General features: G+C 42.3%; 1 protein-coding gene and 1 long non-coding RNA gene across 2 annotated transcripts; one reads left to right on the top strand and one right to left on the bottom strand.

Annotated features, from left to right (window-relative positions):
• Positions 1-14,324: 14,324 nt before the first annotated feature.
• On the bottom strand, positions 14,325-54,956 carry LOC128063213 (uncharacterized). The gene is made up of 3 exons (XR_008200886.1): positions 54,845-54,956; positions 25,442-25,742; positions 14,325-15,337 (listed from the first exon to the last, which is right to left on the bottom strand). It is a non-coding gene; the product is annotated as an uncharacterized LOC128063213 (long non-coding RNA).
• DNAJA2 (DnaJ heat shock protein family (Hsp40) member A2) lies at positions 54,436-66,841 on the top strand. Its single transcript, XM_052655850.1, has 9 exons — positions 54,436-54,622; positions 56,058-56,117; positions 56,415-56,638; positions 58,918-58,998; positions 59,242-59,375; positions 60,918-61,114; positions 65,019-65,163; positions 65,301-65,428; positions 65,963-66,841. Exons 1-9 carry the CDS (start codon positions 54,545-54,547, stop codon positions 66,152-66,154), a joined length of 1,239 nt encoding a protein of 412 aa, XP_052511810.1. The 5' UTR covers positions 54,436-54,544; the 3' UTR covers positions 66,155-66,841.
• The last annotated feature ends 5,248 nt before the right edge of the window (positions 66,842-72,089 follow it).

The raw sequence follows: 72,089 nt of genomic DNA, 5'->3' as shown, positions 1-72,089 counted from the left end.
TGGAATGAGACTCCAGTCCCTGTCACATACACACTTCTTGGGGAACCACACTGAGAACTGTGGCTTCAAGAGAGAGAAACCTGGATCCAACAAGCTCCAGAAGAAGGGGGTTTATTGGGAGCTTCTGGGACTTCTCACCACTCATGTGCTTCAGGGACAACCAGAATAAAGGACTCAAATACTACAGGGTGCGGCCTATCCTGCCCTGCCTGTTCCTGACTTCCTCCACACGGGAGTGACCTCACATGGCCTCAGCCAGCAGCGGCTTGAAGCAGGGTTTCGATTCCTGGTCAGAGGCTGAGTCCAGGCCACAGCGGTGAGGGCACCAAATGCTAGTGCTAGACCAGTGGTCAGTGATCAGGCCTTGGCTCTTTGGCTTTGAGGAAAAGAATTGCCACAAAGACAAAAAGGAGTGAAACAAAGTATTTATTAGGACAAAAAAAAGTACAGCACCTCTGGATAGACATAAAGGCAGACTCAGAGAGAGAGCTGTGCCCTCATAGAGGTTTAAATCGCTTTCTTTGGGATTTCCTTTGGCCAATTATTTTGATTTGCCTGGTTCAGAGTCCATATTTGGTATATCTCAGGATCTTCCCATGCATGTACATGCATCTCTTAGCCAACATGGATTCTTCTGAAGAGGCCTATGGATAGTCATCATCACTTGCCTTTTGACCATCAGGGAACATTTCTGCACATGTGTAGTCAGGGAGGTCTTCTGACTTTGAGAATGAGAAATACGTGGTCTCTTATCTTCTATCAGAGCAGGGCCCAGACTCCTCTCCTGATTTCCCTGCTATTCTCATCTTGAAGTATTAATCCATAGGGAACAAATCTCCAATTGCTCCTCTGGGGTGAGGAGGGGGCCCATCAACCTCCAGCCTCAGGAAATACAAGGCTGCCACAGCTCCAGCCATCACCAGAGGGGGACTACTCCCTTGCCTTACTTCCAGCCTGTCAAATCCAAGAAAGGGGCTTTGATTGGCCAAGCTCGTGTCAGTAGCCCATTCCTAGCCCAATCAGGTTACCAAGAGGGCAGGGCAACATGACATAGGCAAAGCCATTGGCTAGAGAAGGAAACTGGAGAAGGAGATTCACTGAGGGCCAGGAAGTCAATTCAGTTGTTATCTGTTACACCTCTGTGAGGTTTCATTTCCTCACAGTGAATTGATGCTGACGTCAGTGACCACTTCATGGGTGGTTGCGATTTAATGATGAGATAGTGAAGTAAATAGTTGGTGCCTAGAAGTAATCTAGAAATATTGGCTTTATTATTGTTGATGTTGTTAATACGATTTGCTGTAGCCAAGTGAGGAATAAGGTTCCCACTGAGAAGGTTGTGCGTGGAGCAGGGCCTCAGCTGTCAGTCCTGCCTGAACCCCAGTACTCTTGACGTCGCTCAGTGGCCCGTTAACATGCCCCAGGCAGCAGAGAGGAGGGCTTCCTCCCCAGCTGAACCCCACCCCACCCCCACCTCAGTTTCTTGGTCATCAAACGGACAATAATCCAGACTTGTTTTCCTTTGCTACAGTTGTGAGCAGCATGCATGAAAACCTGAAAAGGGGGAACTGCAACATCTTACTAGCACTTTATTGTTGTTGTTATTAATTATCAGCTCCAGAAAACTGCTGGGATTATGAGCGGGTGTTTTCCCCACCCCAAAGGCCATTACAACAAGGGAGGCCAAGCAGACTTAATTTGCTAATGCCAACTGCTAAATTATGCAAAACCAGATCTGCTAATGAATTTCTCCCCTCTGGCTGCCGGTGCTGATTTGTTTGGGGTGCCTTGTTGGAGGGAGAAGCAGGGAAGGGGCCCAGTGCTCAGCTCCCTCTTCCACACCCAGGCAGCAGTTTGCCTGCACACGCCCCCTGGATGAGGGCCTCTTAAGATGTAGCTCCCTACCCGAGAGGTCTTCAGGGGGCTGAAGAGCTTCTTTGGAAATTCAAGATGGTTTTCGGTTTCTTCAGTTTGAAAAGAATCACATAGCTTATTTCAGAGGAAGAAAAAGAACACCTTTGAATTAAGTGTGAGCCTACAAATGACTTCTCTCTTTCTCTGCTTTATTTCTGATGACTATTTATAGATCTGAGTCCCGTCACTGCAAAGGAAGGAACTTTTCATTCTCCCTCAGCCTCCACTGCTCCCATCCCAGCTCGTGAGGATGATGGTCATTAGGGGGCTCACCTGAGGCTCCCCTCCTGACAAGGAGCTCCTCCAGGAGAGGGGCGGGGCTGCATGCCCAGGGCCAGGTGAGACAGGCAAAGGACTGGCCTCATATCCACCTGGTAAGTCACGGCAAGCTAAGGAAAAACCCTTGGCTTACTTAGGCCAAAGAATGTAGTTTATCAGAAGGATGCAGGCAACTCACAGATGAAGAGAAAGGTCTGAATGACCTTTCCCAGCCTTGGGAAGGGCTGGAGCGGGGCAGCCTGGGGACCCAGGTGACAGGAACTGTATTTTCACTGTTCTTCCCCAAGGAAATCCAATCAGTCTATCCTAAAGGAAATCAGTCCTGAATATTCATTGGAAAGACTGATGCCGAAGCTAAAACTCCAATATTTTGGCCACCTCATGTGAAGAACTGACTCACTGGAAAAGACCCTGATGCTGCGAAAGAAGGAAGGCAGGAGGAGAAGGGGACAACAGAGGATGAGATGACTGGATAACATCACCAACTCAATGGACATGTGTTTGAGTAAATTCTGGGAGTTGGTGATGGACAGGGAGGCCTGGCGTGCTGCAGTCCATGGGGTCGCAAAGAGTCGGTTGCAAAGAGAGCGACTGAACTGAACTGAATTGAACTAAGCTACTCCCCAGTTGTTCTTAGCCGAAGTGGTTCAAATCCCTCAGTGCCAACCCTGTGTGTGACCTTGGATGGGTTTCTGAATCTGTCTGGGTTAATTTATTTTGTGAAATGGGGCTCACAGAACCTTTCTCCCCATCTCTCACAGTTGCTGCGTGTATAACCCAGATGCCAGCTGAGTTAGACACTGTTCTTTGAAACTTAAATTAAATTGGCTTTAATCCATTGTATATTCTTGCCTCCTTTGTCAAAGATAAGGTGTCCATATGTGTGTGGATTTATCTCTGGGCTTTCTATTTTGTTCCATTGATCTATATTTCTGTCTTTGTGCCAGTACCATACTGTCTTGATGACTGTGGCTTTGTAGTAGAGCCTGAAGTCAGGCAAGTTGATTCCTCCAGTTCCATTCTTCCTTCTCAAGATTACTTTGGCTATTCAAGGTTTTTTGTATTTCCATACAAATCTTGAAATTATTTGTTCTAGTTCTGTGAAAAATATCGCTGGTAGCTTGATAGGGATTGCATTGAATCTGTAGATTGCCTTGGGTAGTATACTCATTTTCACTATATTGATTCTTCCAATCCATGAACATGGTATATTTCTCCATCTATTAGTGTCCTCTTTGATTTCTTTCATCAGTGTTTTGTAGTTTTCTATATATAGGTCTTTAGTTTCTTTAGGTAGATATATTCAGAATGGCATTGAAACATGTATACTATCATGTAACAAACGAATCACCAGTCTATGTTTGATGCAGGATACAGGATGCTTGGGGCTGGTGCATGGGGATGATCCAGAGAGATGATATGGGGTGGGAGGTGGGAGAGGAGTTCATGTTTGGGAACTCATGTACACCCGTGGTGGATTCATGTCAACGTATGGCAAAACCAATACAGTATTGTAAAGTAAAATAAAGTAAGAATAAAAATTTTTTTAAATAAAAAAAATAAATTAAATTGGCTGGGACTTCAATCCCTTGTGAACAGGAAATTCAGTATTTTCCCCCAAGATTTCTGTGACTCCCTGGGGATGGCTTCACTCAGGGCCACCTCCTGCCCCTGCTGGCCTCTCCTGCTCATTCCTATCTCACTCCTGTGGCTGTTGTGGTGTCTGATCAGTGCTGATCCCAACGTGCAACTCAGCACCTCCCTAAAGGCTCCCAGGAGACATTTACATGTGAGACTTTACTGAAAATGGGGGCCGGGGAAGAGGAGGTTTACTCTGTCAATCACAAACAACCACATATAGCATATTAGACTGTTTTCTAAGACACAGAGAGGCAACGTAGCCTACTGGCTAACAGCTCAGGCACTGAGGGGGCCCTGTGGAGGCTCAGGTCCCAGCATCACCACTTACTGGGCATGTGACCTGGGACAAACAAGTGACCTCATATCACCTCCCTACAGAGTGAAGATTAGAAGCTTCATGATGTGTGCATGTGTGCGTGTGTGTGTGCACGCACTGCTTATGACGCACCCAGGACACAGTACATCGTATAAGGGTTACGGACTCCTGTGAAGAATCAGCCTCCTGCCCTCTTGCCTGGCACTGCCCACCCCACCTCCTTTCCTCTCCTCTGTCCCAGGCCCACCTAAAGTCTCCTTGCATTTCTATGTAGAGCAGTAGGATGCCTCTTTGCTTCACTGTCACCTTCTAAACCAGGATATTACCTTCCACCTCTGAACTGTTTTATCAAGGACTTTCCTAAAGTTGGTGTCCTTCTTTAGCAGTCCCAGTCAAAATAATTGTTTCATATTCAGTGCATGAAGAGTGTATAAATGTGAAAATGCTTTGAAAACCCCAAAGTACAGCTCACGGATGAAGGGTCATTTACCTGTTTCTATAAGTAACCCATTTTGTGGACAAAGCTTCCTCGGAGGTACCTAAGTCTCTCTTGGCTCATGTTACTGATATCCGTCTCTTCCCATTGTTGGTCATGAATAAGATGGTAAGGATTTTTCTGAAAGAATCCTTTCCAGGCTCAAAATTAACTCAGTCCCCCAAAACTAAACAAATCTATCTCTAACCACTCCTTCCCACTTTTTAAACTTCTTACTGGAAAATAATTTACATAGGCAAAGTCGTGTCATCAACTTTCACACCTGCACCACCAGCCCTGCGCTGAAGACACAGACAACGACCAACTCCCAGAAGCATCCCCTGTGTTTCCTTCCATCTGACCCCAAAGGGTGCCCGCCAGCCATCCCGACTGCTACCAGCTCCCTCAGCTCTGCTTCTGTCCTTTATGTGCACGGAGTCTTACCTTGTACATGATACTGTGTCTGGCTCCTCCACCACATGTCTGTGAGATTCACGAATATTACTGCAGGTCCCCGTTGCTGCACAGAACTCTGTCCTGTGCAGCGTCTACTGCTGATGAACACTGGGGTAGTTCCCACTGCTTTGGACATTCTAGGAGTTGTTTTTCAGCACACATATGGATGTATTTCTGTTGGGTAGCTACCTAGGAGTAAAACTGTTCACTCACTGGTACCCTTGTGTTCATTTTAAATAAAAGTTGCCAAGTATTTTTCTTCCCACCTTCTTTTCTGACAGTCTGCTCTCAGACCACATTCTGTGGGTCACACGCACTAAACGGCAGTGCTGGGATTGGAGTCTATGCTCAGAGGCTGACCTCCTAACCACTAGGCCACACTGCCCTCCCATGTTTCTGAGAACAAAGACTCTAGTGTACAACAGAAAGCTGTGTGTATTTTGCAATGTAAACCTCCAAAAGAGGAATCCAGAACTTAGGGGAACAGAGCATTCTATAATGTGCAGTGGGCATGTCTACTCTTCACTCCAAAAGGAAACACTACCACTCACTTCTAAGGTTGTTTGTTATTCAAACATCCTAAAAATGATCATCTGGAAAAAATGCAATCAGAGCCTCTGCTCATGAAATGTGCAAAGTGCGAGAGACCCTAGAGGATTGTCTCTAACACCCAGCTTCTCCACCTGGAGGCTGGGCTCTAGCCACCTGCAGCATCTGCTGCCTCCATCCCCAGCAGAGGTGCTCAGGGTGTAACACAGCTGGAATGCCTGGGAGCTGGCCTGGAGGGGTTGCAGTGCCCTCTGGAGGACACCAGCTGCTGCCACTCTTGGGGGCGGGGGGCACATCAAGGCCTCAGCCCACTCCCTGCAGGGCTCTCCCCATCTCTCCTCTGCCCTTTGCCTCCCCCTGCTTCATCTCTGCTCCCCTGACCCTCTCTTTTTCCCCGTGCTTTATGCTTTCTTCATTGCTTCTTCTCCTTCCCTCCTTCTCGCCCTTCATGTATCTCTCTTACTCTCCTTCTCGCACTTTCTCTCTGGATGATTTTATCTCAGGGACTGTGAGACTTTAAAAGACAAACTTTAAAAAACAAATTAAACAAACATGAACCGCAAATGTGAGGAAGGAAGCAAGTGAGGCTCACCCACAATCCCCCACCCAGAGATAACCACCGTGAACACCCACTCCAGAGTTTTAAACACACACGTGTCCGCACCTATCAACACACTTCCCACCAAATTGGGACCCTAAGTAGACAGAGCTCACACTTCCTGGCTACTCCAAAGAAGGGGAGGCTTGTGGAAAGAGCTGAAGGAAGGCTTTCTTTCCCTTGAGAAAAAGAATGAGAAGGAACCCAGGACCACTGCAGGCTGCCCAGGGCCTTGAACTTCCAGGGCCCAGACAATCCTAAGCCCCGTCTCCCAGCCCATTCCTGTCAGCAGGGTGAGGCCAGGGGCAAAGTCAGGGAGAGGGCCTGGCAGTGGGAGGGGGGGGAGGGGGGTCCCAGGACTGGCCTGGGGCAGAGAACTACATGTGAGCCCTCAACCCCAAGCAGAGGCCAGATCAGAGGCGTGTGCTGGGGGCAGGAAGGTAACAGGCCTGGTACGTGTGTGTGCACATGCTCACACAGCAGACACTGGGGTCCCTGCCATGGCCGCACAATTCTCTTTTCTTTGACTCAACTCTGGACTGATTCCCACCCTTAGATGTGTCTCACCTTCAACCCTATTGCAGGCTGGGCTGGAAGGGCAGCCTGACTAGACAGAATGGGGAGCCCTCCAGGGTTGGCCTGGGGCCTTTGGGTTGTCTCTACATTTTCCCTGTTACAAACATTCCATTTCCAACGTTCCTGAAGGATAAGGATTGTTACAAGAAACTCAGACAGCAGCCAATATCACAGAATGTTGGACGTTCTCCCTACCCTCCCCCTCTTCAGTTCCACTCCCCATGGAGGTGACCACCGGAGACAGCGGTTAATACCCTCTCAGAGTTATCCCTCACAGAAACAAGAATATGATCCCACGGGACATTTTGTTCCCAGTGCACTGGCCTGCAGAGTTCCACAACTTCCCTTTTCACTCACTCATCAAGGCTTCGGAGGCATTTTGCCAGGTCAGTACACACAGAGCTGCTTTGCAGTCGAGAGGGCTGCTCAGAGAGAGGACCCCGTCAAGATCTGGCAGGTAAGAACTATCAGTTTTTCCACATCTGCATGTCCTGGGCACTGTTCACAGCCTGAGCAAGACTCAGAGAGCCCTATGCTCAGAGTCCCTACCTTCCAGCTGTGCGGCCCTGGAGACGTCACTCAACCTGAGGGCCTGCCCGTGGTGCTGTGGGGATTAAGTGATCCTCTGTGTGGGAGGCTTGAGAGAGCATGAAGGGCACACAACTGTGCGAGCCATGACAGTTACCCCAGAAACAGACAAGCGAGGGGAGCAGTGGCTCAGCCTTCCGTGGGCTGGAGGCATGGAGCCTCTTCACCCGACTTGTTTCCAGTTTTCCACAGCGTTCTCATTTATTCCACAAACAAGATCACTGTCCTCTTGATGCACTTATCAGATCACTATGTTTGGAGTGTTAGTCTGAAAAGAGGCTATTAGTCTGACCACTCTCTGTGGTCACCTCGGGCAGCACTTGGGGTCCCTGAACCTTGACTCCTGTCTCTAAAATGGAGAAATGGAGAAACCAATCCCATCCCTCAGCTGCCTAGATGACAGGAGAAACTTCCTATAGAAGTGTAAACTGAGGTCTTGTGGACCTAGGGGGAACTGTGTGGTGTACAGGCTGTGCCCCACTAGAAGGTTCCCTCTTGTGAGGGCAGAAACATGGGCTCAGTAAATGCTAGCTGCATAATGAAGAAACCTGCTCACCTGAAATAAGAAAATCAAAGCCCTGGGTCCCTAGAATATTTAGCAAATGGACAGAAGGGAAGGGGAAATGCTGATCACACCTAGAGTGTGTCTCCTGCCTTCTCTCCTCTCCCTTCACTCTTTCCTCCTTCCCTCCCTCCTTTCCTCCTTTTATTCAACACACTGTCCTGACTTTTTTAGGGGAAGAAGAGATTAACAATGATACTAGCCGACAGCTCCTCATTATCACACACATTTTATGGTTTACAAAGCACTGTCACATGGTCACATGTTTTCTCTTTTGACCACTGAAATTCAAATTGAACTAGGCCATCCAGTGTTTTGTCTGACAACCCTGGCTCCTATCCAGCCTCTAGGAGACCTCCCCTCAGTTCCTACAGGCCCAACCGACCCAGGGCCTCCCAGTGAGATAAACTCCCCTTCCCGGTTCATCTGGAGTTCATTGACCCTGAATATTCATTGGAAGGACTGATGCTGAAGCTGAAACTCCAATACTTTGGCCACCTGATGCAAAGAACAGACTCACTGCAAAAGACCCTGATGCTGGGAAAGATTGAAGGCAGGAGGAGAAGGGGACGACAGAGGATGAAATGGTTGGATGGCCTCACTGACTCGATGGACATGAGCTTAAGCAAGCTCTGGGAGTTGGTGACGGACAGGGAAGCCTGATGTGCTGCAGACCATGGGGTCGCCAAGAGTCGGACACGATTGAGCAACTGAACTGACATTGACCCAGGCTTCAGAAATGGCCCAAGCATCCCCCACCTGCCCACTGGCTGTGAAGAGAGCCCTGTGCCAGACTCTTCAGGGTGAGATGACCTGGCAGGGTCTGCCCTGGAGAACCTCAGTAGGAGAGAGAGGATGCATTCATGAGCAACACTGTTAACAGGTGGCAAGTGCCAAGTACATCCATGATGTGGAAACTGAGGTCTGAAAAAGAAGTTATACAGTCTAAGTGTGAAAGCTATGGTGTGATTTCTACACCACTTTCACTACGCCTCTCTCTTTCTGAAATGTTCCCCTTCCCTCCTGTGCCCTCCTACCCCTTCTCCTTCCCAGGCTTCCCTCTAGACCACCATCAGTACCCTGAATGCTTGGTTCTCAGTGCTTCCCTTCCTGGGGGGCCACTCGTTCTCTCTTTCAACCAGTGTTTCATCAGGCGTCTTTGGTGTGTCAAGCCCTGGGCTGGACCACTGAGATCACTATGTGGGTCCTGACCCAGCAAGAACAGCGGCCTGTCCCCTCTCCTTCACCCTTCTTCCCTCCCGCCTTGCCTTGCCTGCCTGCCTTCCTTTCTCCCTCCCTCCTTTCTTCTCTCTTTCCTTTCTCCATTCCTCCCTCCCTCCCTCCATCCAGTCCAGTACTTCCTGCCCACCGCCTAAGTGCCTCTGAGCCCCTTGCTCTCATGGGGCTTTCAGGAAGACCCCTCGCTGTCACAGAGGAGGGGATGTACCCTCGGTTTTCTCTCGTTTAGAAAGAGAACCTCTAACCCGAATGAAACGCAGGGCGTTTTCCTCCTGGTGGCGGAGAATCATTTCACAAGCCAGCGCGCCCTCTGGTGGCCAAAGTCGGGGCCCGGCCGTGGTTGCGTTACCCCGCGGAGCTCAGGAGGCTGGGCTTCCCGCGGCATCGCTCCGCCCCCGCTCCGCGCCCCCGCTCTCCCGGCCCCTAGGTGCCGCCCTCCCGCGGGGTGTCCCCCTCCGAGACCACCTCCTCCTGGAGCCTTCCGCCCCAGCCCACCTCAATTCGAGAGTTAAAGGCGGCACTCGTACTTAGAGCTTCCCACGTTATAACAGTGATGCGCTCCCACGGAACTGGAACCAAGGGTTCACCCAGGCAGACCCTGCCAGGTCGTCTCACCCCCCCAGTCTGGCGCGGGGCTCTCTTCACAGCGGTTGGGCCAGGGGTCGGAGGTGGGGGTTGCTCGGGCCATTTCTGAAGCCCTGATCAATGAATTCCAGATAAACCAGGAACCAGCTGGGAGGACCTGGGCTTGCTGGAGCTGAAGGAAGTCTCTCAGAGGCTGGGTATTAGGTTGTCAGATAACACACAGGACATCTCAGTTAAATTTTAATTTCAGATAAACATAAATGAAAAAAACTTTTTTTTCCCTTTTGTTTGTTTAAGTAAGTCCCGAATACTGGAAAATCCCATGGATGGAGGAGCCTGATAGGCTGCAGTCCATGCTAAGGGTCGGACACGACTGAGCAACTTCCCTTTCACTTTTCACTTTCATGCATTGGAGAAGGAAATGGCAACCCACTCCAGTGTTCTTGCCTGGAAAATCCCAGGGGCGGGGGAGCCTGGTGGGCTGCCGTCTGTGGGGTCGCACAGAGTCGGACACGACTGAAGCGACGCAGCAGCAGCAGCAAATACTGTAGGGTGCACACATACTTAAGCTAAAAACTGTTTTTGTTGTTCGTTTGAAATTTGAATTTAAGTGATGTCCTGCAATTTATTTGCTAAATCTGGCGCCCTTACTGAGTGTAATGGCCATATGGAGTCCATCTTAACAAGGAGGGGGCAAACTGGAGGGAGGCTGGGCAGGCAGGTCCCCAGAGCAGCCTGGGGCAGGTCAGGTGTGGGGTGGGGGGCAGTGGTCTGAGTCTAAATCCTGCTTGGGACCACAGAGACCAGTAATGCAAACTTCATATTTTTACATGGAATTTACATCCACATCATGGTGGTGAGGAGTGGCTGACAACAAGGAGAGCCTTGTCTGTTCTCAAGGTTCTGCTCAAATGCTGACCTTTGCAACCCCGGCCCTGCTTCCCTGGGACTGTAATCACACATGCATAGCAACATTGTTACCAGCCAAATACAGATAGACTTTACCCACGTGAAATTTGAGGACTGAAGAAAAGTTATACAAGGTAAAAGCATAAGCCCTACCATTCCTCCACCACTTTCCTCTTTCCTCTCTCTTCCTGAAGTTTCCCCTCGTTCCTGTCCCCTCCCACCAGTGGCCCTCCCTTCAACATCTTCAAACTTTTGTCTGCAGGGCACACCAGCACATACCACAACCGAAAGCACCTAGAGGGTATCATCAACAATTGGTGTGAACCGAATGGGTGTCAAGAGGGAAAGTTGCAACCTGGGAGGGCTACCTCCAAGCCTGCCTCGTAAGGTAGGTAATTGGTGTCAAGTCCCTAGAATGATACCTTGCAACCCAGTCAGTGCTCTGTAAGCCTCAGCGCTTTCTTCTGTGATAGCTGTTAAGACACTGATTCCTGGGGGGTGTAGCCACTGATTTTTCTCCTGGAATGATATTGCATTCCACTGTTTTCCCACCTTTGATGGCACCGTTTCACAAGACATTTTGGGGAGATTTCCTTTGCTTTCTGAACAGAGGTTCAGGTGAGTCTTGAGAGCACAGTGTGATCTCACATTCCCTCAAAGAAACAATCTCTTGGCCTCATTTCCCGTGACCATGGCCGAGCATCTATGTCCCTAGCAGTATTAGAGCTCATTTATAATGATTTACAGTAATTATATTGGACAGGAGTTTGATGGCGATTAGGCCTCTTTATTTGGCTGAAAAACATTTGAAGCGTGAAGCTGTGTGAGAGAATCAGCGCCAGCACCATCACGAAACATCCTTGTATTTGGAACCAATTTAGAGTGTCATTTTTGATATCACAAATTATCCATCTTCGGATTCCAAGTCCTTGGCACCTGTGTTCTCCTGCTCTGGTATCGGGAGGACAGCCAGCGGCCGCAGGCCTGCCCTGGGGTGAGCAGACAGGCCAGCACCAGCCCTAGGAGCTGAGTTCCCAGGGGATGCTGGGTCACCTGACACTCAGCATTTTCGCCAGCATCATTCCACCTCCTGTTAGAGCAAGGCCTTAGGATAAATGGAAATGCCATCTGAAGTCTTACTTCAGTGTCCTCTCCTCTTCCCTCACTTACAGAGTGAAAGGCTAGCCAGGACTGCCACCGGCTGGTACACATCGATGCCAGCTATTTGTGGCTGGCATTCATGCCAAACCTGATGTTCAGTATTTGAATATCACTCAAGTAGAACACCCACGGCATTGGCTGTGAAGAATCTCTCAAGCTGTGACTGTACCATGCCAAAAATGCTGGCTTGAAAGGTAAAAAATTAACAGGCCAGATGTTTAATATTCCATAATGACAAATAGAATGTATTTCATCTAGATGTTTCTGTGTAAATATACTCTGGCTTTTTTTCAGATCACTGCAACCTGCCCACACCAACACCTAAGAGATGGTTTCATATGTGTACATTTTTATCAACACAGGAAAAGTAGATTCTGCCCAGGAAGAATTGAAGTAAGGGCATAAAAGTGCAAGATTGACCCACGGCCACTGCCATTATTGTGACTGCCCCTGGAAGGGCTCAAGGGCCCCTCCACTCTCTCCAGGGCCCCATGGTAAAATGTCTCTTTCTAAAAGCAAGAACAGTAAATGCCATATGGTTTGTTTTACCATCATTTTAATGGGAAAGAACAATAAGGGAGCGATTACTGGGCTGAGGAGCTGGCTGCCGGGCCTGCCAGGTCCGATTCATTTATCCTCCTTTTTGTTGGAAAACTCGGACTGACTTTAATGATGAGAAATAATGTGGCTTCCAGGAGCCTCTCTCCACACTGATGGAGCCTGGGCACCCTTTCTTTAAATAGACATTGAAATATGCAAGAGTATCTATGTCATATGAACACCCCCAGACCGAGATTTGGACACTTTAACTGCTCTTGGTAATTGGATTCTGTACAACTTCAGCCATTTCGCTGTCTCCATTTGCTGGGTGAAATTCATTGTTTTAATATTCACAGTAAGCTTAAGGTTTCATTTGCACAGAGAAAACCTATGAAACAGAAACTTGAGGTAAGGATGGGAAAACTAGTGTTTGCGTGGGTGACTTTAACATTTCCCTCTCTGCCTCTGCCCGGGCTGGGGGAGTGCCTATGGGGCCAGCAGACACTGATGGTTTCAGGTCATCTGCTCCCTGTTTCTTCCAAGGCTGGGACGGGAAGCCATTAACTTGAGCCTGTGGAGGGTGATGGCTTCAGCCTCCCTCCAGAGAGATGGCACAAACCTGCAGGCAGGTGTCCACCTGAGTGCCCTGGTCTGGAAGCCAGGGTCCAAGGAGCAGGGACCAAGGCAGCAGCTTTCTGCTTTAGTTAACTGCGCACCCTGAGTGCTGACCAGTGTCCTCACCCCGGCTGTGGACATGCCTGGCATCCTAGAGCCCACTGCTCTCTCTCCCTGGTACTTCCATCTCCACCCACAGCCAGACATTTCCTCTGAGCCTAAGAGCCAAAACTCCTACTGCCTTCTGACATCTCCACGTGGATGAGTCAGGCTCAACATCTTCAAACCAACCTCCTTCTCCAGTGCTTCCCCCACCTACTCCCATTCCAGTGCTCCCTGTCTCCAGGAAGGGCCCTCTGACCCCTTCCAATGCCTAAGCCAGAAACCTGAAAGTCACCTGTGTCCTTTTGGAGTTATCCTTGTCCAACCTGTGTCCCTAAGAACAGACCATGTCGTAATGACGCTGGCATACTTCCAACCTCCAGGATCTACATGAAGAAGCCAGGGGAATCCATTCTTCTAGGCAGGGCAGGCTGGAAACGCCAGGAAGGTGGAACACTCCAGGAGCAGCCTTTGGCCATTGACTGATGGCGCTCTGATTCTTCTGAGCTGTGTGTTTTATCTCATTTCACCCAGCTTCCTGCAGGATTAAGCTCCAGTTGCCCAAAGCCAGGATGGGCTTCACCGACTTGCGATGTGCATGGGACTCCATTGTTTAAAGGGCCTGCGCTTGGCTAAACACTCTGCTGTTTTCATTCTGAATTTCTCAATAATTTATGATCACAAGGCCTCACAGTTTCATTTGCACCAGCCCTGCAAATTGCACACTGGTCCTGCTAAAAAGGTAGCTGGCTTGAGAAGACACTGGCTGCCTTCCCTCCTTCCTTCCATGTCTCTCCTCCCCATTCACCTGTTTGTATTTCCTGACCCCAAATAAGCTACTTGACCTGAAATCCTTGTCTCGGGGTCTGCTTCTGGGGGAAGCTGACACTGACATATTCATTCCTCCAGAATCTGTCCACTGCCCTTGGTTTATCCTCACCTCACCATGACACTGTCCCTCCTTGACTATTGCAGTGGCCTCCCAACTGGTCTCTCCATGTCCACTTTGTTCCCTCCAACTCCTTCTCCACAGTAGCCAGAGGGCTGGTTGGTTGGTGGGTTTGAATATAAAGTTAATCATATCACTTTCCTGCTTGAAACATTTTAAGGGTTAATTGTTGAAGCTGTGTGATGGTATTAGGTACCATCCCTGTACCATAAAAGTAATTATGGTACCAAACCATAAAATAATGATGGTTTCAGGCCCTGCATTTAAATCATTATAACTAGGCTCAACACATCTTAATTAATCAAAATACAACCATCACATTTTTGCCAAGGAGAAATAAGTTTATTTCTGTAGCATAAAAATCTGTGTTTCGGGATTCGATGAACTCTTAGAAAGCATTTTCTGCCTCCTGCTGGTTGTGGAAGCATTTTCCGTGAAAAAACTTGTCGAGAAGCTTGAAGAAGTGAGTCAGTTGGTGAGAGGTCAGGTGACTATGGCAAATGAGGCAAAACTTCATAGCCCAGTTCATTCAACTTTCAAAGCGTTGGTTGTGCACCGTGTGGTCGGTTGTGGTTTTGGAGAAGAACTGGGCACTTTCTGTTGTCCAATACCAGTTGCTGTTATTACATTTATCAGTGCATCGATTTGCTGAGCATACTTCTCAGATGTAATGGTTTCCCTGGGATTCAGGAAGCTGTAGAGGATCAGACAGGTAGCAGACCACCAAACCATGACCTTTTTTTTGGTACAAGTTTGACTTTGAGATGTGGTTTGGAGCTTCTTTTGGTCCAACCACTGAGCTGGTCATCAACAGTTGTCATATAAAATCTACGTTTCGTCGCATGGAATCGTTTATTGTTGTTGCATAGAATATGAGAAGATGACTCTGGAAAAGGACCTTTTTTTCCTTTGTGGTCGGCTCATGAGGCTCCCACTTATTGAGCTTTTTCACCTTTCCAATTAGCTTCAAATCCCAAACAACCATAGAATGGTCGACATTGAGTTCTTGGGCAACTTCTCATGTAGTTGTAAGAGGATCAGCTTTGATAATGGCTCTCAATTGGTTGTTATCAACTTCCAGTGACCAGCCACTATGCTCCTCACCTTCCAGACTCTCATCTCCTTTGCAAAACTTCTTGAGTCATGCTGCACTGTACATTCACTAGCAGTTCCTGGGGCAAATGTGTTGTTGATGCTGCAAGTTGTCTCTGCTGCTTTGTGATCCATTTTGAACTCAAGAAAACCGTTCCAATTTCCTTTTTGTCTAATATCATTTCCATAGTCTAAAATACATAAACAGCAAGTAATATTTCATGAGTAAAAAACATAAAGCAAGAAATGTACTTCAAAATGATGAATAACATAACCACATATCTTTAAGAATGTATTCTAATATCCAATGGCAAAGTTCAACAATGCAAAACCACAATTACTTTTGCACCAACCTTAATATATAGGAATCTGTGATCTTTTTCTTTCTACTTTTGCATATGTTTTTAAAACTCTAAAATGGAAGTTAAATTAAAAATAAAGTCTCAACCACTTCTCAATGCTATCATGAGAATAGACAAAATCACGGTGCCCTATGAGGCCTAATGGGCTGACGGCCCTTGCTTTTTTACAGCCTGGACAGTAGCTGTCCTGGCCTTTCCCCTTACATGTACTGTGTTCCTTTTGGCCTCAGGGCCTCTGCACATGTTGGGCCCTCTGCCAGGAATGCCTTCTCTCATAATCTGTACTCCCAACAGTTACCCAGCCTCTCTATTTCTCAGTCTTTCCTCATATGTAAAACAAGAATGATATTAGTATTTACAGCACAGGATTTTCTTATAGGAGTGTTATTAGGATAAAAGTGCCTGGCACAAAGAAAACACTCAAAAAACAAAACAAAACAAAAAACCACCAGCTAGTAATACTGTAAAAATGATGCTGCTTCCTCCGGGATTTGAGTAACACTGACGATCCAGGAAGCCTGGTCATGTTTATTCTGAGTTCCCTCAGTGTCTGCACCTCAAGATCCTAGGCCTGCTAGTTGCTGTCTGCCTTCCACTCATTATGGTGAGAATCAAGTTAACTTTAAAAGAGACACAGATGTGTAGAGCGGACTTTTGGACTCTGAGGGAGAGGGAGAGGGTGGGATGATTTGGGAGAATGGCATTGAAACATGTATACTATCATGTAAGAAATGAATCGCCAGTCTATGTTCGATGCAGGATGCAGGATGCAGGATGCTTGGGGCTGGTGCACAGGGATGATCCGGAGGGATGATGTGGGGTGGGAGGTGGGAGGGGGGTTCATGTTTGGGAGCTCATGTATACCCGTGGCAGATTCATGTCAATGTATGCCAAAACCAATACAGCATTGTAAAGTATAATAAAGTAAAAATAAAAAATTAAAATAAATAAATAAAAATAAAGATATTGAGGGCCTACATGCATGAGGCATGATTATAGCATGCTTGAGGGACCCAAAAGGAGTTATATCACTCGGTGAATCAGAAGCCCTGAGGTTCTGCCAGCCTGCTTAACTGGTTCCTTCTAGCTGCTGTTGGCCTTTGATTGGGCAGCCACACTCCCAATCAAGTTCAACCTGAGGTTATCAGAATTAACCAGATGTCAAACACTTCCTGTCTGATTCATCCAGCTTCTTGACCTTCTACGTGGCTCTCTGATTATGGTTAAATTGAGCATCGTCGCGTCCGCAGGAATCCCAAAGGGCCTGAGGAGGGAGTAGCCCATGGTGCCTACAGTAGACTGTTTGCATCCGTGCAGAATTCATGTGTTAACATCCTAACTCCCAATGTGAGAGTATCTGGGAGATGGTTAGGTCATAAGGATGGAGACCTCATGAATGAGATCGAAGTGAAGTGAGGTGAAATTCACTCAGTCGTGTCCGACTCTTTGTGATCCCATGGACTATACAGTCCATGAAATTCTCCAGGCAAGAATACTGGAGTGGGCAGCCTTTCCTTTCTCCAGGGGATCTTCCCAACCCAGGGATTGAACCCAGGTCTCCTGCATTGTGGGCAGATTCTTTACCAGCTGAGCCACAAGAGAAGCCCAAGAATACTGTAGTGGTTAGCCTATCCCTTCTCCAGAAGATCTTCCCGACCCAGGCATCGAACCGGGGTCTCCTGCATTGCAGGCAGATTCTTTACCAACTGAGCTATGAGGGAAGCCCTGAATGAGATTGATACCCTTATTAAAAAGACCCCAGAGAACTCCCTTGTCCGTTTGGCCATGTGCAGTTACAGGGCAGCTGTCTATGAACCAAAGAAGCAAATCCTCACCAGACACCAAATTTACTTTAATCTTGAGCTTCTCAGCCTTCAAAAAGGTGTGAAATAAATGTTTATTGTTTAAGCCAGCTAGTGTATTGTTATAGCAGCCTGAATGGACTGAGACAATTACCAAGTGCCTAATAATGTCTAGCTTCTGTGTATACTTTTTGAGATACCTTACTGATCATCCCAAAGTTACTATTCTTAGGGGTTCTAAGGTTCAGAAGAGTCTGGAAACATGCTCAAGATCACACTAGCAAGATTCAAAACCAGATCTATCTGTCCCTAAGCCTAAATTCTTTCTCCTGGGTGACTCTGAAGATCATGTAAGTTTGAGCACCATTTATGGGGGGCCACTGTATTCCCCCAAATCCAAACAAAATGGCCCCATGTGGCTGTCTGTGAGCTGGGCCCACGTTCACCATTCACCTTAAACAATTAGTTAGCCATTGTATTTTACATCATGCCTGTCTTATCTCAAATCAAGTCTTTTGACATCTAAACAGAAAAAGTCCTTTATTTATTGACCAAATCTCTGTCGTAAGACAGCATTTGTTCTGGGACTTCACACACTGCACACCCCTCTGGCGCTGTGCCCTCTCTCATACTGCAGCCACTGAGAAACAGAAATTGGGCATCTTTCATCTCATCTGTACAGAAAGATACATAATACATGCCTCAGCCCAGCACACGTGGCTTGATAGGAAGAGATGTCCGCCTTGTCATCCTCCAAGATTAGTTCCTGGAGTTCTATAGGCTCCTTTCTGGCAGGGAAGTTAGAGCAAGAGCTGCTTTAAAGATACAGTTTTATGCCCTCAAAGGCTTTAATAGACTGGAATCATGTAGGAGCTTTCTAAAACAGAACCATGTCTGCAGTCAGAGCTGCGAGTCTGAACCAATTCAGGAGAGAAGTTGCTGCTTATGAATAGGGACTTGCTGAGCTTATAAATGGATTTTTTAAATGAACTTCTTATCCCACCTCTGATTTCAGCACTGGAGAGTGCTAGATTATGCTTCTAATGCCTTTCCCAATTCAAAAATTATGTTTACAATAAGAACCACTTTTAATAAGTCAAGGAATTTATCTAAAGAATGACTTATTTCATGCAGACTGTATTCCTCTCTATTCAAACACTATAACCCTCTTGTTCCACTACCATCTACAGAAAGCCTCAAGGAGCAATCACTAACTTAATAGCTAAAGTAAATGTTTCAATTTTCTATATTAAAAATAATAATGTTGCTAAACTTAAACTTTAAAAATGAATTATTGGCTCTCTTGATGAGTCTCTTTCCTTCAGAGTTGGCCAGAAAATATGTTTAAAATGGCCCACAGAGTTAAAAAAAAAAAAAAAAACTCACTAGGAAAGGCAGACACATGATTCTGACAGTATAAATGATGATAAAACTTTTTAATGAAGAGCAAAACTTAGTCAATTAACTCCTGTCTATTCTATGTCAGGAAATGTGTTTGATCTTTTCCCAGTGATTTGTGTTGCTTCTTACTAAACTAATTCGGTTTGCCTGATCAAGACTGTATGTCAACCAACTTCATAAGTGCAAGTTAATTTGGTTCCTGCATGTATGGGGTTGTCCCTCGTGGGTCAATGGTAAAGAATCTGCCTGCCAATACAGGAGATACAGTAAGACCCCCTGGAGAAAGAAATGGTACTGGGAATACTCCAGTATTCTTGCTTGGGAAATCTCAAGGAGCATGGTGGGCTACAGCTACAGTCCATGGGGTCACAAAAGAGTCAGACATGACTTAGCAACTAAACAGGTACAACTGCGTGTATGGCGGAGACAATAATGTATGGAGTATGGTTGGCCTTGCTTGTCTGGACATTCTATCACTTGGGCTTGGGGACCAACGACATGCTAAGTACTAGCCCCAGGTTTTGGCCACTGTGACCTTTTTGCTGTGGTCACTAGACTGCCACTATATGGACAGAAACCAAAGGCACATTGAGGAAGGGACATGACTGAGCTAGGGATGGGGAGAGGAGAGGGGTTTCACTGAGAGGGGACTTTGCAGCCACACCTTGAAGGATGACTAGAGAAGCTGGCTGATCACGTCTCAGAGACTGAATAGCCAGCTGACTGCTGCACAGCCAGTGCAACCATTTTGTGCTGCAGAGCCAGTGCAGCTGAATCCTCTCTCCTTGCAAACGTCCTCTCCTCTGAAGGAAAATGTTACTGGCAGGAGATTTCTGCTGGCACACATCCTCAACTTTCCAATTCTCAGTCTCCATGATTTCCTTTGCTCACCCAGTGGACTGGCTCAGGCAGCACATCTGTGACTGTGGTGACAGGGAGCACTTCCCTCCTGTTCTCCTTGTGATTGTCCATTAGCACAGTCAGCCCACAGGCAGGGCAGGACCATGCAGGCAGCTCTCTTGTCAGCTTGGCTGTGTCCCCCTGACCAGTACTCATTTTCAGCTACTCTGATCTTTCTTAAATCTACCTACAGCCAGTGTCCTGTGCAGACTAGGGAGAAATGACATCCAGTGGGCCACCAAGGTCTTAGGACTCTGGGCTGAGTCTTTGTCCAGGCATCTGAAAAGTGGTGATCTCTTTAGTCAAGGCTCCAAAACCATTTCCAAATGGTACTCCATGTGTGTGATAGGCTCCATTTTAAGAACACTCAATTTATGAAAACCTGAATTGACAAAACAAATACCTCAAAGGCACATATGTTTGACTCCACATTCAGGCTGCTTCTTCAGTCTGAGATTCTTATATTTCATCAAGTCTGACTATTCTTTCCTGTAGGGTCTTTTCTCTTGTTGTTAGCTATCTCAGACTCTCAGGGGTACTGACTTCTTTGTGATTGTGTCTGCTCATATTCTCTAATGGTCTATGAATTTCACATGTGAGCCCATCTTTCCCGGGGAGGTTACGTGTGTGTGCACGCGCGCGCACGTGCATGCATGCTTTATACCCCTTGTGTGCGTGCTCAGTCGCGTCTGACTCTTTGCAAATGTGTATGTGTATGCCTTCACACATGTTCTATGGACTATGGTATGTGAAAATAGCCACACAGAGCAAGTCTAAGTTCTTCTTTGCTGGACACCCAAGTATTTCACCTGTCTGTGGTTAGTGTCTCTCAATTTATTGGCTCTACATTGCTAAAACAAGCAGGGAGAGTAAATCTGGGTTCCACATCCTTGCATGGAGAAGGCTCGGGGTTTCAATTTCTCAAAAAGGTCCTTTTTTTCCATCCAGAGTCTTGACAAGATAAACCCCCATGCTAGGGTATGTGTATAATGGTTTGGGTTCCCGAATCACAGAGATGCTGCCATTTCAGAACCCAAGTTTACACAGGTGTCGATTCCAGGTCCCCACCCCTTGTGGCTGAAGGCCATGTGCCCTGTCTGACTGTGGCCAATGAACAGTTTCAGTCAGTGTCAAGGTCCACTGGCCCTGGGCCATCATGGCGCTGACTTTCACGAGCAGCAGTCTAGTGTGAACTCCTCTTCATTGCTGGCACCCAGGGAAGTCTGCTTATTTTGTGCTTGCCCTTGAATTTGAATTTTTCAAAAAATATTTTACCCTACTATTTAAAGTGGGCTTGCCTTGTAGCTCAGCTAGGAAAGAATTCACCTGCAATGCAGGAGACCTGGGTTCAGTCCCTGGGTTGGGAAGATCCCCTTGAGAAGGGAAAGGCTACCCACTCCACTATTCTGGCCCAGAGAATTCCATGGACTGTATAGTCCATGGGGTCACAAAGAGTTAGACACAAGTTAAAGCAAGAGGGGGGAGTCCACATTAGTTCATCATACTAGATACTGAAGTCCAAACTAGAATTAATATGTTAAAGGTAAGATAGTTCAACAAACAACTACAGGGGGCCAGACAGCTTCACTGATGAATTCTACCAAACACTGAAAGAAGAATCAATACCAATCCTTCTCAAATTCTTCCAAAAAATAGAAGAGGAGGGAGTACTTCCAAACTCATTTCTTAAGGCCACCATTACTCTGATCTCAAAACCAGTATATCACAAGAAAAAAATTAAAGACCAATATCCTTCATGAACGTAGATCCAAAAATCTTTAGCAAAATATTATCAAATTGAATTCAACAATACATTAAAAGGATCGTATGACAGAAGCAGAGGATATTAAGAAGAGGTGGCAAGAATACACAGAAGAACTGTACAAAAACTATCCTCACAACCCAGATAATCATGATGGTGTGATCACTCACACTCATTTAGAGTCAGACATCCTGGAATGTGAAGTCAAGTGGGCTTTAGGAAGCATCACTACGAACAGCGCTAGTGAAGGTGATGGAATTCCAGTTGAGCTGTTTCAAATCCTAAAACATGATGTTGTGAAAGAGTTGCACTCAATATGTCAGCAAATTTGGAAAACTCAGCAGTGGCCACAAGGACTGGAAAAGGTCAGTTTTCATTCCAGTTCCAAAGAAAGGCAATGTCAATGAATGCTCAAACTACCGCACAATTGCACTCATCTCACATGCTAGTAAAGTAATGCTCAAAATTCTCCAAGCCAGGCTTCAGCAATATGTGAACTGTGAACTTCCAAATGTTCAAGCTGGTTTTAGAAAAGGCAGAGGAACCAGAGATCAAATTGCCGACATCCGCTGGATCATGGAAAAAGCAAGAGAGTTCCAGAAAAACATCTTTTTCTGCTTTATGGACTATGCCAAAGCCTTTGACTGTGTGGATCACAATAAACTGTGGAAGATTCTGAGAGAGATGGGAATACCAGACCACCTGACCTGCCTCTTGAGAAATCTGTATGCAGGTCAGGAAGCAACAGTTAGAACTGGACATGGAACAACAGACTGGTTCCTAACAGGAAAAGGAGTACATCAAGGCTGTATATTGTCACCCTGCTTATTTAACTTTTATGCAGAGTACATCATGAGAAATGCTGGACTGGAAGAAACACAAGCTGGAATCAAGACTGCCAGGAGAAATATCAATAACCTCAGATATGCAGATGACACCACCCTTATGGCAGAAAGTGAAGAGGAACTCAAAAGCCTCTTGATGAAAGTAAAAGAGGAGAGTGAAAAAGTTGGCTTAAAGCTCAACATTCAGAAAATGAAGATCATGGCATCCGGTCCCATCACTTCATGGGAAATAGATTTGGAAACAGTGGAAACAGTGTCAGACTTTATTTTGGGGGGCTCCAAAATCACTGCAGATAGTGATTGCAGCCATGAAATTAAAAGACGCTTACTCCTTGGAAGAAAAGTTATGACCAACCTAGATAGCATATTCAAAAGCAGAGACATTACTTTGCCAACTAAGGTCAGTCTAGTCAAGGCTATGGTTTTCCCTGTGGTCATGTATGGATGTGAGAGTTGGACTGTGAAGAAGGCTGAGTGCTGAAGAATTGATGCTTTTGAACTGTGGTGTTGGAGAAGACTCTTGAGAGTCCCTTGGACTGCAAGGAGATCCAACCAGTCCATTCTGAAGGAGATCAGCCCTGGGATTTCTTTGGAAGGAATGATGCTAAAGCTGAAGCTCCAGTACTTTGGACATCTCATGAGAAGAGTTGACTCATTGGAAAAGACTCTGATGCTGGGAGGGATTGGGGGCAGGAGAAGAAGGGGATGACAGAGGATGAGATGGCTGGATGGCATCACCGACTCGGTGGACGCGAGTCTGAGTGAACTCCGGGAGTTGGTGATAGACAGGGAGGCCAGGCGTGCTGTGATTCATGGGGTCGCAAAGAGTCGGACACAACTGAGCAACTGAACTGAACTGAACTGAAAATCACTGCAGATGGTGATTGCAACCATGAAATTAAAAGACGCTTACTCCTTGGAAGAAAAGTTATGACCAACCTAGACAACATATTAAAAAGCAGAGACATTGCTTCATCCACAAAGGTCCATCTAGTCAAGGCTATGGTTTTTTCAGTAGTCATGTATGGATGTGAGAGTTTGACTATAAAGAAAGCTGGGCACCAAAGAATTGATGCTTTTGAACTGCAGTGTTGGAGAAGACTTTTGAGAGTCCCTTGGACTGCAAGGAGATCCAACCAGTCCATCCGAAAGGAGATCAGTCCTGGGTGTTCATTGGAAGGACTGATGTTGAAGCTGAAACTCCAATACTTTGGCCACCTGATGCAGAGAGCTGACTCATTTGAAAAGACCCTGATGCTGGGAAAGATTGAAGGCAGGAAGAGAAGAGGATGACAGAGGATAAGATGGTTGGACGGCATCACCGACTCAATGGACATGGGTTTGGGTGGACTCCGGGAGTTGGTGATGGACAGGGAGGCCTGGCGTGCTGTGATTCATGGGGTCACAAAGAGTCAGACACAACTGAGCAACTGAACTGAACTGATATCATAATCACATGAGATTTGTTTGTGAAATCCAAGGATTATTTAACATTTGCAAATCATTGTTATACACCACATTATGAAAATGAAGGATGAAAATTATACAATCATCTCAATAAATACAGGAAAAGCTTTTGACAAAATTCGGCATTCATTTATGATAAAATCTCTGAACAAGTAGGTATAGCGAAAATATACCTCCATATGATAAAAGCTATGTGAAAGACAAGCCTATAGTTAACATCAAACTCAGTGGTGAAAAGCTGAAAGTATTTCCTCTAAGATAAAGAGTAAAACAAGGGTGTCCACTATTGCCACTTTTATTCAACAAAGTTTTGGGGGGGAGGAACAAATTATTGGAAGCTCTTGCCATAGCAATCAGAAAAGAAAAAGAAATAGAAGATCTCCAAATTGTAATGGAAGAAGTAAAACTGTCACTATTTGCAGATGATATGATACTATATGAGGGCTTCCCTGGTGGCTCAGTAGTAAAGAATCCACCTACAATGCAGGAGTCTCAGGAGACGGGTTCGATCCCTGGCTTGGGAAGATCCCCTGGAGGGGGGCACTCCAGTATTCTTCCCTGGAGAATCCCATGGACAGAGGAACCTGGAGGGCTACAGTCAATAGGGATGAAAAGAGCCAGAACCTACTGAAGTGTCTTGGCATGCACAATGCATGGTGCTCTACATAGAAAATCCTAAACATGTCGCAAAAAAACTACTAGTGCTCATCAATAAAGCCAGAAAAGTTGTAGAATACTAAATTAATATACAGAAATCTGCTGCATTTCTAAACATTAATGACAAACTATTTGAAGAGAAATTAAGGAAACAATCCCATTTACAAGGTATCAAAAAGAATAAAATACCTAGGAATAAATCTACCTGAGGAGGTAAAAGACCTGTACTGAGAAAACATTAAGACACTGATGAAATAAATTGAAGATGACATGAACAGATGGAAAGGTATACTGTATTCATTAATTGGATTAGTTAATATTTTTAAATGACTAGATTCAATGTAACTTCTAATAAAATATCAATGGTATTTTTCACGAAAACCCAAACAACCCAATCAGAAAACGGGCAGTAGATCTGAATAGATATTTTTTCCAAAGAAGATATACAGATGCCTGACAGACACATGAAGAAATGCCCAACATCAGTAATTATTAAAGGAATGCAAATTGAAATAACAATGAGGTATTACTTCACTCATCAGAATGGCTATCATCAAAAAGTCTACAAATAACAAATATTGGTGAGGATGTGCAAAAAGAGAACCCTGGTTCACTATTGGTGGGAATGTAAGTTGGTGCCACATTATGGAAAACAGTATACAGCTTCCTCAAAAAACTAAAAATAGAAATACAAGATGATCCAGCAGTTCCAATCCTGGGTATATATCCAAAAAAACCCCACTAATTAGAAAAGATATATGCACCTCAACATTCATACATATATACACACAATGGAATATAACTCAGCCACAAAAAGGAATGAAGTCTTGGGACTTCCCTGGTGGTCTAATGGTTAAGAATCAGACTTGCAATGCAGGGGATGCAGGTTCAAACCCTGGTTGGGGAACTAAGATCCACCATCCCACATGCCATGCAAGAAGGCCAGAAAGAACAAACAGTGTATGGACCTGGAAGAGATCATGCTCAGTCGAGAAGGAGAGACAAATGCTGTATATTTTCATAGATTTTTAACATACGAAAAATTAAAATATAAATATAGTAGAACAGAAACAGACTCTTAGAATAAATTAGTGGTTACCAGTGGTGAGCGGAGAAGGCAATGGCACCCTACTCCAGTACTCTTGCCTGGAAAATCCCGTGGATGGAGGAGCTTGGTGGGCTGCAGTCCATGGGGTCGCTAAGAGTCGGACACGACTGAGCGACTTCACTTTCACTTCTCACTTTCATGCACTGGAGAAGGAAATGGCAACCCACTCCAGTGTTCTTGCCTGGAGAATCCCAGGGACGGGGGAGCCTGGTGGGCTACCATCTATGGGGTCGCACAGAGTCGGACACGACTGAAGTGACTTAGCAGCAGCAGCAGCAGTGGTGAGAGGGTTCTGATGAGAGACAACACAAAGAAAAAGGATCTTAAGGAACAAACTACTAGGTATGAAATAAATAAGATACAGAATGTAATGTACAGCACAGGGAATATGACCAATATATTCTAATAACATTAAATGGAGTACAATCTATAATAATATTGAGTCATTATGTTGTATATTTGAAACTAATGCAACATTATAAATCAACTACATTTTGTAGTTGTACCAAGTTAGATCTTAGGGTTGTGATAGATTTACCATGGCAATGTAGGATATTAAGACTAGGAGAAACGAGGTGAAGGGTTTGTGGGAACTCTCTGTAGTATCTCTATAACTGTTCTGTAAATCTAAAACTCTTCTTAAATAGTTTATGAGGCCCATCTTCCCCTCTGAAAAGAATGGCCAAGATATGCTTTCTTCTGGATCTCTGCTTAGTTAGAGACTAGGTAGAGTCTGCTCCTTTTGGGATGTATGGGTAGATCAATCCTGAGTATCCTTATTTCTCAAAATTTTTGCCCTTTAAGTCATTTTTCAGTTCAGTTCAGTTCAGTTCAGTCACTCAGCAGTGTCTGACTCTTGGCAACGCTATGGACTGCAGCATGCCAGGCTTGTCTGTCTGTCACCAACTCCTGGAGCTTACTCAAACTCATGTCCATGAGTTGCCATCATGGGCATGTGATACACATGTGATGCCATCCAACCATTTCATCCTCTGTCGTCCCCTTCTCCTCTCACCTTCAATCTTTCCCAGTATCAGGGTCTTTTCAAATGAGTCTTCTCTCCCCATCAGGTGGCCAAAGTATTGGAGCTTCAGCTTCAGCATCAGTCCTTCCAATGAACATTCAGGAGTGATTTCTTTAGGATTGACTGGTTTGAACTCCTTGTGGTCCAAGGGACTCTCAAGAGTCTTCTCCAACACCACAGTTCAAAAGCATCTATTCCTTGATACTTACCTTTCTTTATAGTCCAACTCTCACATCCATACATGACTACTGGAAAAAACATAGCTTTGACTAGATGGACCTTTGTTGGAAAAGTAATGTCTCTGCTTTTTAATATGCTGTCTAGGATTGTCATAGCTTTTCTTCCAAGGAGCAAGTGTCTTCTAATTTCACAGCTGCAGTCACCTACTGCAGTGACTTTGAAGCCCCCAAAATAAAGTCTCTCACTGTTTCCATTGTTTCCCCATCTATTTGCCAAGAAGTGACTGAATGGAATGCCATGATCTCAGCTTTTTGAAAGTTGACTTTTAAGCCAGCTTTTTCACTCTCCTCTTTCTCTTTCATCAAGAGGCTCTTTACTTCTTCTTCTCTTTCTGCCATAAGAGTGGTGTCATCTGTGTATCTGTGGTAACTGATATTTCTCCCGGCAATCTTGATTCCAGCTCGTGCTTCATCCATCCTGGCATTTAACATGATGTACCCTACATATAAGTCAAATAAGCGGGATAACAATATACAGCCTTGACACACTCCTTTCCCAATTTGGAACCAGTCTTTTTTTCCTTGTCCAGTTCTAACTGTTGCTTCTTGACCTGCATACAGATTTCTCAGGAGGCAGGTAAGTGGGCTGGTATCCCCATCTCTTGAAGAATTTTCCACAGTTTGTTGTGATCCACACAGTCAAAGGATTTTGTGTAGTCAATAAAGGAGAAGTAGATGTTTTTCTGGAACTCTCTTGCTTTTTCGATGATCCAAAGGATGCTGGCAATTTGATCTGTGGTTCCTCTGCCTTTTCTAAATCCAGCTTGAACATTTGGAATTTCATGGTTCATGTATTATTGAAGCCTGGCTTGGAGAATTTTGAGCATTACTTTGCTAGTGTGTGAGATGAGTGCAATTGAGTGGTAGTTGGAACATTCTTTGGTATTGCCTTTCTTCAGGATTGGAAGACATTTTCCAGTCCTATGGCCACTACTGAGTTTTCCAAATTTGCTGGTATATTGAGTGCAGCACTTTCACAGCATCATCTTTTAGGATTTGAAATAGCTCAAGAGGAATTCCATCCCTTCCACTAGTTTTGTTGGTAGTGATGCTTCCTAAGGCCCACTTGACTTTACACTCCAGGCTGTCTGGCTCTAGGTGGGTGATTACACCATCATGGTTATCTGGGTCATGAAGATGTTTTCATTTAGTTCTGTGTATTCTTGCCACCTCTTCTTAATATCTTCTGCTTCTGTTAGGTCCATACATTTCTGTCCTTTATTGTGCCAATTTTGCATGAAGTGTTCCCTTGGTATCTCTAATTTTCTTGAAGAGATCTCCCATCTTTCCCATTCTATTGCTTTCCTCTATTTCTTTGCATTGATCACTGAGGAAGGCTTTCTTATCACTCCTTGCTATTCTTTGGAACTCTGCATTCAAATGGGTATGTCTTTCCTTTTCTCCTTTGCCTTTTGCTTCTCTTCTTTTCTCTGCTATTTGTAAAGGCTCCTCACACAACCATTTTGCCTTTTTGCGTTTCTTTTTCTTGGGGATGGTCTTGATCACTGTGTCCTGTACAATGTCATGAACCTCTGTCCATAGTTCCTCATGCACTCTGTCTATCAGATCTAATCCCTTGAATCTATTTCTCACTTCCAACTGTATAATCATAAGAGATTTGATTTAGGTCATACCTGAATGGTCTAGAGGTTTTCCCTACTTTCTTCAATTTAAGTCTGAATTTGGCAATAAGGAGTTCATGATCTGAGCCACAGTCAGCTCCTGGTCTTGTTTTTGCTGACCATATAGAGCTTCTCCACCTTTGGCTGCAAAGAATATCATCAATCTGATTTCGGTGTTAACCATCTGGTGATGTCCATGTTAGTCTTCTTTTGTGTTGCTGGAAGAGGGTGTTTGCTATGACCAGCGTGTTCTCTTGGCAAAACTGTTAGCCTTTGTCCTGCTTCATTCCGTATTCCAAGGCCCAATTTGTCTGTTACTCCAGGTATTGCTTGACTTCCTACTTTTGCATTCCACTCACCTATGATGAAAAGGACACCTTTTTTGGGTGTTAGTTCTAGAAGGTCTTGTAAGTCTTCATAGAACTGTTCAACTTCAGCTTCTTCAGCCTTTTTGGTCGGGCCACAGACTTGGATTACTGTGATACTGAATGGTTTGCCTTGAAAACTGGCAGAGATCATTCTGTTGTTTTTGAGATTGCATCCAATTATCTTTTCTTAATTTTCATATTTCTAGTTGTTGGTCTTTACTGCTTAGAGAAGCCCCTTTAGTATTTCTTGTAAAACCAACTTAGTGGTGCTGAAATCTTTCAGCTTTTTCTTTCTGTTAAACTGTTTATCTCTCCTTCAAATCTGAATGACAGCTTTTCTGGGTAGAGTATTCTCAGTTTTAGGCTTTCTCCTTTCATTACTTGGAACATATCATGCCACTTCCTTCTGTTCTAAAAATTTCTATGGAGAAGTCAACAGAGAGTATTTGGGAGTTCTCTTTTAAATAACTAGTTGCTTTTCTCTCCTGCTTTAAAGATTCATTATCTTTAATTTTTTCCATTTTAATTTTAATATGTCTTGGTGTTGACCTCTTTGTGTTCATTTTGTTTGGGGCTGTCTGTACTTCCTGGATATAGATGTCTGTTTACTTTCCCGGATAGGAAGTTTTCAGCTGTAATTTCTTCAACTAAGTTCTCTGCCCCTTTCTTTCTATTTTCTTCTTCTGGGACCCTTATAATGTGAATGTTAGTATTTTGACATTGTCTCAGAGGTCTCATAAACTATCTTCATATTTTTTAATTCTTTTTTTTCTGTTCAGCTTGGGTAGTTTCCACTACTCTTTCAGTTAGCTCATCTGTTCCTCTGTATTACCCAGTCCTTCTAGTGCATTTTTACTTCAGCTATTGTACTCTTTATCTCTGTTTAGTTCTTCTTTAAATTTTCTAAGTCTTTAACTTCTCACTGTGTTCATCTATGTGTCTCTTAGTTCATTAATCATTTTTATGATCACTACCTTGAACTTTTTATAAGGTAGATTTTTTAAATCTCCACCTCATTTAGTTCTTCCAAAATTTTGTCTTGTTCCTTCATTTCAAAAATATTCCTCTGTTGCCTCATCTGGCCTGGTTCTCTATGCTTACTTCTATGAATTAGGTAGTTCAGTTCCATTTCCTGACCTTGGAGAAGTAGCCTTAGTGGCAGACATCCTATAGGGCCCTAGAGCACTCCTCCCTCTAGTCAGCAGAGCTATACGCTCTAGGAGGGCCATCTATGTGGGCTGTGTGGGCCCTTCTTCTGTTATAATGGGGCTGCCTGGTGTAAGTGTCCTGGTAGACAGGACTGCCCACTGACCTGGTTGGCTGTCAGGCCCTGCCTTTTGTGATGGCTTCTGGCCCATGAGTGGGAAAAACCAGGTTCCACCACAGCTGACTATATAACTCAGTGTCTTGGGCCTGATTCTGGCCTACTGGTGTGTGGGGCCAGGTTTCAAGCTAGATGACTAAGCAACCCATGAGGTCCCAGGGCTCGTGCCAGTTCACTGATAGGCAGGGCTGTGTCCTGGAGCAACTGGCTGTAGGGGGCCAAGGGAATCTTGGTACTAGTGCCATCCCATTAGTGGGCAGGGCCAGGTGTCAGGGTGGCTGACTGTGGCACCTGGGGTCCAGGGATGGTACTAACTCACTAGTGCGGGGTGGGGAGGTGGGGCTCGGTCTTGGGGTAACTGCTTGTGGGGTCCACTTGTGAATGAGGTTGGGTCCCAGGACTGCTGCTGGTCCATTGGTAGAAGGACTGGGTCCTGGGCTCATGAAGACCTACTGGAAGTTATGTAAGCCCCTGGAGATAACAGGCTAAAGGGAAGACTCCAAATTGCACTTGTTAGCACAGTGCTGTCATGGCAAAACAAATCCCCCCAAATGGTTGCTGCCAGCATCTGTGTCCCCAGCATGAATCCCAGTAACCTCCTATCTCTGCAGGAGCCTCTCCAAGATGAGCAAGGAGGTCTGGCCTGGGCCTCTTCCAAATCATTGCGTCTGCCAGCACTCAGGGTAGGAGCTTTGGGGCATGTCCTTTCAGAGCAGTGTGTTCCCTACAGCCCTCCTGCTCTCCCACACACTCCCGCTGGCCCACAGAAGTCCTGGGGGCTTGTCTTCCTGGCGCAAGACCCCTGGGCAGGGGAGCCCAGTATGCAACTTGGACTCCTTACTCCGTGGGGACAGCCTTCGCATTGGTGATTATCTCATTTGTGGGTCACCTACCTGCGGGTTTACATTCTGACTAGGCCGCATTTCTGTTCCTCCTACCTGCCTCACATTTCCTTCTTCATATTTTTAGTTTGGAAAACCTTTTCTTCTAGTCTTCAGGTAGTTCTCATAGAGGGGGGGTCTCCACAAATAGTGTAATTGTGGTGTGCCTGTGGGAGGAGGGGAGTACAGGCCCTTTCTACTCTGCCATCCTGGTGATGCCTTTGTCATGTCCTTTTCTAAAAGGTATTTTCCCCCATGTTCAAATTCTTTCAGTGAACATTTTTTGCTCTATTCTTATTCTCTGAAGAAAGGTGTCAAAATTGCCACTGTTTGGAGGGAGTTTTAATTTCTCACTCTCTTTCCTGGATTAAAAATATGTTCTCTAATGTCTGTATTGATTTGGCAAAAATCAGCCAAGATCTTCCTTATGGAGTCTCATAGTTTAATTTTAATAACAGAAATATTATCAGCCAGAATGTTGAGAATAGAAGTTTCAACCAGGTGACCCATAGGCCAAATCTGGCATGAAGGTTTGTTTTGGTAGGAACCACGTAATTTAAAAAAAATTAATTTCTCATGAAAATTTGGAATTTCACATTGTCTTGAAATAGTAGTTCTATCAACATAAGACTCACATTTTTCTTCTTTTTTTTTTTTTGTGGCCATGTGACATGTGCAATCTTAGCTGCCCAACCAGGGATTGAACTCATTTCCCCTACAGTGGAAGTGTGGCATCTTAACCATTGGACCACCAAGGAAGTCCCAGGACTCTTATTTCTATCTGGTTACAGCTAGCTGGACCTGAAAAAGGGCTTCTTCATTTTGTTGATATTTAAGTCCTTCCCATTCCAGAATTCTTGCCTGGAGAATTCCATGGACAGAGGAGCCTGGTGGGCGATAGTCCATGAGGTCACAAAAAGTCAGACACGACTGAGTGACTAACTTTCACTTTCACTTTTCAAGTCCTTCAGAATGCCACAATCCTCTTCTATCCAAATTGTAGGACCCTCCTTGGAAGAAAAGCTATGACCAAACTAGACAACATATTAAAAAGCAGAGACATTACTTTGCCAACAATGATCTGTCTAGCCAAAGCTGTGGTTTTTCTAGTAGTCATGTATGGATGTGAGACTTGTACTATAAAGAAATCTAGGCCCTGAAGAATTGATGCTTTTGTACTATAGTGTTGGAGAAGACTCTTGAGAGTCCCTTGGACTGCATGGAGATCCAACCAGTCCATCCTAAAGAAAATCAGTCCTGATATTCATTGGAAGGACTGATGCTGAAGCTGAAACTCCAATACTTTGGCCACCTGATGCAAAGAACTGACTCACTGGAAAAGACCCTGATGCTGGGAAAGATTGAAGGCAGGAGGAGAAAGGGACAACAGAGGATGAGATGGTTGGATGGCATCACTGACTTGATGGACATGAGTTTGAGCAAACTTCGGGAGTTGGTGATGGACAGGGAGGCCTGGCGTGCTGCAGTCCATGGGGTCGCAAAGAGTCGGACACAACTGAACAACTGAACTGAACAGTTTATCCCATTTGTGCCTCTCTGCAGCTGATTAAATTACCAAGTCCTTACCTAGAATACCAAATGCCTTCTTGTCTAAATGATTTTCTTTGAAGTATCATAAAGAGTAAGAGAAAATAGTTAAACATATAAAGCAAAATGAACCCTGTGCAAACCCTATACAATCAGGTTAAAATAATCAGTTTACACATTTTTAGAATAAAGTAATGAAGAAATTAGCAACTTATTATAAATGTACTAATTTAGGGATTTGATTTAGGTCATAACTGAATGGTCTAGCGGTTTTCCCTATTTTCTTCAATTTGAGTCTGAATTTGGTGATAAGGAGTTCATGATCTGAGCCACAGTCAGGTCCTGGTCTTGTTTTTGTTGACTGTATAGAGCTTCTCCATCTTTGGCTGCAAAGAATATAATCAATCTAATTTTGGTGTTGACCATCTGGTGATGTCCATGTGTAGAGTCTTCTCTTGTGTTGTTGGATATACAGTGGAAGTGAGAAATAGATTTAAGGGCCTAGATCTGATAGATAGAGTGCCTGATGAACTATGGACTGAGGTTCATGACATTGTACAGGAGACAGGGATCAAGACCATCCCCATGGAAAAGAAATGCAAAAAAGCAAAATGGCTGTCTGGGGAGGCCTTACAAATAGCTGTGAAAAGAAGAGAGGCAAAAAGCAAAGGAGAAAAAGAAAGATATAAGCATCTGAATGCAGAGTTCCAAAGAATAGCAAGAAGAGATAAGAAAGCCTTCTTCAGCAATCAATGCAAAGAAATAGAGGAAAACAACAGAATGGGAAAGACTAGAGATCTCTTCAAGAAAATTAGAGATACCAAGGGAACATTTCATGCAAAGATGGGCTCAATAAAGGACAGAAATGGGATGGACCTAACAGAAGCAGAAGATATTAAGAAGAGGTGGCAAGAATACACGGAAGAACTGTACAAAAAAGATCTTCACGACCCAGATAATCATGATGATGTGATCACTAATCTAGAGCCAGACATCTTGGAATGTGAAGTCAAGTGGGCCTTAGAAAGCATCACTATGATCAAAGCTAGTGGAGGTGATGGAATTCCAGTTGAGCCGTTTCAAATCCTGAAAGATGATGCTGTGAAAGTGCTGCACTCAATATGCCAGCAAATTTGGAAAACTCAGCAGTGGCCACAGGACTGGAAAAGGTCAGTTTTCATTCCAATTCCAAAGAAAGGCAATGTCAATGAATGCTCAAACTACCACACAATTGCACTCATATCACATGCTAGTAAAGTAATGCTCAAAATTCTCCAAGCCAGGCTTCAGCAATACATGAACCGTGAACTCCCTGATGTTCAAGCTGGTTTTAGAAAAGGCAGAGGAACCAGAGATCAAATTGCCAACATGTGCTGGATCATGGAAAAAGCAAGAGAGTTCCAGAGAACATCTATTTCTGCTTTATGGACTATGTCAAAGCCTTTGACTGTGTGGATCACAATCAACTGTGGAAAATTCTGAAAGGGATGGGAATACCAGACCACCTGACCTGCCTCTTGAGAAATCTGTATGCAGGTCAGGAAGCAACAGTTAGAACTGGACATGGAACAACAGACTGGTTCCAAATAGGAAAAGGAGTACATCAAGGCTGTATTTTGTCACCCTGCTTATTTAACTTCTATGCAGAGTACATCATGAGAAATGCTGGACTGGAAGAAACACAAGCTGGAATCAAGATAGCCGGGAGAAATATCAATCACCTCAGATAAGCAGATGACACCACCCTTATGGCAGAAAGTGAAGAGGAGCTAAAAAGCCTCTTGATGAAAGTAAAAGAGGAGGGTGAAAAAGTTGGCTTAAAGCTCAACATTCAGAAAATGAAGATCATGGCATCTGGTCCCATCACTTCATGGGAAATAGATTTGGAAACAGTGGAAACAGTGTCAGACTTTATTTTTGGGGGCTCCAAAATCACTGCAGATAGTGACTGAAGCCATGAAATTAAAAGACGCTTACTCCTTGGAAGAAAAGTTATGACCAACCTAGATAATATATTCAAAAGCAGAGACATTATTTTGCCAACTAAGTCCATCTAGTCAAGGCTATGGTTTTTCCAGTAGTCGTATGGATGTGAGAGTTGGACTGTGAAGAAGGCTGAGCATCGAAGAATTGATGCTTTTGAACTGTGGTGTTGGAGAAGACTCTTGAGAGTCCCTTGGACTGCAAGGAGATCCAACCAGTCCATTCTGAAGGAGATCAACCCTGGGATTTCTTTGGAAGGAATGATGCTAAAGCTGAAACTCCAGTACTTTGGCCACCTCATGCAAAGAGTTGACTCATTGGAAAAGACCCTGATGCTGGGAGGGATTGGGGGCAGGAGCAAAAGGGGATGACAGAGCATGAGATGGCTGGATGGCATCACGGACTCGATGGACGTGAGTCTGAGTGAACTCCAGGAGATGGTGATGGACAGGGAGGCCTGGCGTGCTGCAATTCATGGGGTCGCAAAGAGTCGGACACAACTGAGCGACTGAACTGAACTGAACTGAACTGAACTTGGGGATAGTACTATTGAAGCTGCCAACCAATGTTTGGGGTTCTTGGTACTCAAGGCAAGAAACAAAGTCAGTTCCCTGGATCCACCTTTGCACCTGCTGTGGGATTCAATGCAGTCCTAAGACTCTAAATTACATGCTGAGTGTTTTTCTAAATTTGAAGTATAATTGTGACTGGAAAACATCAGTTCACAGATGATGAAGCAAGACCAATGGTGTTGAAAGCGGGAAAGAGATGAATGAATTTTCTGCAGCCTTTGCCATAGTGGCAGTACACTTAGAGACAAAGCTGCTCGGGGAGGAGCAGCACAAACCAGGTGGAGATGCATGCTGCCAGCCCTAGTGTCTCAGACTATGTTGGACATTGGCTTTTTAAAGTCTATGTCACAAACAAAACTCTACATATTTTCACTTCTTTCCTGAAGGCTTAATCTTTGTTAATATTATGGGCTTCCCCAATGGATCTGCAGTAAAGAATCCGCCTGCAGTGCAGGAGACACAGGAGACACGGGTTTGATCCCTGGAGAAGGAAATGGTAACCCACTCCAATATTCTTGCCAAAAAAATCCTGTGGACAGAGGAGCCTGGTGGATTACAGTCCAAAAGGTCGCAAAGAGTCAGATACGACTGAGCACACACACCCGCACACACATACGTGATAATACTATATAGTAAACCCAAATAGAAAAAAGAAAGAAACTGAGTTTTTCAGCCTAATAGAATGTATATACTGCCTCTTGTTTAGTGCAATGAAATTAATTTTGTGTTAAGCATTTCTAAATAATTCTCCCACATCTTAGAGCCCTGAATCAAGAGTCATATACACTATGTATTGGATTTCTTTCTAAAGCAGGAGTTGGTAGAGATGTATCTGGAAAGGCTTGAAAGAAGGAAACCACAAAGCCTAAGTTGTCCCAAAGGTAGATAGGACCAATAATGAGCTGGGGAGACATAGGTGGTTGTGCTGCCCACACCCAAAATTGTTCGTCTCCTGGGACCAAGACTTGATCCAGCTCACTTTCTGGGCCTTCTCAGATATTCGCTTAGGGCATTACCCTCCAGGAGCAGACAAAGAACAGATTTTACTGTCCTCTGGTTCAGGTTTGCCAAATACTCTGCCCCTTTTAACCCTATGAATTCAGATACAAAGAGGAAGACCGAATTTTAACAAATAGAATCCTCTGGAAAGTTAAATGCTGACCTGGTAGAGCACTTCTAATGGATTTTCCTTTATACGATGTTATAGGAGGCTGCTGATATGCTGGGGCCGGAAGGGAGGGGGCCAGATGTAGACAGGGGGAGAGCCAGCTGAGTAATATCCCAGGACAGAAACCTAAAAGAAATGCTAAGAGATTTTACCAGCAGAATAATGACCCCTTTTACCTCTTGGCTCTTTTTCCCCTCCCCATCTACATCTATCCCAGAATAAAACAAAAGACACCCTGATTGAAGACTGGTAGCTTGTTGGGGAGAAAAGAGAAATGGAGAGAAACCAATGAAGGTTCAGACACAGTGAAAACCGAGTGAATGGGGCTGAATGCTGTCCGATGAACAATGCGGAAAGAAACTTGCTAAAACCTCAGAGTCTGAGAACAAACCCACTTGCATCCCCTTACATGGAGAAAGTTGCAAAGCCCCAGAGAGGAAATGACTGCAAAGGAGTCTAGGCATATGTGGCTTCAGAGGAGCACAATTCCTGCCCAAAGCCCAAGCACAACGAAAGCAGCAGCAATGATGCCATTCTCTACAGGGTGAACTTGGCTACATGACCTGAAGGGACAAGCAGATGGGGGGAAGCATGGTTTCATGGACACCTAGTAGGCAACAAAGAGGGCACCCCAACTTTGTGGTACGACAAAAGCCCCTAGAGCTTAGACAGAACCACAGGAAAAGGAGGAACTCCATCTTTCCACAACCTTGGTCAAACAGAGGTCTTAGATAGAGATTGAGTTATAGAGCAAGAGAAAAAGTTCTATTTCTTGCCCACTGCAAGATGTAAACTGCTCTGGTCTTGGCCAAAAATGATAGCACTGTGAAGCTGAAATCATAAAACATTTGTAGCAACACACAACCATGGTCAATGTATCTGAACTGAATAATATGTGGTGCAGCATTGCTTATTGGGAATCAGTGATTTATTTTATGAACCAAATTCTAAATCCTCTGAATTTTATATGCCTCCGAAGGGGTGATCTGGTATGGAAAAACAAAAAGGAGTGAATAACTAATGAATGAAAAAGACTATAGAAAAAGTAGAAACTGTTTTATTGAATTTTTTTCTAACATGAATCGCTTTGACCAGAGAAGGTAAATTAGTAAACCAATCTGTTCCTAGGTACAATTTTTATTAAAATTTGGTGGAAAAAGAAAACTGCATTCTATGCAATTATTTGTGAATAAAATGTATATATGCTTACATGTACATAGAAAATGCCTGAGATTATGCAAAAGAGGGTGTTATTAACAGAAATAGCCTTCTAAGGAAAAAGGCTGAGAGTCTGGAGCAAAGGAAAAATAATATTTTATTCATGAATATATCATTTTAATTTAATTTTAAAGTAACCTTTTCCCCTTTCCTTTCTTTCTTTTTGGTTTTTTTGTTTTGTTTTGTTTTTTTGGTTGTGCTGGGTCTTCAATGTGGCATGTGGGCTTTCTCTAGTTGAGACATGTGGGCTTAGTATTTATGGCACATGGGCTTAATTGCTCTGCAGCATATGGGATATTTCTGGACCAGGAGATTGAACCCATATTCCCTGCATTGGCAGGTAGATTCTTAACCACTGGATCCCCAGGGAAGTCCCCAGAAGAGTTTAAAATTAATTAATATGGGAATATAACATATTTAGAAAAATCTATTCACTTACTAAATGTGTATTTAGTGTCTACACTACGCCAGGTACTTTGCTAGGAAATAGAGAAATAAAAACAAAAGTCACAAACCTTACCCATTAAGACCCTAAACTCTATGGGGTTTAACATTCAAGTTAAACATACTCTAGTGTGGTAAATGCTAAGCAGATGCACAAGTCAAGAAATTGGTGGGGCATGCTATTTTACACTACCTATTTTTGTGGAGCATTATATTTTTGCTTTACACATGTGAATAATGTTTCAGTGTAACATACTGTGGTCAAAGACACAGCTCAGCACCAACTGTAAGCATTTGCCCATGTTTCTCACCCTTCCCTTTTTTTCACACCTCACAACAGATCCGTAAGCTATTACTTTCTTTGTTGTCTTCAAAAGTCAACCTAGAATTCAGCCACTGATAAATATCTGGTATCAAAAACACCCTGGACATCTCTTGCCTCAGTTCAATTCAGTCGTTCAGTTGTGTCTGACTCTTTGCAGTCCCATGGACTGCAGCATGCGATGCTTCCCTCTCTGATATCAACTCCCAGAGCTTGCTCAGACTCATATCCATCAAGTCGGTGATGCCACCCAACCACCTCATCCACTGTCGTCCCCTTCTCCTTCTGTCTTCAATCTTTTCCAGCATCAGAGTCTTTTCCAAGGAGTCAGTTCTTTGCATCAGGTGGCCAAAGTATTGGAGTTTCATCTTAAGCATCAGTCCTTCCAATGAATATTCAGGACTGATTGCCTTGAGGATTGACTGGTTTGATCTCCTTGCAGTCCAAGGGACTCCCAAGGGTCTTCTCCAACACCACAGTTCAAAAGGATCAATTCTTTGGTGCTCAGCTTTCTTTATAGTCCAACTCTTACATCCATACATGCTGCTGCTGCTGCTAAGTCGCATCAGTCGTGTCCGACTCTGTGCGACCCCATAGACAGCAGCCCAACAGGCTCCTCCATCCATGGGATTATCCAGGCAAGAATACTGGAGTGGGTTGCCATTGCCCTCTCCATCCATACATGACTACTAGAAAAACCATAGCTTTGACTAGACAGACCTTTGTTGGCAAAGCAATGTCTCTGCTTTTTAATATTCTGTCTAGGTTGGTCATAGCTTTTCTTCCAAGAAGCAAGCATCTTTTAATTTCATGGCTGCAGTCACCATCTGCAGTGACTTTGGAACCCCAAAAAATAAAGTCTCTCACTGTTTCCATTGTTTCTCCATCTATTTGCCATGAAGTGATGGGACTAGATGCCATGATCTTCGTTTTTTTGATTGCTGAGTTTTAAGCCAACTTTTTCAGTCTCCTCTTTCACTTTCATCAAGAGGCTCTTTACTTCCTCTTCACTTTCTGTCATAAGGGTGGTGTCATCTGCATATCTGAGGTAACTGATATTTCTCCCAGCAATCTTGATTCCAGCTTGGGCTTCACCCAGCCCAGCATTTCACATGATGTACTCTGCATAGAAGTTAAATAAGCAGGGTGACAATATACAGCCTTGACATACTCTTTTCCCAATTTGGAACCAGTCTTTTTTTCCATGTCCGGTTCTAACTGTTGCTTCTTGACCTGCATACAGATTTTTCAGGAGGCAGGTCAGGTGGTCTGGTATTCCCATCTCTTTCAGAATTTTCCACAGTTTGTTGTGATCCACACAGTCAAAAGCTTTGGCATAGTGAATAAAGCAGAAATAGATGTTTTTCTGGAACTCTCTTGCTTTTTCTACGATCCAACATATGCTGGCAATTTGATCTCTGATTCCTCTGCCTTTTCTAAATCCAGCTTGAACGTCTGGAAGTTCATGGTTCACATACTGTTGAAGACTGGCTTGGAGAATATGAGCATTACTTTGCTAGTGTGTGAGATGAGTGCAATTGTGCGGAGTTGGAACATTCTTTGGCATTCCCTTTCTTTGGGATTGTAATGAAAACTGACCTTTTCCAGTCCTGTGGCCACTGCTGAGTTTTCCAGATTTGCTGGCATATTGAGTACAGCACTTTCACAGCATCATCATTTAGGATTTGAAATAGCTCAGCTGGAATCCCATCACCTCCACTAGCTCTTTTGGTAGTGATGCTTCCTAAGGCCCTCTTGACTTCTCATTCCAGGATGTTTGGCTCTAGGGGGGTGATGACACCATCATGGTTATCTAGGTCATGAAGATTTTTTTTTATAGTTCTTCTGTGTATTCTTGCCACCTCTTCTTATTATCTTCTGCTTCTATTAGGTCCATACCATTTCTGTCCTTTATTGTGCCCATCTTTGCATGAAAAGTTCCCTTGGTATCTCCAATTTTCTTGAAGAGATCTCCAGTCTTTCTCATTCTATTGTTTTTCTCTATTGCTTTGCAATGATCACTGAGGAAACCTTTCTTATCTTGCCTGGATTGTTGTAATAACCTCTTAACTTCTGCCCTTATTGCTCTTCAATCCATTCGCAATGCAGTAGAGTACCCTTTGAAAATGTCCATCCCAGCACCTTGCTTCCCTGCTCAAAATCTTTCAAAGTCTTCCCATCTAATGCTATGTAAAGGTCAAAGTCTACACAATGAACATAAGGCTCTGTATGTCCTGTCTTGCTTTAGCTTTCTAACTTTGGCAGACTCCTTGGCACACTCCTGTCACAGGATTTGTACACGTGCTGTTCCTTCTGCTTGAATTGGAATGTTCTTTCCCCAGATATCTGGCAGATCCTTCCTTCTTCATTTATATCTGGGCTTTACTTAAATGTCACCATCTTAGGGAGGTCTTCTCCGGACACCATTTCTACAATTTCAATACTATATCCTTCTCACAACATGTATTTTTCTCTTTCACTGCTTCTTCTTCTCTGAAGCACTGGTCTCTATCAAACTTAATATATATTTCACTTACTTATCTTGTTTACAACTAGAATATAAGTTCCAAGAGGACAGAAATTGAATCTGGTGTTGTTCACTGACTTATTTCCCCCAAGTGCCTAGAACAGTGTCTATATAAATATTTCACTTAGGTATTTGTGAAATGAACAAATGGGTGAATACGTGAATATTTTATACAAGGAATTCATTGTTATTCATTATCCATTCCACAGATAATTGACTGCTTTCTTTTGAAAAATATTCTCTCATTGACCAAACTTTACTCAGATGCCCCTGAACTTTTTTTCAACTCAACCTGACTTTCAGACTTCTGTGTTCATCTACTACATTGTCCAATTTAAACAAGAATCCTGATAAATCAGTTTAGCCAGAATCTCCCATCCTGCATATCTAATCACCCTCTATATCTTAACAGCTTCCTCAACCACTAGAATCTCTCAGATGATGTTTTATCACCCTAGGCTGCCTTTACCAAGAAGCCCGTTAGGTCAGTTTAGCAGCTTCTCCAGTTACCTCTGATGTTGTTTCCTAGTAATTTTCTACCCACTGATCCCCACTTTGCTTCTTGACTATAAATTCTCACCTGTCCATGCTATGTTAAGAGTTGCTATGTCCAGTCTTCCTCTCTCACTGCAAATTCTACCCAGTGGTACTATACCAATTACTACATTGCTCTCCCCTCCCGTCCCCCCTGTAAAGTTTTCCTTATGGCTAATTGTCATTTTAATACTTTAGTACTATGTACAAAGTACTTTTTAAAGTAGAGGAAGTAAAACAAGCAAGAGAGATATAATTTCTGCTCCCATGAAACTTACAGAAAAGTAGGAAGGGATCTTTAAATTACTTTCACCCTCAGAAAACTTACTGCACAACAGGACATGAGAACCATGACTTTGGTCTTTGCACAATCTACAGACGGCATTTCCTTTAGTCTAATAGAGCATCCTGGAACCTACAGTTACAGTATTTATACAATTATAGTTATAGTATGCATCTCCCATCTCCAAAGAGCAATTGAAATCTTTTTATTAGTGATAAACCACATTCACATCTCAATGTTCCTCTAATTGTGGAATCCAACTGCTGGAAAACACAGCAGTGTTGAAGCTATCTTCATGATGATTTCCTTGAGGAAAGAGGCCATGCCTATTCTATGGTACCTGGTAGGAGGGAGTACTCAATAAACCTTAGAATGTTAGTTGCTGTTACTGAGGACCACCTTAGCAAAGGAGAACAGCCACAACTTGTGGACTTTTCAAAGTTGTGGAGCAATTTTTAGAGGACTAACAACTAACTTTTAAAACTTAATTAATCCTGCTCAGAAAAGAGATAAAAGAACTCTTACAAGAAATTCTTGCCAGAGTTGAGGTGGGTCACTTCACTTAAGGTTACCATTGGCTTTTTAGAGAATGAGAGCTATTCATTCATAAACCTTTATTAGTCTGCCAGCCCCCTAATCTGGCTGGAAAAAAAATTAAATAGTTAGATTTGCTGAAAGAAAATTTCAGAATGGAATCTTCTTTCCAAGGAGACACAGACTTGAACAATAATCATTTCAGTGAGCTTTATTGCTCATGGAGATCCCCCTAACGAGTACTCTATTGTGGTTTCTTTTAGAGCAGAAAGACGGCTTCCATCGTCAAGGCCAACAATCCTCTGGATTTCTTCTATGTATTTTTCCAGTTGGACCTGAGTAGTTTGTTTCTTTAGAAGAATAAATCTGCTAGCCAAGTTCACAGCTAAACCACAGCTAAAGAAATGTCTCCATTACGTTGATCTAGCACTCTAGGATATTTGAAAACAATACCTTCTCTTCTCAAGAAAATTGGAATTTTTCTTTTGATTAATTTCCTTTAAAAATTAATCTATCAAAAATAAACTCAAAACTTGTAGAATACTGCTGAAGAATTTGATCCTATTTCCTGAAATTGGTAAATAAAGAATAACTTCTAAGGCATTTTCATCTCTGGGATAGATACATATCTTAGTTACCAGATAACAGGTCAATTGTTCATCAAAAAGAGCTAATTAAATAAATCATGGTACATTCTCACAAGGTATGTTGCTACAAAAAAGAATGAAGAGTCTGGTTCAAGATGATGGAGTAGGACGTGTGCTCATCTCCGCCTGTGAGAGCACCAAAGTTGCAACTAGCTCTTGAACAACCATTGACAGGTGGACACCGGAACCCACCAAGAAAAGATACCCCACATCCAAAGTCAAAGAAGAAGCTGCAGTGAGGAGGCAGGAGGAGCACAATATCGATAAAATAAAATCCCATCCCTGCCAGGTGGGTGAGCCACAGACTGGAGAATAATAATACCAAAGAAGTTCTCACACTGTTGTGAAGGTTCTGAACCCCTTGTCAGGCTTCCCAGCCTGGGGATTGCACAAAGGGACTGGGAATCCCCAGGGAATCTGGCCTGGAGGGCCAGTGGGATTTGATTATAGGCCTTCCAGAGGACTGAGGGAAACAGAGAGCTCAGTCTTAGAGGGCACAAGCAAAATTTTGCATGCTCCTAGACCCAGAGGAGAGGAGCAGTGACCACAGGAGACTGCGCCAAAGCTCCCTGCTTGTGTTGTAGGGCCTGGGTTGGCAGGGGCTCACCATAGGGATGGGGGCACTGGCAGGTCTCTCTTGGCATAAATCCTCTTGGAGTTCACCATTAACCCTACCACACAGCCCTAGGCCCCAGCGCTGGGTCATCTCAGGCCAAACAACTACCAGGGAGGGAGTGCAACCCCATCTATCACCAGATAATTGGATTAAAGCTTTACTGAGCAAGGCCCTGCCTACCAGAGCAAGACCCAGTTTTTCCTACCACCAGTCTCTCCCATCAGAATGGTGGAAATCACTGCCAGAGAACAGAATATAGAAAAAAGAATGAAAAGAAATGAAGACAGCCTAAGAGACCTCTGGGACAACATCAAATGCACAAACATTCGCATTAGAGGGGTCCCAGAAGGAGAAGAGAAAGAGAAGGGTCCTGAGAAATATTTTTGTTTTCTAGGAAAATATTTGAAGAGATAATAGCTGAAAACTTCCTGAATATGGAACAGGAAATAGTCAATGAAGTCCAGGAACCACAGAGTCCCAGGAAGGATAAACCCAAGGAAGAACACACTGAGACATATAGTAATCAAACTGACAAAAATTAAAGACAGAGATAAAATATTAAAAGCAACAAGGGAAAAATGACAAATAACATACAAGGGAACTCCCATTAGGCTACCAGCTGATTTCTCAATAGAAATTCTACAAGCCAGAAGGGAATGGCATGATATATTTAAAGTGATGAAAGGGAAGAACCTAAATCAAGAATACTCTACCCAGCAAGACTCTCCTCCTTCAGATTTTTTGGAGAAATCAAAATCTTTCCAGACAAGCAAAAGTTAAGAGAATTCAGCACCACCAAACCAGCTTTACAACAAATGCTAAAGGAACTTCACTAGGAAGGAAACACAAGGAAAGGAAAAGCCCTACAGAAAATAAACCCAAAACAATTAAGAAAACAGTAATAGGATCATACATATTGATGGTGGTGGTGGTTTAGTCGCTAAGTCATGTCCAACTCTGCGAATCCACGGACTGTAGCCCGCCAGGCTGCTCTGTCCATGGGATTTTCCAGGCAAGAATACTGCAGTGGATGGCCATTACCTTCTCTGGGGGATCTTCCCGACTCAGGAATTGAACCCAGGTCTCCTGCATTGCAGGCAGATTCTTCACCGACTGAGCTATGAAGGAAGCCCATACATATTGATAACTATCTTAAATGTGAATAGACTGGCTGGGTGGATGAAGCGCATGTATGCACTTCCACTTACCACATCACTCTGCTTGACACCCCCTGCCAAATAGTATGTAATTATTTTGTATTGTTAAGTTAAACATGTTCCCATTATGGCTTGCAATTGTAATTATCTTTTATTTTTTGTCTAGCTATTGATTGTGAAAACAGATAAACATCTTTTACTATTGTGAAAAAAAAAAGAATGAGGAAAATCTCTCTGTACTGATGCGGAAAGATTTTAAGGATTTTAGTTCAAATACAGTGCAGAGCAGAACATATATTAATAGTATTCTACTTTTATATTAAAAAGAAGTAGAGATAAGAATATAAATTTAAATTGTTTGACTTGTATAAAGAAATGATGGAAAGACAAGAAATACAGGCAATTGGTATGAGGTAAACAGGGGTGAAGAGGACAGGGATGGAAGCACGATCTCTCTTTGTATAATTTTGAATGACATAAATATATTAATTAAAATAAATTTTAAAATAACTTTACTGTAAGCAACATGTCTGCTGCTGCTGCTAAGTCACTTCAGTCATGTCCAACTCTGTGCAACCCCATAGATGGTAGCCCCCCAGGCTTCCCCATTCCTGGGATTCTCCAGGCAAGAACACTGGAGTGGGTGGCCATTTCCTTCTCCAATGCATGAAAGTAAAAAGTGAAAGTGAAGTCGCTCAGTCATGTCTGACTCTAGTGACCCCATGGACTGCAGCCCACCGGGCTCCTCCATCCATGGGATTTTCCAGGCAAAAGTACTGGAATGGGGTGCCATTGCCTTCTCCAAAGCAAGATGTCTACATTCATAAATTCATAGGTATAAGAAACATTCAAGTTGAGATAGATGAAACTGAAGAATAGGTGATTTGAACATCATTTAATGAAATGATTAAATGATTATAATCATTTAAGTAGGCTGAATCAAGTTCTTTTTCTTTCTTTCTTTTTCCTTTAAGAAACTGATAAATCCTTCAGACCCAGATATTTAGAGAGAAAGTGTTAGGACTCTTGATTATGCTAGAATTGGAAAAATAGCCAACATCTTTTGATATAATTAAAGTTCTGTAATAAACCATCCTGGAAAACCATTTTCCATTCTGGAAAAACCAAAGCTATGGTTTTTCTAGTAGTCATGTATGGATGTGAGAGCTGGACCATAAAGAAGATTGAGTGCTAAAGAATTGATGTTTTTGAATTGCGGTGTTGGAGAAGACTCTTGAGAGTCCCTTGGACTGCAAGGATATCCAACCAGTCTATCCTAAAGGAAATTAGTCCTGAATATTCATTGGAAGGACTGATGCTGAAGCTGAAACTCCAACACTTTGGCCACCTGATGTGAAGAGCTGACTCATTAGAAAAGACCCTGATGCTGGGGAAGATTGAAGGCAGGAGGAGAAGGGGATGACAGAGGATGAGGTGCTTGGATGGCATCACCAACTCGATGGACATGAGTTTGAACAAACTCCGGGAGATGGTGATGGACAGGGAAGCCTGGTGTGCTGCAGTCCAAGGGATTACAAAGAGTTGGACATGACTGAGCAACTGAACAATAACAACAATAAACCATTCAAGAATTTTTATAGCCAGATTTGAGCTGGAAAAAATTTGAAGTAGTAAAAATTTGAATTCCTGTCGATTGGGTCTAAAATAATTAAGTCTGAAATTCTTCCTCTCTGCCCTCTGGAATTCACTGCCCATCAAAATTCCCATAGCGTCAACTCCTATGAACTTTGCCTTCTTATTCAGATTGAAAGTGCAGCCCTCTTAAACTGTGGCTAGACTGGTTGGATCTCCTTTCCTCCTTTCCCCTGGGCCTAGAAGGTGACTTCAACCACTCCCCAGACTTTGAAAGCCACCTAGGATAACTGTTGCAAAATTTCTATCCCAGCTTTGACCTCTTCCTTGAGCTCTAAGTGATTAATTAGATTTGGTTCCTTAGTCTACATTTCTAGTTAGATACTGGAATTTCAAATTTAACTCTGCCAAAATATTTAATAGTCTTGATTCATACAACCACCAAATCTGCTCCTTCCTTAGCCTTTTTCATCTCTGTAAATGATTTTACCACCACTTTAGTGCCTCAAATAAAAATATGAAATCATTTCAATTTTTCTCATCTTTCAAACATCTATTAATATATCAAATCCATCCCCCTATAGGACCAGGACCCCATAACCCATTGATAGTACTACATTCTGACATCCACCATGAAACATTATCATCTCTCCACTGTACACTTTAAAAGTCCTTGTTCCATTCTCATAATGGTCTCCACTTTGCTAAATCCAGTCCTGGTGTGGTTGAAAGATTGTTGGGTTCAGAGTATTAGAGGAAGTGGAAAGATAAGTGGTAATCAGTGAATGAGATTAATGAGAGTTTGGCAATGACAAAGTTATAAAACCACCAGAGTAAGTAGCTCCATGGCAATGGAGGACAAGACCATTGAATGTGAGTTCAAGGAAGTGGCCAGGGTGTCAGATCATTTACACGTTTCAAGCTAAAAATTAAGACAGAAGTGAAGCTGGAGAGTAAACCAAGAGCTACAAGAGAAATAAGAGGAGTAACAAGGGTCAATAAACTGACAATGCAATATCAGGTAGTAAATGATATTATCTGGTGACTAAAAACTAAAGGCTTTATGTTTTCAGGAATGTGGGAGGGAGAAATACCTGGAAATAGCAATGAGATTCATCCATATTACCTGCAGGCTTTATTTCTAAAATGCTGGGAAAGATTGAAGGAGGGAGGAGAAGGGGATGACAGAGGATGAGATGGTTGGATGGCATAACCGACTCAACAGACATGAGTTTGAGTAAACTCTGGGAGTTGCTGATGGACAGGGAGGCCTGGCGAGCTGCAGTGCAATGGGGTCACAAAGAGTCGGGCACGACTGAGCGACTGAACTGAGCTGATACCAAATTCATTCACACCTCTCCATTTTTACTGTTGACATCCTAGTCCATACTGCCTGAATTCCTGCAATTGAGCTTCCTAATTCCATACTTAACAGGGAAGCCCTGATCCTCGTTTACCAACATTTTATACTGTGTGTCTTTGATACTGTAATTTGTTTTAACCTGATGAAATGTATTGAGAAAAAAGGTATCTGATAAGAAAATTAAGCTGACTTTCAGATTGTGACTACCTTAATGACTAAGTCAGAATTGAATGAACTTTCTGGATTCTGTTCATTTACATTGTTTAATCAGAAGAAATTCTTAGCAACAATTTCTTCTGATTAAACAATGTTAAGACCTTTAAGCACTATGTCTAGGAAAAAGATTTGACACTTCAATGTCACTATAGATTTTGGGTGATTTTCTTAATTTATATTATCAATTGTTTAATAACAAATTATTCTAACACTTATGGTATGGAAATTTTATTTAAAAAAAAACCCACACTTTTAGAATATTTTAAAGGCTATTGCCAAGAATCGAATCGCCAGTCTATGTCTGACGCAGGATACAACATGCTTGGGGCTGGTGCATGGGGATGACCCAGAGAGATGTTATGGGGAGGGAGGTGGGAGGGGGGTTCACGTTTGGGAACACATGTAAGAATTAAAGATTTTAAAATTAAAATAAATAAATAAATAAAGGCTATTGCCAAGCCCTTTGCCAATTTTTCTGCCCTCCTGTTGTGTTTTAGCCAATCATTCCATGTCCTTTTCCCATCTCAGCAGTGAAGCGAAAGTGAAAGTCGCTCAGTCGTGTCTGACTCTTTGCGACCCCATGGACTACACAGCCCATGGAATTCTCCAGGTCAGAATACTGGAGCGGGTAGCCTTTCCCTTCTCCAGGGGATCTTCCCAACCCAGGGGTCAAACCCTGCTCTCCCGCATTGCAGGCAGATTCTTTACCAGCTGAGCCACAAGGGAAGCCCAGAATATTTTAAGATTATATGCCAGAACAAAAGCATGTGTTCTTCAGGAGTAAATTGACAAAATGAAAATATTAACAATATTCTAGAAATGTATCCTATGAAAGCAACTAAGAATATGCACAAAAATTAGACTATAAGGCAGTTCATAGAAGCATTGTTTACAATGTTAAAAAAAACATTGTAATGTAAAAAAACATTTACTATGTTAAAAAACAAACTATAACAATCTAAGTAGTCAAAAATAGAGTCAATCTAAGTATTCAAAAATAGACTATTTAAAAATATATAATGCCTTCCTCTATTTCTGATCAGTTTAGTCAGGACCTCTGGGACACTGGAATTTTTAAAAAGTTCCTCCAGGGGTTCTAATGTGTAGTTACTGAGTAAACTATCATAGGTGAGATTACCAAGTCTTAAGTTATATACCATCAATGTGTTGAGGGAGTCCTCAATTTACATCTAAACTGCAGCCCTTCCAACTCCATTCTTATAAACCCACTGCTTACTCAACATTGCTCCTTGAATGTCTAATAAGCATCTCTAATTTAACATGAACTCTTATTTTTACCATTTCCACCCCAGATTTAACTCTATCAGTTCCAAATTCAAAATATATCCAGAATCTAACCATTCCTCAACAACTACCACGTCTTCAACCTGGGCCCAAGTCATCCCTCTCTTGGGTTTTATTACAATAGATTCTCAACAGTTACTGGATGCATTTATTTATGTTTAATATTTATTTATTTGGCTGCACTGGGTCTTAGTTGCAGCATGCAGGATCTTTGATCTTTCTTTCAGGATGTGGGATCTAGTTTCTTGACCAGAAGCCAGGCCCCCTGCATTGAAAGCTCATAGTCTTAGCCACTGGATCGCCAGGGAGGTCCTACAGACCCATTTAAAATGTCACTTAGTTTATGTTTCTCTTCTGGTCAATCTTGTTAAAGGCTTCCCATCACACTAAGGGTAAAAGCCAAAGTCTTTACAATGGACCTAACTGGGTCTTTCACAACATCTCTGACTTTAGCTCCTTGTACTATCTCCTTAACTTGCTGTCACCCAGCCATACTGGTCTCCTTCCTCTAATAAAGCAGGCATGTTCTGCCTTAGGGCCTTTGCTTGCCTTTGCTTGCCACTGCCTGGAAAGTTTTCTCAAATATCCCTGTGGCTAACTCCATCACTTCTTTTACAGTTCAGATGTCACCTTATCAATGAAGTCTTCCCCAAATATTGTAAATAAAAATACTGTCCAACCCCAATACTTCCTTATCTTTCTTCTTTTTCATCTGTTATACCATGTATTTACTTGTTTGTTTACCTTCTATCTTCACCACTAGAATGTAAGTTCTGTAAAGGAAAGGATTTTTTGTTTATGATTGTATCCCTTACCCTAAAGAATGCCCAACACATAATGGGTCCATAATACATATTTGTTGAATGAGTGAATAAATATATAGACACATTTTCCCCATTATTTGTCCCTAAACAAATGGTTAAACTTTCCAGTTTTTCTGCTTACTATACCATTGCAGTGATATAAGCAAACTGAAAAGTTAAATGTGCTAATTGACAAGAAAGGTTTGACATGACAGGGTTTAACAGGTTAGCTGTGGAGCTATACAATGATGTACACCATATGTATATGTGTATGTATATAAATGTATATATATGTGTATATGTGTACATGCACACACATATATATTTATATATAGATATATTTGATACTTAAATGTCAATTTTGGATGATTTTCCTAATCTATATTGTCAATTGTTTATTAACAATTGTTCTAACACTTAAGGTATGGAAATTTTATTTAAGCAAACCCACAACTTTAGAATATATTAAGATTATATGCCAGAACAAAAGCATGTGCTCTTCACATGCAAACTGACAAAATGAAAATATTAACAGTATCCTAGAAATGCATCCTATGGAAGCAACTAAGAACATGCACAAAAATGAGACTGTAACACAGTTCACAGAAACACTGTACTGTGTATGTGCAATATATACACACACATATACATATATACCCTATATAACCATGCTGTACCATTACTAAACAATCTAGTTTAGGAACTGCAAGGAATGCAGATTATCCAGCGATCCAAACGCCACAATTTTTTTTTTCAGAGTACCAACAATCATCAATTCTAATTGTACTAATATCCTCATGACAAGGGTATGTCTTGTGTATGCCCTGACAAACATTTCAACTGGCGTCATCTGCTTTGTACATTCAAAACTAGTTAGATTTACAGAACATTCCACACAATAGCAGAATAAACATTCAAGTGCACACACACACACACACACACACATGCATACACACACACACACACACACACACAAACTAGTTAGATAAAAGGCAGAAAGCAAAACTACTGTCTGAACCGCCTGAACCATATATTTAAGGCTATTTAAAATCATGGATCTCATGGTACTGTATTCAGTTAGTTGTGAACAATATGAATGGCCTTTCTGGTTCATACAGTCTCTCCCTAGTCCTTATTCACCTCCACCCCACTCCCAATCCCACAAAATTACACAAGCACAGTAAATTTAAAGAAGAAAAAGAAATTGAACAACAATATAAACCTGGCAGAAATCTGAAACCACTCCAACTTCAAACTTTAAATCACTTGCCTAGTGAGAGCAGCCCTCAGATGCACTGTGACTCAGCATTTTATGATGCCTGAAACATGAAATGAGATAAAGATCTTGTTCCCTTCACGGCATTAGCTAAATATGGAGCTAAAATAAATGAGCTACCTTAAAAATACAAAGTCAGTGGCTGAAAATGTTACAGTGCTCACCCTGACACAGGTTTGACTCAGTATGTGATGACAGGGAGGAGAGCATGTGTCAGCTGAAGCACACAGAACTGTTCTGAAATAACTTGTTGACCTATAACATTAGCAAATAACAATGCTGACTACAATTAATGCTCAGAAATGGAGGAATTATTGTAAATAAATGAAAATAAAAATATGAACTGTGACAACTGATTTAAGTCAGGTAGTAAAGTAACTCTGACCTGGGTGGGAGTGGTGCTGGTGGTGGGACTTACCCAGCTATTCTTCACTAGAAAACAGAAGCTAAAATCTAACCAAGGGAAAACCTTTGAAAAAAAAAAAAATTTAAGTAAAACTGGAACAAATAGAAGTTTAACTCTTTATGGACAGAAAGAAAATAAGAAGAAAATAAAATAATGAACTATACAAAAGTTGCAATTCAGACAAAGTTTTTAGTTCATAATCTCATGTGGAACAGGAATGGATGGAGGAAAGAGAGAATCTGGTAATCAGCAAGCAGGGAGAACTGGATAGCCAAGATCACCAAGAAGGACTGAGGACTATTCCACATAGGCAATGAAGGAAGTTGGGAAATCCCACTTGGAAAGCCAAGAATTTAGATAAAGACAATGAATAGAGATATGGTGACAGTTTATAGGCAAATGGGCAAAAAAAAGTTGCTAATACTTACTTGGTTTTAGCTCCTGTTTTCAGTACTGTATATCAACTCTTTTAATCATCAGAACAAGCCAATGATAAAAAACTATTAAACCCCATTTTACATGTGAGGCAATAGCCTCAGAAAAGTTAAGTAACTTGCTCAAGGTCATGTTGTTAATAAATGGCAGAGCCAGGCTACCAACCTACGTGTTTTAACTCCTCCACAACTTTATATTGCCTCTTATGAACCACTCAAAATGTGAAAAGGAAGTGGAGGAATTGAAATAATCGGGGCCTTTACTGCATTCAAAACTAGACCATCTGCATTCAAAAATAGAAGAGTGAATTTCCCCTAAGGAACCTACTAATGGAGCTCAGACTCATGGCAAAATACCATTCAAGTTCCACAAGCCAAGGGTAGTGGGAATTCAAATAAGAAAGCAATGTTCAGCTGGTTATGGAGTCAAGAAAGACTTCACTCAAAGATCAGCATTTTGGTCAGGATTTGAGAAAAACAGGAGTTAGGTGAAAAGAGAATCATGACTTCAATTACTCCCCAGGGTTTTCAGGATAAATTTCAACTCCTTGGCTTGGCACTCAAAGCCCTCCAAACTAGGTCTGGAGGAATGCCAGGGAGAAGTGGTTTTCCTAAGTGAGATGCCTATGCTGGAGTCTTTATTACTATACTAGTTCAGGTTCCAAAGGATCAGAAGATATTATTTTTTCTATCTCCATAAATAATTAGTGAGTTTAAAAGCTAGGCATTATGACTTATTCTTCTGTAACACTCCCCTCCACCAGGAGACCATACATCTTCAGTTCAGTCACTCAGTTGTGTCTGACTCTTTGCGACCCCATGAATCGCAGCACGCCAGGCCTCCCTGTCCATCACCAACTCCCGAAGTTCACTCAGATTCACGTCCATCGAGTCAGTGATGCCATCCAGCCATCTCATCCTCTGTCATCCCCTTCTTCTCCTGCCTCCAGTCCCTCCCAGCATCAAAGTCTTTTCCAATGAGTCAACTCTTCGCGTGAGGTGGCCAAAGTACTGGAGTTTCAGCTTTAGCATCATTCCTTCCAAAGAAATCCCAGGGTTGACCTCCTTCAGAATGGACTGGTTGGATCTCCTTGCAGTCCAAGGGACTCTCAAGAGTCTTCTCCAACACCACAGTTCAAAAGCATCAATTCTTCGGCACTCGGCCTTCTTCACAATCCAACTCTCACATCCATACATGACTACTGGAAAAACCATAGCCTTGACTATACAGACCTTAGTCGGCAAAGTAATGTCTCTGCTTTTGAATATGCTATCTAGGTTGGTCATCATCTTAATACGTGGTAAACAGTGAAAGTCGCTCAGTCGTGTCTGACTCTTTGCAACCCCATGGACTATACAGTCCATGGAATTCTCCAGGCCAGAATACTGGAGTGGGTGGCCTTTCCTTCTTCTTCAGGAGATCTTCCCAACTCAGGGATCGAACCCTGGTCTCCAGCATTGCTGGCGGATTCTTTACCAGCTGAGCCACAAGGTAAGCCTGTGGCTAGGTGCATGGCAAACATTTTCTGAACCTAAATCATGAGCAACAATCACCAGATGACTGTGCGCCCAACCAGGCTGATGATACCATCTAGTCCTCTGACTAATTTTAAAGTTATTATATAACAAGTAAGAGACTTAGGCACTTGACCCAGATGCAAGGGGTAGAACTTGTGGATCTAGATGCTACGAACCAATTGTGAAAGGACATGGGACAATGGTGAAAGTCTAAACAGTCCTTAAAAAATTTTGCCTGCAATGCAGTAAACCCAGGTTCCATCCCTGGGTAGGGAAGATCCCAGGGAAAAGGGAATTGCTGCCCATTCCAGTATTCTTGCCTGGAGAATCCCATAGACAGAGGAGCCTGGCAGGCTCCAGTACCTAGGGTCGCAGAGTCCGACATGACTGAGCCACTAGGCTCAAATGCAGATTAGGAATTAGATGAGTTCATTTCATTACATGTGGGGATGTGATCATGCCTTAAAAAATATATGTATACACAGAGTATAAACGAATGATTTCCCTTAAGACACTGTAAGTAAGGGGTATGGGGGTACATTAAACAAAATAGGCAAAATGCAGCTAACCGTTGAACAGTTTAACACACTACTTTTGGTGAATGTTTGAAAATGCCCTAATAGAACCTAATAGAAAACACCATTCAAGTCCTACAAGATGTTTTTCATCTTAAGCCCGGAAGGAACGAGACCCACAGGGTCCGCGGGCGGCATCTTTAACTCTGAGGAAGACCTCCGCGAGCCCGGAACAGACTCTCTACGGCGGGACTGGAAGTGGACCGAAGGGGCGGCCGTGGGCCGCATCGGCTTCTTCATCCTTTCAGTACCCCCAATAAATGCCTCTGGAAAGAGCTAATGCCCCTGAGAGCCCCATGAAGAGTTAGTTCTCCGGGTTTCTACGCTGGACCTCATCTGGCGGCCCATAGCCTCAATCTACAGGAGTACCCAGCATGCTCCCTCACCACCCACGACCCCAACGGTCCCCTGAGCTCGCGGCGGGCTCTGCGCAGCGACGTCACGGAGCGCCGTGCGTCGGGTCAAAGTTTAGCCCCGCCTCCACTTCCTCGCTGTCTCCGCCTGCGCTGCCGCCACCTCTGCCGCTGCTTAGGGCCCGGCTCCGCTCCTCCTCCTTCTCCGCCTTCTTTCCTGAGCGCTGCCCGGCCGGCCGCCATGGCGAACGTGGCCGACACGAAACTGTACGACATCCTGGGCGTCCCGCCTGGCGCCAGCGAGAACGAGCTGAAGAAGGTATTGGGGCGCGGGCCGGCTGGGCAAGGTGTGAGGGGCGCGGGCCTGCGCGACTGGGACGGCCAGGCCGCGCTGCGGGGCAGCCCGCGAGCTGGCGGCGGCCGGCCCAGGCTGGGGGCCGGCGGCGAGACCGGCCCGCGTCGGGCCGCGCACTCCGGCCCCGGCTGACCTTGGGCCGCCGTCCGCGCCCGCCCGCCCGCAGATGCAGCAAATAAAACCCACCTCTGCGCAAACACTACGAAAACGCTTCCTTCCTCCCTCCCCCGGCGAGCGCCGGAGGCCGGGCGCTCCCGGGAGGCAGCTGCCTGCCCGGCCTTCCTCGTGCGGAGGTCACCACCCTGGAAAAACAGGTTGGACCAAGGCGCCCAGCGCATCCCAGCCCCAAGAGAGGAGTTGACCACGCCGCGGACGTCGGCGCCCGGGCCGCATCGGGACTGATTTGGGGCCTGGTGGAGGGGTCGAGGCCGCCCCCGCTGGCTGCTTGGGGAAGCTTAGGGATGTTTCCTGGGAGCCGCGGCTGCGGAGCTTCTCCCGGCTTCCTCCCTCGCCTGTCGACCCGGAGGTGGCGTGGGTCTGTGTTTGGGTGCATTGTTCTGTAGGCAGGTAACCCAGATGTTCTCTACACGCTTCAGGAAGAAGCCATGGGTCCCAGCCAAACACCTGAGTGTACACTGACTAAAAATAAATAGAAGGCCTCATTATCGCACTTTTCAGTGCTGCGACTCTTCATCGCAGGATTTCAAAGCATTTTAGACATTTAAGTCCCACAGCATCTTCACGGGGCTTAGAGTATCCGGATTTGTAAGCTTAGAAAAATGAGAATGCTTCTTAGTCAGTGGGACGGGTGCAGTTCAGAGTAAAAGGACTTCCTGTTACCTTACCGGAAATGCTGTTCTCTATTACATAATTCATCTATCTGTGAATGAACGCTTAAGTGGTTTATAGCTCAGTCACCCAAATGTATGCAGCTTCGCGAAGACTGAAGTCACTCCAATTGAGACCACAGTCAATTCACCGTATGAAAATAAACATGACATAGGAGGGTGTCTTGGCTTTTTTCTGATACTACAATTAGAGGAGCCATCATGAGCCTGGATTCTTACCTTAGCTTAATTTTTTAGTTTATTGGAGTCTTCTTGGTGTGGTTACTGGCCATCAAAGACGTTTGACAACAGTAAAAATATGGGATGTTTCAGTGTTTTGTTTTTCTCTGTGGTTTTGTTTGTTTGCGTCTGTCTTCGGTATAATGTATTTTCTAATGTAACTACTGTTTACTCTGTTATTAGTGAGTAAATGGTATTAAGATGGAAAATGTCCAACAGTGCCAATGGAAGTATTGCTTTTCAGAAATTTGGATGTTAAAGTTAGTACTCAACAAGTCTTTAAACTGGTCTTTATATGTAACCTTTTTTTTTTTTTTAACCTTTTATTGAAGGCGTACAGAAAGTTAGCCAAAGAATACCATCCTGATAAGAATCCAAATGCTGGTGACAAAGTAAGTTATTTGAGATCCGCCCCCCCCCGCCCCTGAGATTTTTGTTTTAAACTTAAATTGCCCTTTTTGGGGAAAAAGGGAATGTTGTAAGGAAAGTCCATTTATGCCCATAGAGCCACATGTTTATGTTAATATTTTGGACTTTATAATAGGGGTATATTTAACATTCTGGGTAGTGGTAGTTGGTAAATAGGACCACCTGTAACTTTTCTTAGAATTAAATGAATTCTAGATTCCTATAGCCTTTCCCGAGTCCTTTGAAAATCCAACTGTTTTCCTTTTTCCTTTTTTGCATAGTTCAAAGAAATAAGTTTTGCATATGAAGTACTATCAAATCCTGAGAAGCGTGAACTCTACGACAGATATGGAGAACAAGGTCTTCGGGAAGGTAGCGGTGGAGGTGGTGGCATGGATGACATTTTCTCTCACATCTTTGGTGGAGGATTATTTAGCTTCATGGGTAATCAGAGCAGAAGTCGAAATGGCAGGAGAAGAGGAGAAGACATGATGCATCCACTCAAGTGAGTATCTCTTTTTTTCTTTAAAAATACTAAGCACGTTTTTTTCCAAGTAGAAGTATTCAGTACAGGAGAGGAAAAGTATCAAAAAATATTCTGTCTTTAATCAGAAAAAGAAAAATCTTCCATTTGCCATACTGTCCTTATTGGCTAAGTTGAGTTTAATAACCTGGATGTTGGTATTTGGTGACAGATCTTAAAAGATGGTTGGAGTTTTTACAGAGTGGGAAGGTGGTTTTCGTATATGCTTCTGAGCCTTCTTGTTTTTAAAATTTCAATTAAGATCTTTTCTCTGAAGTATTTAAACCTTCTGAGTTAGTTTTAATTTAAAAACTTACAAAGTGAGTGACCATCAGACTGGTTGATTGACATGTTACAGTCACGTGTTACTTAATCCTCAGTGTGAGCTCTCCTAAATTGATTTTCATGGAGCTTGCTGGCTTCAAGCCTGACATTAACCTGCCAACACATGAATGGTACCTTACCTTAATCTTAGACTGTGAACCCAAGACGAAAATAGCTATTTTACTTCGCACATTCTGTGAAATCTTTTTATCTGTTAACTTTCCATGAACCAATAATGGTTTTACTAGCAAATGCCTGGCACTAAAGTTCAAGTGTGTATTTACAGTGTTTCATATTTTCTAGTTTATACATTTGAGTAGGTAAGGGGACCATAAAGCATGATTTGTTAAAATCTTCATTACAGTGTTTCATTTTGGATGTCTTTATAATATTGCATTCCATGATTTATTTATTCATTCCCTTTTCTATAGGATGTTACCAGGTTTTTTTTTCCCTATAATGAATAGTGCTGCTGTATCTTTATATACAGCTTTGTCTCATTGGTAGAGATTCCTGGGGAGGTATCAGTGTTTTGAGGCTGATAAATAAATAAAACTAAATTGTCTTTAGAGGATGTGTCAGTTTAGCTGCACTGGTGGAGAGTGCCAGCTTCGCTAGACCATTACCCACGTTTTTCTTTCTTTGCCATGTTTATTGAAATAACGATTTTTCTTGCTGACCTCTTATGTAGTGGTGTTGCATACTAATTGCAATTTAATATGTAAGGCAAAGAAGACCTACCTATCATGTAAATGGTTGGTTAAAAGTTCTTAGGAAGAGGAGGATAAAAGGCTGATGGAACCAAGTACTTTGGTCTAAGGTCTAGATATGCCGTAGTTTAGAAGTGTTGGTAATGTTTTGTTCTTAAGTGCTTTATTCTTAACACTGTTTAGAATGGATAAAAATTTTAGCTTCGAATGCTGCAAAATAATGTAGGTGCTTTGCAAGGTAGTTTTAACTTTTTTGTTCCTTTATTTAATTAAAATATTTTTGTTCCTTTGTTTTAAAGTAAATTAAGCAACTTCAGTTTCACTTTACTAGTAAAGATTTAAAAATACTATAAGAAGGGTAAAACCAAGTTAAATGCAAGCTGTTTCCAAGTTGTAAATGAATATTTTTGAGACTTTGATATCAATAGATTTTTTTTGAGGTTTATTTGAAAATGAATGGTCCTGCAGTTCAAATATGTTGTATGAATAAAAGCAAGTTGGGGTTTATCAATTGGGATTTTTAATAGGCTTTTTATCTAGACCATTTGGGGGTCATGGACCCCTTTGAAATTTTTGTAAAAGTTGCTCAAATTTTGCTTATAATTCTCTGGGTTTTTCCGACATTGAAAGCTTGTAGGCTTTCTATTTGGAAACCTATTCTCTGTTACAGTGTAATAAAGCCAGTTTTTTTTTGTTTTTTTTTTTAAGACATACCCAATCTGAGTGTCTCCCAGAAATTGTAATATAACTTTGTAGCCTTTCTGAATTGTCCTTGAAGGAGACAGAGGCTTACAGTACAGCATGAACTCCGGAGCTAGACTGCCTGTGTGATCTTGGGCAAGTTACTTAACCTCTCTGTGCCTCAGTTTTGTCCTCTAAGATGAGGATAATAATTTTGCTTCATTCAAAGGGTTGGATTAGGTGAAGGTTTTGTCTAAGGCTAGAAGAAGGTGTAATGTTTTGAATTTGTGTAGTTATCAGCTTTATCAGAAAATACAGCACAGTCAATTATTGGCCTGATCCTTTACATTCTGGCTTTAAGTACCACCTGTATTTATGGCCATAAACAATTTGAGCTACAAAATAAAATCTCACTCAGTTGACTTAATGTAAGATGTTCTTGAATTCTTTGTTTAAAAGGTTATAGTGAAATTAGCTGTATCAGCTAATCCTTTCTTGTATTTAAGACAAATTGGCAAAATTTGAATCTAATTCTTTTCTCCACAGAGTATCTTTAGAAGACCTGTATAATGGCAAGACAACCAAACTACAACTTAGCAAGAATGTACTCTGTAGTGCTTGCAGTGGGTGAGTGTGTTTCCTGGTTATGAAATAAATGTCATCTGTTGTTTGAGTCACATGTTGAGTCTATATCAAATAAAAACTATTCATGATTTCAAACTGACTACCCAACCCAGAACAGTTTCTGATACCTCTGAAAGTTGGTAAAAATACCAGTCTTTGGGGGTTGAAGATGAAAGTAAAAAGCACAATTCCCAGTTTTCATGACCTAGAGGGGGAAAATCTAATTTATACTCTTGCTTGCTTTAGCCAAGGTGGGAAGTCTGGAGCTGTTCAGAAGTGTAGTGCTTGTCGGGGTCGAGGTGTGCGCATCATGATCAGACAGCTGGCTCCAGGGATGGTGCAGCAGATGCAGTCTGTGTGCTCTGACTGTAATGGAGAAGGTATGCATGCCAGTGTTTCTCTGCCTTCCTCTTGGAATGGATTGGGAATGCAGAAACTGGAGAGGCTTACCGTTTTTCTTTTTCAACGTGTTTTTATATTCATCATATTGTAAAAGGTAGTTATTTTTTAAAATGCAGAAATATTATTTCCTTTTGCATAGGCCCAGTGAACACCAATACACAGTAAATTTATATTATGTTGAGTGGAATGTTAGTCTTTTTCCAAAAAGATGGGCAAAGTTTTTTGTCCTTTTGTATTTTATTGTTATTTACTTAGCCTTTATGTTTTAAAACGTAAAAGGGAGACAGCAAATTGTTTAGTTCTCATTCTGATAAGTAGAGTATTTTACTGTAAACTTTAGTTAGCTTTTGAGGATAGATCATTATAATTGCAGCTTATTTTACAGAAGTAAATATTTTAGGTTTTTGTAGGTTAATGGTTTTTGAAACTGCTACTCTTCTACCCTTTTAGCACTTTTATAGCCACAGATAGTATGTAAATAAGTGGGCATGACTGTCTTCTGGATAAACAGTATTTACAGAAACAAAGGCATGCCCAGCTTGGCCTGCAAGCCTTAGTTTGCCGGCCCAGTTCTAGAGCAGTGCTGCCCAAAAGAAGTTCTCTGTGCTCGAAAGGTTCTGTGTATGTAATGGCTACTGTTATAGCCACTAGCCACCTGGGTGTGGCTGAGGAACTGAGCTCTTAATTATTTTAAACTTAAATAACCTCAAGTGGCTAATGACTGCTATATTGGACAGTTCTAGAACACCCTTTTCCAAATTGCTTCTGAAAGTGACAAGATAATTTTGAGAAGCCACATACCATATTTCCCTCCTGAAGAGTCTTAGTGCATTTTACCTTATTAAAGTTGCTGACATTTCCCACTCAAGAAGTTGGAGTTGACTGAAATCTTTTCCCATGTGCCATTACCATTTTAAGGAACTGGTGCTTTGCAGAACATACCTTGCAGAAGCAGTGTGCCTAAAGTCATTTATGTTACCTAAGCATTAAAGTGTGCCAATAATCAGCCATTAGAAATTGATGGTATCTTTTTCATGATATACTATTGTATGACTTCAGTTTTATTTTATTATGCCACTGATCAAATATTTCAGAATACATGGAAGAAAAAACTGCTGGAGTCAGAAAGGATGTTTAAATTTTTATTTGGGTTGTCACTCCATTGTCAAATTTAAATGAAACTAAGACAAAAAGTGAAGCATTTGTAGAAGTTCTAGTGTCTGACCACCCGTTTTGTTTGCTGGATCCTCAGGCTTTGTTTTAACTTTAGGAAGTAGTGTCAGGAGGTAAGATAATGTTATTTAAGATATTTTATACTCTGGAATAGAGTAGCTGGGTCCTTTAGGTAATCTGCAGTAAGATGTGAGTTTTGTTCCTAAGAATGTTCATGAAAAGTTCAGGTAGCAGTTTAAAGAAGTACAGGAAATTTATTTAGTGAATAAAGGCGTTATCAGGACCTGTCTTACTTAAGAGTGCAACATAGTACCCTTGCTGGAAGTTTGAATGACCTCTTTTTCCAGGAGAGGTAATTAATGAAAAGGACCGCTGTAAAAAATGTGAAGGGAAGAAAGTGATTAAAGAAGTCAAGATTCTTGAAGTCCACGTAGACAAAGGCATGAAACATGGACAGAGAATTACATTTACTGGGGAAGCAGACCAGGCCCCAGGAGTGGAACCAGGAGACATTGTTCTTTTGCTACAAGAAAAGGAGCATGAGGTAATTTCCTTTTTGTTTTATTTTTGCCTCAGAAGATCAGAAATGGGTTTTGTATGCAAGAGACAGGTTGGTGATGGTTTTGTTGCTAAGTCGTGTCCGACTCTTGCAACCACGTGAACTGTAGCCCCCCAGGCCTCTCTGCCCATGGGATTCTCCAGGCAAGAATAACTGGGGTGGATTCCCATTTTCTTCTCCAGAGGATCTTCCCAACCCGGGAATCCTGCATTGTGGGCAGATTCTTTACCTACTGAGCTATGAGGGAAGCCCAAGATACAGGTTAGATCAGTTTGAGTTCTCTGAAGTAGCATTGAATATAGATGAAGTTGCTAAGTGGTTTGGCTGAGTTCATAAGAACTGAGTTGTTTAGTAGACCAGCAAGACAGGTGCTATCAGAAGCACGGTAGGAGCCGATCTTGGTCCCGGCTCTGCCATTGACTGGCACTGTACTTAAGTAATCCTATTGTGTCTGTTCCCCCGTTTCCTTGTTTATGAAGATACGGAATTGGACCAGATAATGTAGGCAGCTTAGTTTTCACTGTGAGCTCCTTCGATGGTTGGTGAGTTGGTGACGGTGTCAGTCCTCAGTACTGCTCTGTTGATTTGTTTTACATACTGGGTATCCATGTGAGCTTTTCTTGGAAAAAAAGTTCTGCAGTTTTAAAAACATTGCATTTTAAATTTTTCATTCTCTTTTTGGGGGTAGGGGAGGGCAGGGGCATTTTGTGGCTTGTGGGAGCTTAGTTCCTTGACCAGGAGTTAGACCTGTGCCCACAGCAGTAGAAGTGCCGGGTCCTAACCACATGACTGCCAGGGAACTCCCTGTTTTTAAATTTCTGATTGACTCAGTGTTTTATCTGTTAATGCAAGGGTCTTCAACCCCTGGACCTTGAGTGAAGCTTTATATACTGCTCCCTATCATTCCCCATGCTTGCATTACTGCCTGAACATTGTTACACCACCTCCACCCCACAGTCCAGGAAGAATTCACAAAACTGGTGCCCGAAAGTTTGGGGACTGCTTTGTTAATGTGCATGGGAAAATGAACTGAGCTAACAGTGTGGCCTGGAGTATGTTATTTTGATTATACCATTGCATCTGTATTTTTTACATGTGCAGTGGAGTATATTATAGACCTTTTCATTCATGAAGAACATGTGTGGAGCTGTGGTGCCCACCTAGTTCTTGAATATAGAAGCATTTGACAGAATCCTGGCTTTGTACTTGATTGCCATTTTGAGTTCCTTTGGAAGTCTAGATCACAAGTCAGCCACCTTTTTTAGTTCACAATAAAATTTTCTCCCATATGACGGTGATTTCTACAGATAAATTTTAAAAATTACTAAGAATCCAATAGAGAATAAAGCCATATTGAGATGCAGATTATGGGAATTTGATTAGATTCATTCCTTCACTAGACTGGCTTACTACTACACTAGCCTTTCTCAAGGAATGCTAGTCAAATTTATTGCCTCAGCAAATCTGTGAAAGTGAAAATCTGTAAATTGCAATATATCTTTTCCTTTTGTGAATATTGCCAAGCCTACCAATGACAAGGGTCCCTAGATTGCTTTGGGTTTTTTTTTAAGGAATAATTTCTAGAATTCTGTCTTATGGGTTGAAATATTCTGTAAGTATATTGGGTTTTACAAAATAGAAATCACTGTTCTTAGAGGCAAGAGACTTAAGTTCTGGCTCCCATGTACTACTAGTTTTGGTTTCCCTGGGCTTGGCTTTGCATACTTTAAAACAAAACTCATCCCTCAGAAAGATAGTGTAGAATCAAATGAGATAAAGAATAACCTGCTCTTCTTTCTGGGGACTGTGAGGAGGTATGTGGAACTGAATAAACCTCTAAAATTATTGGCTACAGTGGAATTGCATGGAATTTCTAACAAACAGCAGATGCTCCTGGTTGTCTAAAGTAGAAAATAGAAGATGATAAAGGCTAGAATGGAAGTTCATCTAGTAAGAGGTCAAAGATTTTTCCTTCTTAGTTTTATTGACTGGTAAAGTAAATTTGAGCCCAAAATGAGATTTAAGCATCTTGTTTAATTTATACCACTGAGAATATTCTTAACCCTCTTAAGAAAACCTAGTCAGTGTTTGAACTAGTTCATGAACAAGCTTGTATTTTGCTTGGGGTTTTTTGTTTAAAAACTCTCAACACTTGTAGGAATTGTGAGGCCATGAGATCAGGGTGGTTTCTGTAGCTTGAAACAAAATGTAAATCTTCTGATAAAAAAATAGTGCAATTTTGAGAGTAATATGTATGCTTGTGTATCATCTTTCAGTGTAGGTATGTGTGTGTGTTGGTGATTTTGCTGTCATAATGAAGTTGTACAGCAAAGAACCACAGTGGTGGGTAACATTGGGTGATACTAGTCTCTCCTCTATTTTTCAGAAATTATTTCAGCTTTTACGTGTTTTATTGTCTGGTTCTTGGTAATCTCATTAGTCTTGTTTTTCAAAAATTTCCTGGCCATGCTTGCCTGTTTATTTTCTGTTTGAATTTTAGCATCTAATTGTCTAATCTAACCACCCTTGTTGCTGGCCCCCTCCCCCACAATAACCAACCCTAATACCATTTTTTTTTTTAATTAGTTTTAGTTCCTCTATCCAAGAACATAGTCTGTCTTCTTGCTCCTTCTAATATTGCTTTAACTAAATGATACTTGGTTAAGGATGGTTCTTGGAACAATGATATAATGAGATGTTCAGAAACACTTCCATTTTACAAATTTGCAAAAGCATTAAAAAGTCCTGCATTAAAGAAACCTTACTTAAATTAATTTTTCCTCTGATTGTAAGAAACACCTCAGTAAACTCAACGTAGGTAATATAAATTCAGTGGTTCTTAAGCTTTAGTATACGTTCGAATCCCCTGGAGGGCTTAATAAAATGACAGATTGCTGGGCCTCACCTTCATAGTTTCTGATGCAGTGGGTATTGGATGGTGCCCAAGAATGTTCATTCCTAACCAGTTTCCTGGTGCTGCTGAGTCTCCTGGTCCAGGACCAATTGTCAAGATAATGGTTTGAGATTAACTTTACTCGTAGGTAAGTTTAGGAGGATAGTTTAGGAAAAGAGTCTATCTTTCAGATTTCCTTTCCTAACCAGCCAGCCTTATTCTTTGGAAGAGAGTCTATTGAAAAAAATCTAGGTGACTGTTCACTGCGGTTAATTTTATTTCAAGTTAAATTTCAAAAGTTAGTATAGATATTTGAAAATTCTAAGAAGCAGAAGTTGTAAGTTGGGCATATGTGAAATTGGATGTATTTTTTTCCTGCATGTTGAATGCTCAGAAACAGTTTTTAAAATGCTTGTTGAATAACCTTTGCATTACATAGTCCATAGGCTTATAGTGCATTAATAAGCCAACTTTCTTTAGCATTTGGTTTACATTCACCTAAGCAAGTTTTGTATCTTAGGTTAGGTAAAACTTGTTCATACTTCAATGAAGTGTTGGGTTTGAGCCCTTTTACTGGTTGAGCTTTTTCAGTTGAGCTTAGGCCTTCCTCTTCCCCTCTTAGAATCATGTCTGGAGGAAATTCCAGGTGAACCTGTTCTACAGAATCCCACTGGGTCTTGTACACCTTTTCCCTCATGGTTCAGAAATGGGCCATAATTGTAAAATATACTTGGTTCTGTTTTTTAAGCTTCAGCTGTGTCTTATGAGCCATTGTATTCCCAATTCCAATTCTTTTGTGATCGAAGTTTCTAGCATATTACTTGAGAATAGCTAGATTTCCTTATATATATTGATAAATTTAGGGAACTTAGGGATGGTGGCAATTTGACTTTTGCAGTAAATGGTAGAATTAAGGTTTTGAAATTAATTCAAGTTAAACAGCACAACAGAGCATGCCTCCATAGTTTCGATATTTCTTGTGTGCTTCGTTTGTAGGTGTTCCAGAGAGATGGGAATGATTTGCACATGACATATAAGATAGGACTTGTTGAAGCTCTTTGTGGATTTCAGTTCACATTTAAGCACCTTGATGGACGTCAGATTGTGGTGAAATATCCCCCTGGCAAAGTAATTGAACCAGGTAAATCTTGATTTTTGTCTGATCTAAGATTCTATGTAATCTTCTATACTGGGTGACTCTCAAAAACCATTTATTATTGAGCACTTGCTTGGGTAAAATTCTTAATATCTTCCCCTATTTATTTACTGAAATAATAGGATGTGTTCGTGTAGTTCGAGGTGAAGGAATGCCACAATATCGTAATCCCTTTGAAAAAGGTGATCTTTACATAAAGTTTGATGTGCAGTTTCCTGAAAACAACTGGATCAACCCAGATAAACTTTCTGTAAGTATTAGGCAACAGATGACTTCAAGTTTAATAATAGTTGTTTCTTTGTCACTTTCCATTTGTTTTGGGTGCTAAGATTAGATCACATCGTTTATTAATTTGAGTGATTGAAGGTCTGGCCTCATTGTTTTTTAAAGTGGAAATAGCTGCTGTAAAAGTGTATGGGGCCAAGTCGGGACTAGTGAAGGCATAAGCAGACAGCGTGAGGTGGGGGTAGGAGGATTGTGACCCTGGAGAGCAGATCTCTTACCCCAGCCTAGCATCTTCTGGTCGTTCATGCAGGAAGACATGTCTAATGTGAAGTTTTCCAGTGTTTACATGTTAGCGGTTAAATCTGTTTATTGTTTTCTAATCAGTACATGGGTTGCACAAAAGATGTCTAGATTTGGTCTGTGGGTCATCAATTTGTGATCTCTGGCTTAAAGTGCAAAGATTTTAAATGTCAAACATATACCTTGGATTTTATCAAAAGGGAAATTGATAGTAGATAATAATTTCAAGCTCATCTTATTTTTGTTCATTTTAATGAAGGAGTTAGAAGATCTTCTGCCATCTAGACCAGAAGTTCCGAATATTATTGGAGACACCGAGGAGGTAGAGCTTCAAGAATTCGATAGCACTCGGGGCTCAGGAGGCGGCCAGAGGCGTGAAGCCTATAATGATAGCTCTGATGAGGAAAGCAGTAGCCATCACGGACCAGGAGTGCAATGTGCCCATCAGTAAACTCTGCAAACAGATTGCACAGGGGGAGTTTCTTTCCACATTGGCCTGGTTTGTTTTCTGCAATCCAGCTGAAGCGTCTGGTCAACCCAGATGAACTGATGGACATCTGTTGGTCTATGTGTAACTTTTAAAATTGGTATAGTATCTACAGAGTGTATAATTTAAACTAACCACAAAGCTTTACATCTTCATTTCGACTGTTCTATAGCAGAATAAAGCACTTGAAAGGAAACAAGACTCCCTTTCACACATGGGTTATAAGTTTCAGTCCTGATATCTGTGCTTGATTTTTATCAGTTTTGTGTAGATTTTATGTTTCATATTTTAAATTCAGTTCCCACATTGTAAAGTTTGTGTACAGTTTGTCCTGAAGCTTTGTGTTTGGCTGCACCTGCATAAGCTGCTACAAATAGAATAAAGAATTTCATAGCCTGTATCTATCATTTAGATGCATGGGAAAATGGGCTTTGCACACAATGGGTTTGGAGCTGACTGGGAACAATGGAGAAAATATTAGCTGAGCTGTGGTTGTAAAGTTTTGGGCAGGGTTGGGGGATGTTTCTTTTTCTTTCTTTCTCCCCCGCCCCACCTGGGTTTTTTTTTTGTTTGTTTGTTTTTGTTTTTGTTTTTTACCATCTTGTGAAAGGTTTCTGGAACTGAATAATAAAAAGCAGTTGGTGTAAATTACTCTTTGTCTCACATTTTTAGAAAGAACATATTATGAACTGTAAAATCTTTCCTTAAACAAGGACATAATTTGAACTGTAAAATCTATCCTTAAACTGGAGAATGTATCCTAGTTCTGGTTCTTAAACAGTGTTTAAAAACCCATTGGCCTGAAGCTTATGCCTCAGGCTCGTGCCCATTTTATAGTTTCAAAAGACTAGAGAAAGTTTGATACATTGGTAGAAACGGGCTTTATTGGCTTCAATTAATGCTTTGTAGAGTCAAGGACATCTAAGTTATGTAACTCATGGTCCTGAGTATAGGGGCCAAGTTAACCTGGCCTCTGTATTTCCCTACCCCACTCTGTTTAAAAAAATAAGGTAACAGCAAATCAGTATTAGAACCATGTCTGCATAGAACCTGTTAAAATGCTCTGTTTTCATTAAATGTTAAGTTAAAGATTCTCTTGTCTCCATTAAGTTGAATATTTGAGACTGGGGGAAGCATTGATTACTGTTGTTTTACAGAAAGGTAAGACTCTTAGGCTGGTATGAGAAAAATCAGGTAAAACTACTATGGAAAGGATATACTGCTTTTTCATCTTCTATTATCTTTTCATTCCCAGAGCAGATATTTTTAGAACACACTTATTTTAGGGAAAAAATAGATCAGTTATAGAAACGTTTGTAAAAGACGAATGGGAGAAAACGGAAAATTAAACAGTTTTAATGTATTATGCCATCCCTGAGCCTATTTGTAGTACTTGCAGTCTATTTCTCGGTCTTCTAGAACCTGAATGAAAAAAAAAAAGGTCCTGACATTGATCAAGGCCTGTGAGGTTTAAATTATTGCCCTATCCACTCTACCTCCATTGCACAAAGACTTTCACAGCCAGCGGGGGCAAGCTGCAACAGCATAGCAGTTTTGTATCCAAGGTTACTTCCCCCACAACACTAAGGGAAAGCAATGCAGTGGCAATGCAAAATTTGTAGCCTTTCCAATAAAGGTTTGTAAAACAGTTGTACAGTGTAGTCTTTCTTTCAGTTCTATCCAGATTTCTGGATTGTAGTGAACTATGTGAAAGTTGCTCAGTCATGTCCTACTCTCTTGTGACCCCATAGACTGTACAGTCCACGGAATTCTCTAGGAATGGGTAGTTGGCTTCAACAGGGGATCTTCCCAACCCGGGGACCGAACCCAGGTCTCCGGCATTGCAGGCAGATTCTTTACCAGCTGAGCCACCAGGGAAGCCCGAGAATACTGAAGTGGGTAGCTTGTCCATTCAGGGAATCTTCCTGACCTAGCAATCGAACCAGGGTTTCCTGCATCACGTGGATTCTTTACCAGCTGAGCTACGAGAGAAGGGAAATAAAACCTTGTTAAGGTTATTTCACTGAAGCTACTGGCTCTGTTGTAGAGCGTCTGTTTTAAAGAATAAGCATGTATCATCAGTACAAAGAACCTTTTATAATGGCTTTATTGAAATACAATTCATATACCTTTAAATCTACTTTTTAAAGAAAACTGCAAGAAATTCCCTGGCTGTTCCGTGGTTAGGACTCCATACTTCAGTGTTGGGGTCCTGGCTTCAATCTGTGGACTGGAAACTAAGATCCCACAAGCCACATGGCCAAATAAAAGGTGTGCAGTTCAGTGGGTTTTAGTGTATTCACAGAGATTTGCAACCATCACCACTGATTCCAGAACATTCTCATTACCCCAGGAAAGAAAGCTTAAGTCTGTTAGTATTTGCTCCACATTCCATTCCCTGTCCCTTTGGTGCAATCTCTAGTTTCTAAGTATTTGCCTGTTTCAGACATTGTCTACAAAATGGAATAAATAGTATATGGCCATTTGGGACGTTCATTTAGTACGTTACCAGTTGATCCCCGTCATAGCATGTATCCATATTTCATTTTTATAGCAAAATCGTAACTCCATTGTATAAAAAAACCAGGTTTGTTCACCCATCCATCAGTTGGTGAACATTTGAATTTTTTCCATTTGGAATAATGCTTCTATGAACATTAACATACAGATTTTTGTGGGGGCATGTTTTTAAGTTCTTTTGCATAAATCTAGGAGTGTAATTAGTGGTTCACATGGTTTAATCTTTTGAAGCCTGTCAAACTTCCAAAAAGTATGCGCCATTTCACAATTACAACAATATTTGAAGACTTCAGTTTTTCCATGTAACAACCAGCATTTGCTGTATTTTAGTACAGCTGTCCTAGTAGGTATAATTTACATTTGCCTAATGATGTTATATTTTAAACATCATTTCATGTGCTTGCTGACCATTTGTGTTTTGGGAGAAATGTCTATTCAAATCCTTTTCCCATATTTTATTCAATATGTTTTCTTATTTTCTAATGTTTTTCTGGTCCAGGACACCATATTACATTTAGTCATATCTGCATTGGCTCTGCTTGGCTGTAACAGTTCTCAGAGTTTCTTTATTTTTGATTGATGACTTAGAAAATTTTGAGGAGTCAAGTATTTTATAGAATGAACAATGTAATATTAGTATTGCTGCTAAGTCACTTCAGTCGTGTCCGACTCTGTGCGACCCCATAGACGGCAGCCCACCAGGCTCCCCCGTCCCTGGGATTCACCAGGCAAGAACACTGGAGTGGGTTGCCATTTCCTTCTCCAATGCGTGAAAGGGAAAAGTTAAAGTCAAGTCGCTCAGTCGTGTCCGACTCTTTGCGACCCCATGGACTGCAGCCTACCAGGCTCCTCCGTCCATGGGATTTTCCAGGCAAGAGTACTGGAGTGCAGTGCTATTTCTTCTCATTACATATGTAAAAGTTGATTCTAATAGTATTAGTTGCAGGAATGAATCAGTGTAATGTCTAAAAGAAACACCTGTTTCTTCTACTCAAAACACTTTGACACTACCAGGAGTTGGACTCCACAGGTTAAGGGCTCAGGTCCCACAAGACTGCCTGGTCTTCAGACACTAATCACAGTTCCAGGTTGTCATTTGTACTGACCAAGTGGTTATAAATCAAGGGTATGCACAACCCTCTCCTCAGTTCAATAATTTGCTAGAATGGCTCATAGAACTCAGGAACACCTACTAGATTAGTGGCTTATTACAAGTGATACAACTCAGGAACAGCCCAACGGAACAGGACATAATCATTGTCCATTGATGACTGAACTGTCTCAGCCCTTCTCCCTTTCCCAGAGGTCTAGGGGTGAGATGGAAAGGTCCAACCTTCTTACCATATTGTTGGTTCCCACTGGTAAGCAACCCCATCATTAACATAAACTCAGGAGTGATTGAAAAGGGCTTGTAATAAATTTAAAAAGATACTCCACTAATTCCTATTGGAAAACTCCAAGGGTTTAGGGAGCTCTGCCAGGAACCAGGGATGAAAACCAAATACATTTTTCTTATTCTATCACAATATCACAGTGTTATTTTGTGAAACACAAAAGCTGCATATTACAAACTCTGTCAAGGCACATGTGTAAAAGTTATTTCTAATAGTTTTGCATGAATGAATCAGTGTGGTATTACTTTGGTAGAAACCTGGCTCCTATCATCTGCCAACTTTCTGCTTAGTTGTTCAATTCTAGTATAAATGAATGGTAATATCCATTGTTAACCCATACCCACATGGGAAAAAAACTAGGTCAACTAGAGTACAGTGCTAAGCATAGTTTCTTTTGCCTTTAACTTTACAGACTCTATTTTCAAGGTTATTTAGGCCAACACCTTTGCCCCCACCCCCTTCCTTGAGAACTGTTTCGTATGTTTGTAATACAGTTAAATTATGTGCTTGCCTTCTACAAGCATTCTACATTCTATTCTAGGTGCCACCCCACTACCACCTCCTAAATGATTTTTGAAAACCTCCATACAGGGATACCCTGGCTGTCCAGTGGTTTCTAGGACTTCACTTTCACACTGAAGACATGTGTTCAGTTCCTGGTTGGGGAACTAAGATCCTGCAAGCTGCACTTCATAGTCAAAAATAAATAAATTCTGGGTTCTTCCCTGGTGGTACAGTGGTTTAGAATCCACCTTCCAAAGCACGGGACGTGGGTTTGATCCCTGGTCAGGGAACTATGATTCCACATGCTGCAACTCGAGAGCTTGCATGCCACAGCTAAGCCTCTGGAGTGCATGTGCCGCAACAAAGCCCACGTGCTGCAGCTACAGGAAGCCTGTGCACCGCAGCGGGGAGCCCACGGAGCGCAGCAAAGATCCGACAGCGCCAAACAGTCCAAACCTGCAGTTTAAAACAATTTAGATTTGCTCTCTAAAACCTGCGTACATTACCGGTCGCTCTTTGTGCCGTAAAGTTCAGTATGTTTTAACAAGTGCATAGTGTCCTGTGTTTACTATTATGCTATACTGAATTAAAAACTCCTCTGGACTTCACCTATTCAACTCTCCCCACTCCTGAACCCATGACAAACACCTACTGTTTTGCCTTTGCCAAAATTTTATAAAATTAGTCATATCGTATGTAAGCTTTTCAGTCTTTCACTTAACAATATGCTCTTAAGGTGTGTTCATATCTTTTTGTGGCCTAATAGCTCACTTATTATTATTTTTTTATTGGAGGATGATTGCTTTGCAATATTGTGGTGGTCTCTGCCCTACATCGATACGAATCAGTGATAATTACATATATACATGCATCTCCAATCCCTCATGAGCCTTCCTCCTCTCCCCTAATCCACCCTTTAGGTCATCACAGGGTGCCAGCCTGGGCTCCCTGTTACACAGCAGCTTCCTGCTAGTTGTCTGTTTTACACATGATAGTGTATATATATCAATGCTACTTTCTCAATTTGTCTTACTTTTCTTACTATTGCTGAAAAAGACGTCATTATATGGATATATCAGTTTATTTACTCATTATCAGATATTTGATTTGCAAATGTTTTTCCCATTCCATGGTTGTCTTCACTTTCTTGATAGTATCTTTTGAATTTAGCACAAAGTTTTAAAGTTTTCATCAACTCCAGTTTATTTTTTCTTTTGTTACTTACATAAAATTTTTAACCAAAGTGTGTTAAAACTGTGTTTGACACTGGAGATGACCTTCAGTGTTCATTGTGAAACAGTAGCTTCTTTTTTACATACAGCAGTCATCTAGCTCGGGCTGAGTGTATGTAAGACATTGTAGATCTTATTTGGTAATTGATAATTTATTTGGGAAGTCCATCCACATGAAGGTACTGTTCAACAGTTACATCAATTAGGTCTTGAGTATTTTGCCCCAAGTACTGATTATACCCACTCATT

This window comes from Budorcas taxicolor, chromosome 18 (assembly GCF_023091745.1).
Source record: "Budorcas taxicolor isolate Tak-1 chromosome 18, Takin1.1, whole genome shotgun sequence".
Classification (NCBI taxonomy): Eukaryota; Metazoa; Chordata; class Mammalia; order Artiodactyla; family Bovidae; genus Budorcas; species Budorcas taxicolor.
The sequence above is the reverse complement of the archived record's forward strand: the minus strand, read 5'-3'. Positions and strand labels throughout refer to the sequence as shown.

Excerpts from the sequence above, each read along its gene's own strand:
- DNAJA2 (XM_052655850.1), top strand. The coding sequence starts at position 54,545 with ATGGCGAACGTGGCCGACACGAAACTGTACGACATCCTGGGCGTCCCG. Across the intron at positions 56,639-58,917 it reads GACATGATGCATCCACTCAA|AGTATCTTTAGAAGACCTGT; the intron begins GTGAGTATCTCT and ends TTTTCTCCACAG. Across the intron at positions 65,164-65,300 it reads TGGCAAAGTAATTGAACCAG|GATGTGTTCGTGTAGTTCGA; the intron begins GTAAATCTTGAT and ends CTGAAATAATAG.